This window comes from Clarias gariepinus, chromosome 14 (assembly GCF_024256425.1).
Source record: "Clarias gariepinus isolate MV-2021 ecotype Netherlands chromosome 14, CGAR_prim_01v2, whole genome shotgun sequence".
Classification (NCBI taxonomy): domain Eukaryota; kingdom Metazoa; phylum Chordata; class Actinopteri; order Siluriformes; family Clariidae; genus Clarias; species Clarias gariepinus.
Genome location: NC_071113.1, coordinates 26,960,411 through 27,032,499, shown reverse-complemented (window position 1 = coordinate 27,032,499; position 72,089 = coordinate 26,960,411). Strand labels below are relative to the sequence as shown.

The 72,089-nt window shown below is 40.4% G+C and overlaps 2 protein-coding genes across 2 annotated transcripts; both read right to left on the bottom strand.

The window, feature by feature from the left end:
- Positions 1-1,647: 1,647 nt before the first annotated feature.
- Positions 1,648-8,605, bottom strand: kcnj2a (potassium inwardly rectifying channel subfamily J member 2a). Its single transcript, XM_053511002.1, has 2 exons — positions 8,449-8,605; positions 1,648-5,511 (listed from the first exon to the last, which is right to left on the bottom strand). The coding sequence occupies exon 2, from the start codon at positions 5,252-5,254 to the stop codon at positions 3,971-3,973; it is 1,284 nt and encodes a 427-aa protein (XP_053366977.1). The 5' UTR covers positions 5,255-5,511; positions 8,449-8,605; the 3' UTR covers positions 1,648-3,970.
- A 9,359-nt stretch (positions 8,606-17,964) lies between these two features.
- Positions 17,965-42,486, bottom strand: kcnj16a (potassium inwardly rectifying channel subfamily J member 16a). The gene is made up of 3 exons (XM_053511011.1): positions 42,429-42,486; positions 42,197-42,238; positions 17,965-19,241 (listed from the first exon to the last, which is right to left on the bottom strand). The coding sequence occupies exon 3, from the start codon at positions 19,233-19,235 to the stop codon at positions 18,117-18,119; it is 1,119 nt and encodes a 372-aa protein (XP_053366986.1). The 5' UTR covers positions 19,236-19,241; positions 42,197-42,238; positions 42,429-42,486; the 3' UTR covers positions 17,965-18,116.
- Positions 42,487-72,089: the final 29,603 nt, after the last annotated feature.

The window sequence follows — 72,089 nt, the reverse complement described above, 5'->3', positions numbered from 1 at the left end:
TGAATAGGTTGCACCACCTGGTTGGTAGCTGATGTTTTATAGGAGAGAGCCATAAAAAATGCCAATGGCTATATTACAGAAAAAAAATCATTGAAAAGTCCCCCAAGACATCTAAATGTTTCTGGGAGATAGAAGAAGCAAACAAGAAAGGAAGCACCCCAACAAAACCATTTACAATTGGTATTATAATTTTTTAATTATCTTTTTTTTTTATGAACATTTTCTGAAAGTAATTGGACTTGTTTATTAGCCTCATAATTTCTATTTGAAAACCACATTGAGAATATACAATGTATGAGAAGGGCTTATTTTCTTTCTTACAATACATCCTCACTACCTAATGTTTAATACCTTAACTTTTCTTTTCATTGTATGATTAATTATATTTCTACTGGCAATAAGGTAATGCATATTATATACATATATTATAACCATCAGAAATTTAATTACAGCTTATAGGTATTTCAATCATGCTTATAGATAGATAGATAGATAGATAGATAGATAGATAGATAGATAGATAGATAGATAGATAGATAAAAAATAAAGTAAATAAGCAGAATTAATAAATTAAATGAGGAATGAATAAGTAAAGTGATTGTAGCAGACAATAAGAAAGATGTACTATTGAATGGAAATTTTTTTTATTTTCATTGGCTGAAATAAAACATCTGCCTTTTCCTCTTTCTACCTCTCCATCCTCCCCTCATACTTTTCCTGTCCATCTTTCTTATTAATGGATCTTGTAATGACTATTAGCAAATAAAAGAGCAATCTCTCTCTCTCTCTCTCTCTCTCTCTCTCTCTCACACACACACACACACACATAGGCACACACTTTATTCCCTTTTTTCCATTGGTTTCAGAAGTCCAGACTCTTTTAAGTTGACATTGAAAGGGTTTATTTCCACTAAGGTTCCATCACTCTGCTAAAACATGAATCATAGCTTGAGCTTATCGGGGGGAAGCGACTAGAGCCAGAGCCAGCTCATAGTACTCAAAAATGAGCCCTATTTCCTCTCATGCATGTCCTGGGATTTCTCACCTTGACATAATGACGGAGGATAACACAGCACATTGCTTATGATTTCAACACCACAGGCTATTACATTAAGCATAAGGCACACGAGGAGTGCATGGGTATGACGCTGGTATTTTTCTATTGTCCATGATGTTAGGAGTAGGAGTCTTTTTGATCCTTTATTATTTATTTAAAAGGCTAATAAAGTGCTATGTGGGTCGGGGTAGCTTAGTGGTTAAGGCGTTAGACTGATGATTAGGAGGTCCCAAGTTCAAACTTCACTACCACCAATGTGTTGCTGTTGGGTCTTTGAGCAAGACCCTTAACTCTCAACTGCTCGTTTGTATACTGAGATAAAAATGTAAGTTGCTCTGGATAAGGGCATCTGTCAAATGCCAATAAGCAAAAAGTGAGAGAGGTAGAGAAATGATCTAACATCATTCCACCCAATGTCCACAATAAATGTTTAACTTTTGCGGGAAAAATGTTTCAATTTTGCTAATTCATTGTTGACATTAAACGTTGTGAAATCTTTCCAATCAGTAACAGGGGGTCGATACTTTGGAATGCTAAAGGATTTAAAGGATTATTTAATATATACAAACACAGTAAATGTCTGGAAACACTTTCTTTGATTCTCCATTCATATTTTATTGAAAAACAGAAATAAAATAGCATGTACAATAATTATTACAATAATAATAACTTCAATAATATTAGTCATAATATAAAAATCTGTACATTCCATTGTTTTTTTTGCAGTACAAGGAAGACTGATAGAAAAAAAACAGACTGCAAAAAGTATTTGGATATTTACAAACTAAGGAGAAACTGCACACAGACCATCAGCCATTGAGACAGGCTTCTTCATTTTGATAGGTCAGTATTCATCAGGCCTATTGAGTTTGGCTAATAACCTAGTGTTACTTTATTTAGATAATGCACAAAAGAAAGAAAAAAAAAAAAAAACTCACGCAAAGCTAATGCAAAAGTAGATTGTGTAAGATTTTTGTGTGTAACACTTAAAATAAAGAAAGCATATGTTGATCTGAATATTATTATCTCCGTTTAGAGAGCATTGGAGAATTTTTGCTCTGATAGAAAGGTTAGTATCTGTGTAGTCTATTCAATGACGGAAACTTTAAAGCACTTCTGTAAGTCGCTCTGGATAAGAGCATCTGCTAAATGCCTAAATGTAAATGTTCCTGACATGCATAAAGGCTAGCACAACATCAGCTGATAGCATGAAATCTCAGGTTATGATCCATCCTGAGCTCAGTGCTGGTGACGTGATTCCGGTCTAATTGATCAGTCCTACAGATTTCAATGACCTGGCCCATGTAGCGAATGAGCCATAAGGGTTGAACTGCAGCTCGTCAGGTAAAGAAAGACCATAGTGTTAAATAAAACGTTATGAAATTAAAACAAACCAAAAACAAAAAAAAAAACCCTAAAACACTAACTCTACAAAAAATTAGCTACCTTAAATCTCAAGGCCACAATACAGTGCAGTTTTATATGTTAAACATTTGGGTTTTGTTGTAAAAAAATATATTTTTATGCAAATCTACACTTTTATAGCAAACATGGAACACTTAATTATGCAGCACTATAATATAATGTTATATAACATAATATTAATATAATATAATAACACTGACATTTAAGCAATAAGGAGTGTTCTTACGAGGCTACCCTGTAGCCTTCATGTTTCTTATGATCTCTGATATTTTTCTTTAAAATATCACAATTGTCTTTGAATTAAAAAAACAACAAAAAAAAAAGAAATCTGACAAAAATATCTGAACAAACAAAACTAATACCCTATCAAAATATTTTTCGTTTGTCCTATAGACCTACATCTAATATCATTTAATAATTTGATGCCTTGTTTAGAATACTCTTTAGAATATTTCAGTCTTCTCAAAAACCCTAATATAAGATGCAAGATAGCAGCATGTATGGAAAAACATTCATTAGCGCATTCTCACCCTCTCTTCCCCAGTGGATGGGATGACTGCTGTGTCTGGCTTTGTCACCAGTTTGACCCTATGGGAGTTACCACTGTAAACAGGCATGTTCCTTGCATTTCCCCCAGCTCCTGAGCCTGCTGCCAAGCCTGCAATTAAGCCCAAATGACCCACACAAAGCAAACTACTCATTACATTAGCAACATTACATAACAAGTAAACTGTTTGTATTGTGGCCACAGGTCACACACATCTACATTAGAAGTCCCCAACAGGACTATTTCAGGGATACCTTTGACCCCAACTGAGGCCTTTGGACTACCAATAGGTGGGACAAATGCTAAAACATTAAATATTAGATATCCATCATTACTATGTGAAAGATTGGACGTCTATAATATATTAGAACTTACATCTGTCTGTACTATCTTACTGCCCTATGTTGGAAGTAAAGATTTTCTACATTGGAGATGCGTGGCTATGTAATACAAGGCATAAATTAAGGTAAACGTGCACACATTATTGTCAGTAACAGTTTTTCCTCTTCCACAATATACAGGTATGAACCACAACACATGACTTGAGATCATCCATGCATCATTAAAACACTCTTATTTTTTTTAGCCCATTCATATCAATCTGCCACTGCTGGACAAATGCACAGGAAGACATGCCCGATATTTTCAAGTTTTACATAGCAGTTACATCCTCTCCACTGTGTGCCATAGAAGAGCAATGCTCTGAAAGGTAGTGTTACATAATTGGATAAACCCACCCACCCCTTTATGTGCACTCGTTTTCAGTGCAATGCCTCTTTAGAAACCGAATATATTCATCATGAACGCACTTGTTCAGTTCATCTCTTATCCTCTCTTTGCAGCTGTACCGTCAGCTTAAGTCTGCGCTTCCTCAGGACCTCAGTTCAGCTAAATGTGCCTATTTGATCAACAGGCAATTCACAAGCAAGAGGCCTGAAAAGTCATATTTCTGATTCTCGCCTCAGCGGCCGTGACTCTAAGGGAACATTGGCTGGATTGTGGTCAGAGTCTGAGCCAGTGTCAGTGTGTGTGCTCATGGGCACTAGTCCACCCCCATCTCCTTCCTCCTTCTCCTCTTTGTTCGGAAGCGCCACCTCATTCTCATAACAGAAGGAATTGGAATTGGAAAGGATATATTTTTTCTCTGCAAGGTCCCTGGCACTGCACAGCGGGGTGCTGGACACTTCATAGGTCTTGTGAAAGCGCGAATAGTCAACTTTGTAATAGTTCTTCTCCTCAAACAGGACTGGTTCAAAACGATGTCCCCAGAGGATCTCACTGGCCAGATACGAGCTACGGCACTGTGTTGTCATGGCTGTTGCTTCCACCATACCTTCCAAGATCACTACAATCTCAAACTCGGAACTGTCCAGATCCTGCTTGCTCATGTCATAAAATGGGCTGTCCTCGTCAATCTCATGGACGATGGTTATTGGAGAAACCAAAAATATACGGTCAATGCCACTATCAAAGCCCACATCAATATCTATTTGGTCCAGCGGTATGTATTCCCCCTCTGCTGTAGTACGAGACCTAAGTAGCTGAGCTCGAACGTGGGCCTCTACTAGATGGCTCTTGCGCAAGTTGCCAACTCTCCACATTAGACAAAGTTTGCTGTCCCTCATCGCAATGGTAGCATTGTGGCTGAATACCAAAGTCTCATTTCGCTTCTTAGGCTTGGCCATCTTGGCCATGACTGCGCCAATGATGAAAGCATCAATTATGCAGCCGACTATGCTCTGAAAGACCACCATGAAGACAGCAATGGGACACTCGTCAGTCACATATCGGTAGCCGTAACCAATGGTGGTCTGTGTCTCGATGGAAAAAAGAAAAGCTGCAGTGAAGCTGCTCACATTTGAAACACATTTTGGACTGTTGCTTTCCAGGTCTCCATGGAAGATGGCCACAAGCCAGAAGATACATCCGAAGAACAGCCACGAGAGCAAAAATGCCAAGCAAAAAATGACAAGCATCCAGCGCCAGCGAATGTCCACGCAAGTGGTAAAAATGTCAGCCAAATAGCGCTGACCCTTCTCACTCACATTGATGAACTGTACATTGCAGTGTCCATCCTTCTTGACGAATCTGCTTTGGGGCTGGTGCCGAGTATGCACCTTGCTCTTTCCATTCCCATAGCCATTCTGCACCGCCATAGTGGCCAGCTTCATCCCGTCCTCCTCTGATGACACAATGCTGTAGCGATTAGCCCGCACACTTCCCATCACCTCTGTCTGGGAGGGCTGTGCTGCTTCTGCTTTGGAAAACAGTCTGAGTTTCTGGAAGAAGCGTTGGAGAAACAGTTTTGAAACGCTCACGGAGACCAACACAAGAAGGAAATGGTGGGGCTATTCAAAGCCGGACGCAACAGGCGTCTCTCTGCTCCACTTAGACCTTTTGATTGACAGAAAGGTCTGCAGGGCCTTGTGTGCGCTGATCACTCGTCTCTCATCTGCTCTTTCTTTTTCACCAATGAAGTGTCCTACCAAACAAGAAATGTAGAGACAATGATAATTAATTATATAAATATAATCACAATATTTAAGACCAAAGCAAGTCCTATTACAAAATAAGTTGAAGGATAAAGCTAAATGATCACTTTGGCTCAAAACTGTAGAATGCGCCCATTTTAGCACCCATTCTCAAGAGCTGTAAAGTTGCTCTGTTTTTTTTCAGCACTACAATTAAAAGGCAATTTTAATATTTGACTAAAGGCTTTCTTAATCCCATGGAAAATTCATCTCATGTCACATCAGTGTTACATTGCATTTTGCTGACTGTGCTTTTCTAATACGATTTTGTACAGTTTCACCTGTGGAACAAACAATAAATGTGTTGGGTGTTGTGTAAATATGTGCAATTATGGCCTCAGCAGCAGAATAGATAGGAATTTCTACTTGCCTCGAAGCACAAGACTGCTTTCCAGCAGTCGCTTGCAGCACTTTAATGCCCACCAGTGTATTTGTCAACCTGTTCACTCCACGCTCCACCAGCCTTACTGCTCACTGGTGCATTATTAATGCCCATTTTCACATACTTTGCTAATCACACAGTCAGGGAAGATGGAAAATGTTTTGCATGACTACATCCTTTACCAGTGCACTGGTACACACTGGCTGGATTTCCCTAACCAGTAGCAGAGTCCTGGAAACTTTTCCAACCACACTCTAAAACAGATTATTTTGAGTATGCCGGCCTGCCCAGATAGCAGATTATTCCGGGCCAAATATGGTTTAGTTCAGGCAAATAAGGGCCAGTTATGTCAATGGCAATTGAATGATGGGCCAAAAGAGCCTGAACTATGAACAGCCACATTAAAGGATTTTATAGAATTTGGAGAACCTGGAGTTGGCCAAAGTGCAGCATTTTTCGTCTGGGCCATATCATGCCTAAGATCAGTTCTCATCATGGTGGACTTCTGGTTGTGTTTTGGTAGCCAAGTTTGAATCCGGTCATCATCATTCCACAGTTGCGAGTAGGCTGGATGAGTAAGCACTTAAGTGTAAACTAGCACTGAGCCTTCCATCACTTTACTTTTTATTGACGTGATTGCTGCTTTTCAAAACATAATCTACAGAACAATGGTTTAATCAGAGATATTTTTACATGAATTCTAATGAAAGCTACTCTAATACCAATTTGATTTCCACAACCTCTAGCAGAAAGGAATGGTTTGTGATTGTTTCTTTCTGCTTGGCACAGCATTGTGAGACCGATGGGATTGAGAGCTCATCCTGGGACCTCATCTTCTCTCAGGTGTGTATGGCTAGGCCTGTGAGCACTATAGCATTACTCATTATGTTATGTTCCTAGGTCTGCTCTACAGTACATATTCTTTACATGATCCTACAACAACCAGCTATAAGAAAATATTTCTTAAAGGTTTACATTCTATACACTCAGAACGTAACATGTTTTGTGAAGGAATAAAATGATTGGGTGAACAGTTTAAGATTTGCTTATTCATACAAATAGGTACTGATCTGTACTCTTCCTTGTTGCTTGGATGATACTCTCAACGGTGCATCATTTGTACTCCTTAACCTATGGTGCATGTGTACCAGTAAAGAGATTAAAGATTAAAAATAAAAAAAAAAGTGCCCTTCTTTCATTCTAAACCACTCCAATTCCAATTTCTATGTCAAATATATTTGTACAAAATAGATAAATAGATTATCTATTTGTTTAATCTATTATTTATCCCAATGGAAAATTGTATTAAAGATGTACAGGATAGAGATTACAAGATTTTTTTTTTTTTTTTTTTTACTGAATGTAGTAAGTACTGCAACCATCAGCATGGTTTTATCACCGGGTTGATTGTGTCCAAGCCAGTGAAGGCAACTGAAATAGCTTTTTAATGGATTAAATGTGATTTAGAATGATTTGTGACAAAGATAAACCTGAGCAGCCTTTGAAATCTGATGGTTGGAAATGGTACAATATATTCTACTGGATAAACGATCAAATACCTGGCAATGCACATGGGCAGATTAACAGATGGGACTGTTTCTTTGAGTAAATGAAATGAAATATAACAATGTTTATGTCTAGGAGGAGTGTTTATTTAATAGCGTAAAACAGAGACACACAGTGGAAAATGTGACCTAAAAACTCTGTGACGGGGTATTTTTGATTTGCAGGAATTACTCCGGAGGGATCAAACCCTTATCCATCAAACGTGTCTTAAACGGCACATCGTGCCAGTTTAGCTTGGAAAAGAGTCATGTATGAGTGAATCAACACTGCCATTGATATGTAGCTTAATCAGCAGGCTGGCTAAAAAATATTAAAAACAAGCAAACAAACAAAAAGGTGCGAAGGGACAAGTGCGCGCGCTCTTCCAATACGCGCGCCGCTGTTACCGCATAACGCGCAAGAGTTTATTCTAATGAGAATATAAACCATTAAAAAAACAACAACACCTTTTTGTGGTTGTGCCTTTACAGCAACCCATCTGCTCTGGAAGCGAGCAAGTCAGAAGAAGCGTCCTATGAGTTCCAACAGGTGCAAAGCAGAAGAAACACTCTGCACATTTTTATCATGCAGTGCATTTCTGAGCTCCTTCTTCCCTCCCAGTTTAATCATGTTAGGTTCTTACTAAAGTGTGAGTGTTCTTACTAAGGTGAATAGTTTTTAGAGTATTCACTTTTAGTTTTTTAGGCTATGCATAGTCTAGGCTATTAATGCATCTTTTCCCCATTCCCATTTCCTTGGCTTTTAAGTAGTAATATAATTACATAATAGCCGGCATTTCCTCCCCTTTAGCACGCAAAGCTTGCAGGATAGTAGACCTACCATACACAGCAATGGGCGATTATATATATATATATATATATATATATATATATATATATATATATATATATAAATGTGTGTCAAGCGAACAAAATCATTCATCCTATTCATTCAGTCTTACCTGGGTCATTGGGAGTCAAAAGCGAAACAAAGCAAGCTAAAGAAAAAGCATTCTACACGGTATATCCAAAGAGGCTTGTCGCTTCCCACGTTGGTGTCCGCTGCATCTGTTACCATAAAATAAACTAAACACACCCACGTGCTCAGCCGGATCCTAAAGCACGCTTACACTCATGTGCTCGTCAGTCTGCGCTCCCAAAACAATTTAAATAGAATACAACCGGGTTACTCCGCCCCCAGCTCACAACCAGCCAATAAGAACAAGGAAAATACCGGGTAGCCCCACCTCCTCCTGCGCAGCCACCCAATTAAAATAATGTATGAGGAAAAGACCGGTTTTCTTCTCCCCGGCCGATGACCAACCAATCTCAGTTCCCTGTACATGGAGCCGGCTCGAGTATCCCTCCTTTGAACTTCAAGCAGGACTTGGGAAGAGACGTCACATAGAGCGGCGCATAAATCCTGCAGCTTGGCTGAAACAAGTACAGAACAAACTAGGTCCTAACAGGGATTCATTCATACCTAGGAGTGCTGAGCTTGTCCTGTTTGATGTGTGTTTGATACATACACTGTGAAACATAATAGCTTTTTTTGTGACAGGTAGTTACTGTTTAATAAGATGGAACGCCTTCATAAATAATCTTGGTCACAAGTTATGAGCTAATATGGAAAATAAATACACAAAAAGGTAATTCCAGTAACCCTGGCTGTATAAATCAGTTGTATTAGCTGTAAATTAGTCTGAGGTCACTCGGTAGATCTAGATGTTTTCCAGTTTCCACTTCAATATTGGCAAAAATATGGATTTTCCCATTTGATGTCCTAATCTTGATGATGTCTACTCTGTCTTTCAACAGAATACATGCTTTCAGCATTTATGAACGCATTAGTGAGAATGAGTGAGAAGTCACATTTCATTGTCATTTCTGTGCACTTTCTTTTAATATAAGCCGTAGCAAAATGTAGCTGGTAGATGAAGATTGGCATGAGCTTCAACTATGGAACAACCTACTGAGTTTTACATTAATCCCAATCAATAAGTAGGCCTAGGCCTGGTGTCACATCGCATTTGTGTCATTATCTTCCACTTAGTGATACCGGTTGTTACTTAGTCATATTGCATAACAATATATGTTTTTTTTTTACTTAAAGTAAATACAATTATAGTATAACTAGTGTATGACAAAATGCTGAATGTATTTCAGCATAAATGGCTTTTGGTGGGCTGAACATCTAATCAATGATTAGGTATGCTTCAAAAGCATATTAGTTTTGAATACAAAGCTTTAATTAGCATAACCCCAAGACAACAACAACAACAACAAAATAATAATAATAAAAATCAACACATCTGCTGTGCTTCTTTTATATCAATTATCCTGATTTGGAAAGAGCTAGCTTTTCTCCTGCCTTAACCGGCTTCTGTTTGAACAAGGGCACAATGTCACACTGCTTACTAATCATAAGCTAATGAGGCGTGTTAGACTGTGTTTGTGAAGCTGTTTTTGAAAGCGCTTATTTTTAGATCCTTTCTTGTTCACTTTATAAATAATGGCACCTATTTATAGCTGTCTGCTCTGAGCTGCTGTTTGCCTTTCAGGTCGATTTAAATCGATGCTTGGACAAGAGCAGTTACTAACCACAAGGTGGAAGCCTGGAGGCTTTAGTATTTCCCGATGTCCTCTCAAAGCCATGGCCAATTGAGGAGAAACTGTTCACAGAAGATGCCTAAAAACATCTGCTATCCAGTCTACATGAACAAGGACTGCCAATTTTCAGGAATAGATCTTGAGAGAGGACTGGGATGGTGTCAGCCAGAAATGACTGTAAAGGCAATGATCCTATTAACGCTCTCAAGATGTACATTTTTGTTTCCCAAGTAACAAATAATGCACATGTAGCCTTTTCCTTTAGATCTAACCGAGTGGCTGATGATTGTCTGCAATGAAGTAATTGTCACCTCAAATGTAAAGGGGCATTTTACCCTAAATTGCACCCCCAAATAAAAATAAATAAATAAATAAATGAATAAATAAATAAATACATAAATAAATTGTTGTTTTTATTTATTTGCCTATGGTATGTACAATATTATGTGAAAAATATATTTACAGGGTCTACAAGTGGTTCATGCACCACATTTTTTGTGCTCTAGAACCAACTTCTTAGAGAGAATAATGTAGCTCAGTGGCACAGCTGTCACATTGACAACCGAAACAGTATTTTGTATCATATTTAGTAACATATGTAACTGCAACTCCGGTAATAAAGCAATGACTTTCAGATCTTCACAGATATTTCCCTTGTACTTGCTATACTGGATGTGCTTCAGAAGCATCTCCATGTTCTCATAGATTTCTTTCATGTGTGCAGAGCAGGTATTGAGGTGGGCATTGCCATGGTGTAACAAAACAGCTTTGAGGCTTAACACTGATGAATCAATGAAGAGACGCCACTCTTCTGGGTCATGCTCACATCCCGAGGCAGAGAACAATTCAATGTCAACACAGAAGACAAAATTGTCTACATTTGCAAAGAAGTTGGTTATATCATCTTGGTGGCTTCGAAAAAAAAAAAAGTAACAGGAAACCCCATACTACTGCCTAGATACTGGGACAGTGGTATATTTTTAAACAATATGTGCACACTATAATTCCTATATTATCACAATGAATAGCATAAATGTATGGAAGCCTGAGCATGCCCAGACTGCAAGCTACCAGTGAACTGCAAGCCTATCTGTATTAACATTTTTGATAGGGTTATCATAGAAACATTAATTTACATAAATAGAAGGCAAGACATGAAGGAATACCATTAAATAATTAAAAAGAATGCCAAAAATCTACATATGAGGTTCACCAAACAGCGTTCAAGAAGCAACCTTTTTGTTGTGCAGTGTTATACGACAGTTACAAAAAAAGAAATAACATCTTTTAATATCTGATGGTCTTTTTTTTCAATTAATGACATGTTTTGTCCTCAAAAATGAATTATATATAACTCACTTACTCACCCATCGTCTATACCATTTTATCCTGTATTCAGGGTCGCAGGGCACACACACATACACTTACTCACACACTCATTCGCACACTATGGGCAATTTGGGAACACCAATTAGCCTAATCTGCAGGTCTTTGAACTGTGGGAGGAAACTGGAGTACCCAGAGGAAACCCTCCAAGCACGGGGAGAACATGCAAACTCCATGCACACAGAAACGGGAATCGAGCCTGGCCGGGAATCAAACTCGAACCCTGGAGGTGCAAGGCGACAGTGCTAACCTGAATGATATAAATCTATCCAAAATAATCCGTTGTTGTACCTAAGATGATTGTTTAAAATTTTTGACTTGCAATATATGATACTGTTTCTGTATGAAACTGTATGTTCCCAAAATCTTGTAAACCCTGTCTGCTTGACAGCCATCTTAAAGACAAAATGTTTTTCTGGCACCAAAACAGATAATACATGTTACAATAATGTATTAAGCACAGATTTGAAATAGTAATAAAGTGATTGTCATTAATATGTATTGAGATTTTTCAGTATACTATGCACATTTTTCCTTAAGTAAGGAAATGCCCAGTATCTGTTTATTTCAGTTAAAGAATATGATAGGCCAGGATTTCAGCTAACATCTTATCCAACACGGTGATTGGTCCTTTATACTGTAGGGTGGGACTTGCTCAATTTAGCCACCATTTTATCACCACCACATATGTATATTTCAAGCATGTTGTCTTCAACTAAACTGTCAGGTATGTATTCTTAATTCAAGAAATGGCTAAAGCAAAGTTAGCATTAAACTGTTTTCTGATGGCTAAATTTTCAGAGGTGTGACATAATCAAAAAATGTCATTTTACATTTAAGTTAATTTACAAAATAAAAAAAATTGTTCATAACGATGGAGTAGACCTTTTTTGCTTGCTTAGCTTTAGCTATCTTTCTACATGTCAGTTGGTATATGAACTCTTAACATTAAATAATAAATTTATATGAGTGGCTAAGAAAAGTAAGAACAAATACTTGAAATTAGAATTAAGTTAACTTTTGTTTAACTTAATTTAAAAAATATATCAGGTTTGGCTGCTAGCAATAAAGCAGCACTTCACTCACAGTTAGCATCTTGGTTGAGTGTGGCTTTGGCTAGCAATGTGTTAGCAATGTGTTAAAAAGGAGGTACATTTATTTGGAGGCAATTAACCACAAATTGCCTCACAATTTTACCTCAAACACTTATTTATTTAATTTTAAATATATACCAAAATTAAAATGTTGGTTTAATTCCCCTAATTGGTCTTTTTTTCCACCAACAGGCAATAGAGACCTTCCTTTTCCAAAGTGGCTAACAGGTAATTTCATACAGTGTTTTGGCATCCCATGTAATTAAAACTAGTCTATTTTAACATTTACAAGACTACTTATTTTTAAAGTAATATTACGTCTTATCCATGACCTGATCATTTGATCTCACATACACAACATTCAAAATTATTCATGATGATTATGCAATTCTTTTGTAAAGATATTTTCATTTTATTCATTAATATGTCACAGAATACAAGAGATACAGGACAAAAAGGTGAACAAGCTGAAGACAAATGTCAAAGCAACACAGAAATTGGAGAGGAGGTAAATACAAATAAGCAACTTAATCGGTTACAATTCATGATAGACAAGATGTATATCAATTTGTAGCAACTTAACTTTATTAATTGTAAGAAAAATAATTTTTGAAATTGAAAATTAAATTTTGTCTCCAAAAATAGGAGATTCATCTCGCCCAGCTCTAGTACAGTGTCAATAGCCGTATTAGTGCTAATTAAACTACTGTACAAATCCATATTATGGCAAGTAACATAATAAACAGTCAGACAGTCTGACAAATTTCAACTGCTTTGAATATATCCCAAAGTGCAGTTGCCTTGTAGCTATTGAGATATGACAAGTTCTATCAGACATATAAAATGTTATAAACCTAAAACTTGGTATGACCTACACTGATCATAAAAATATACACTTTATAATATTTATTAAAAATCAGAAATTTTCATGTATAAAATAATTAAAATTAGAAGAAAGAACGCGCAACACTTTTTACCTCATCATTAACTATTTTCTATAATTTTGTCTCTGAGAGTAGCTCCGGCTGTAATTAAAAGAATAGGTTTCTCTACAGCCACTTGTTTTAATACCATGTTATCATTTTGTATGTCAACTAATTCACAGTGACCGACAAGCAATGTCCAGATAGTAATTAATAAATAAAGGTGTTGTCTTTTTCTGCAGTAAGATTCAACATTTATGGGAGAAGCCTCCAGTGGAACCACTTTGTAACAGACACTAAGATTTCCACCAAAGAAGCGTCTTCAGGTTGGAAGATATTTTGCATCCACTTCCTAACTCCAAATGACATGACAAGTTGCATATTTTTTGTCTTATTAACTTTAAAACATAAAGACAGGGTAATAATGTTGATGTGATTGTTTTATAGCTGCTAAGTTATAAGAATAACTTGAATGTCTTACTGTACAGTATGTGCATTCCACAACATTTAAATATGATATTAATTATAGTATTAACATCAAAATGACATTTTGTTTACAGTATTTATAAAATTAAACAAAAATTGTGATTTTCAACATTGTACATTGATCTTAAAGACATCCAAACCATAAAAAAACACCTATGGAATTATGTAGCAACAAAAAACTGTTAAATAACATAATGTTTTATATTTTAGATTGTCCAAAGTAGCTACAGTACATTAAGCTTTAATGACAGCTTGGCACACTCATGGCCTTTCTCTCATCAGATGCATGTGGAGTGGTTTTCAGAGGTGCAGTTTCTTTAGTAGTATGGAAATGTTTGGGTTCGCAACCTTAGACATTGAACAAGCCAAAGTATAAAATACTAGACTATAGAATTAGTCTAAACTTTGTGCCAACTTAACTTCATTCATTTTAAGAAAAATAATTGTTTTAAAATCAATAATAGAATTTTGTCTCAAAAAATCTGAGATTCAATTCATAAGACATATCGCCCAGCTCTGGTAGAGCGTCAATAGCCCTATTAGTGCTATTTAAACTACTGTACAAATCCATATTATGGCAAGAAACATAATAAACTTCAAACACTTTGAATATATACCCAAGTGCAGTTGCCAAAACCATCAAACATTACGAACAGGATTTCATAAGAACCTTGTCAGGATAGAAAGACCAAGAGCTAGCTCTGCCGCAGTTTATTTGAACGACTAGCCTATTTACAGGACCTCAGATTAGAGGACACATAAATGCTTCTCAGAGTTTAGGTGGGAGACATATTTTAACATCAACTGTTCATAGAAGACTGCGTGAGCCAAGCCTTTATGGTTGTATTGTGCCTTTACTGTACTTCAGAAGAACAATAATTAGACAATTGCTTGGGACAAAAAAAGCACAAGGAATAGACATTTGATCAGTGCAAAAATGTTTTTTGGTCTGATAAGTTGAAACTTGAAAGTTTTGCTTTTAACCTGTTTCTTTGTTAGATGTAGAGTGGGTGAACTGTCTGTTCTCGAATATGTGGTTCCCACTGTGAAGCATGGACAAGGTGGCATGATTGTGTGGGGGTGTTTTACTGGTGACGCTGTTGGTGACTTTGAGGGCACACAACCATCATTTGTTTTACAACAGAACAGTGACCCCAACCAGATCTCTACATTATGAGAGTGATCCAGTGATGATCAGATGACCTGGTCTCCACAATCACCTGATCTTAATCCAGTTGCGATGGGTTTGGGATAAGTTGGACCAGAGAGCAAAGGAAAAGCAGCCAAGACGTACTCAACACCTTTGTGAACTTTTTACGAGATGGTTAAGAAAAAAACATTTCTGGTGACTACCTCACAAGGCTGACTGAGAGAATGCCAGGAGTGTGCAAAGCTGTCATCAAAGCATTTTTTTTTTATCAGCTGTTACATTTAAAACTTGTCATAAACATAAACTTTATATTTGGATATATACTGACAAAAATATATTTTGCAGAGCATATGTCCATTTGAAGGAATTAACTATTTGTTTTAAACTTATGTGGTTAGTGTTATAAATAAACGTTGTTTACATTTAGGCATTTGGCAGACGCTCTTATCCAGAGCGAGTTACATTTTTGTCTCATTACACATCTGAGCAGTTGAGGGCCTTGCTCAAGGGCCCAACAGTGGCAACTTGGTGGTTATGGGGTTTGAACCACTGAGCTACCCCAGGCCTTGTTGAGTATGTTGTCATGGTTTCTCAACTACTGTTAATATTTGGACACCATAGTTCTTATTAGAGTTTGAAAATATAAAATTGTCCTGGGTATATTATTTTTGTTGACTAAATAATTCCGTGTTTTTGTCATTATTTAAATTTCAAACATTGTAAAAAAAGAAGGAAAGAAAGGGAAAGAAAAAACATTGAATGAGATGGTGTGTCCTTTTGCAACGTTTGAATGCTACTGTACATTAGGAATAATCTGCAACATATTTTAGGTCATCTGACATGTCAATACTTACAAATAATACTCCTGATGTTGGATTTAAAAAATGCATTATACAACAACCATAATTTCAGACAGATATGTAATTATCTTAACTGAACAGCAACAGGTGTGGATGTGGTGTAGACCTACAGCAAGTGTAGTTCACTGTAAAAAACACAACATACAATCCAAATTTTCTGTCTCAGCCTTTTAGTTCTAAATGGTATTATAATGTCATCAAAATCATTGCTATATAGTCATTACGAAGGTTTTGAAAGTAGACATGATTCTGCTAAAATGTAATTTAACTTTTGCTGCTTCGGTAATTGGACACCTAGTAAAACACTGTAAAGTTGGCGTTTGTGCATGATTTAAAGTATGGATAATACAATTTAGCAAATGGCACTGAAATGGCCAACATTTAGTACTAATGCATGACAAATCCAGTTAGCCTCACAGAGGACTGAAGAAACTGATCAGTGCGATTTTTTTAAGGCACATGGACTGTCATGTTTGATCATGTTTTTTTTTTTTTTTTTTTTGCTATTTTAAAATGTCTGTGTAATAAATAATACAAATCATTAGATTAATTGTACATGATTTTGTGCAATCAGGTACCCGAACAAGTTGGTCTGCAAGTTCTATTTAAATGTCATTTTGAGAAACATCTTTATCTGACTATCCTGAATTATTTGCAGTGGAATTAACAGTCCATACATTTATATGGCCAGACATAATTTTCTGTCCTTTTCCATGTACAGTATTTATACATAGACTATATTGCCAAAAGTATTAGCTGAGTAATAGTGTTAATTTTGTCAGCTATTTTAAATTTTAGTCTTAGTCCAGGGATAAACGTCCCTGTTAGTTTTTATCATATTTAATCAATTAGTCTATTTTTGTTTAGTCAAGTTTTAGTCGACTAAAAGTTTGGACATTTTTGTCTAGTTTTAGTCAGAGGAACCCTTATGTATTTTAGTTAGTGGTATTTTGTCCAAGCAACTGTGTGCCCACACTGTTTCCCCTCCGATATAACTACACGTCGGCTTTTTTCTCCTATTCAATATGTAGAAAATGGGCCCTGCTGTGGTGACGAAGAGTTTAAGATGACTGAACTTGTAACATCCCGTCACTGCGCGCACAAACTACTCCTGAAATGCTGTGTGCCGTGACCTGGGAAATACTGCTTCTCAGACAAAATTAATAAACACTGTATCGCAGCGGATTGTGACACAATTATATGTTAACGAAAGTAAAGACAGATGTTTTATTAGTATAAATTTTTTTAAAACACATTTTATTCTCATCTTTTTTTGTCAACAATATTGCATGCTAATTTCGTCAGTCACTCTTCATTGATATCCATGATGTTTCGTCTTAGTCAAGGGAAAAAAGGTCGTCAACGAATATTTTTTACAATATATTGAAAATATATTAATACTACTGATTTAATCCAATTCTTAATCCATAGGGTTTAACATAATGTTGGTCCACCCTTTTCAACTACACAGGTTTCAACTGTTTAGGGAAGGCTTTCCTCAAGGATTATGAGAATTTTTGACCATTCTTCCAGAATCAGTCAAGTTCTTCCATACCAAACTTGCTCATCCATGTCTTTATGGACCTTGCTTTGCCCACTGGTGCATAGTCATGTTGGAACAGGAAGGGGCCATCTCTAAACTGTTACCACAGAGTTGGAAGCATGAAATTTTCCACAATATCTTGGTATGTTGAAGCATTAAGAGTTCCTTTCTCTGCAACTAAGGGGCCGAGAAAAAAAACCAAACCGAATTTGGTGTGGAAGAACTTGACTGGTTACACAGAGTCCTGACCTCAACCCAATAGAACACCTTTGGGATGAATTAGAGCTGGGAGTGCGAGCCAGGCCTTGTCGTTCTGACCTCACAAATGCGCATCTGAAAGAATGGCAAAAATTTTCAGACTCCTAAACCTTGTGGTAAGCCTTTTCAAAAGTGTTGAAGCCTATATACCTGAAAAGGGTGGGCCAACATCATATTGAACCCTTTGGATTAAGAATTAGTTGTTATTTAGGTTTATATGCATGTAAAAGCAGGTAAGCGAATACTTTTGGCAATATAATGCAGCTTTACGCATTAATTTTTTTACCATACATACTATAAGGTTCTATAGATTCAATCGTTTATAGTTTTGATTGTTGAATAGAAACTCTGGTATGGTTTTGATTTAGGATGTCCTCACTCTCCACTGCCAGAGAACAACCTGTTTGTGCTTCTTGTATACAGCTTGTAGAATGCGTGTTTAGTTCATAGTCTTCAGCACTGCTTTCCATCAGTGGGACTTTAACTGTTTGGTGAAAAACTGCATAGTCCACTCTGTAGGACTTCTTGTTAACTCTCACCATCTCTTGAAACTGTTGACCCCACAAGATTTCATTGGGACTGTAAGATGTGCGTGACTGGTGTAGAATCCCACTGCAGTCATCAGTGTAGGTGAAAGTCACCACCAGGTCAAAGCTTTCTCTGCGCAGCTCCTGCAGTCTCATTTTATACAGAGGACTGCTGGAATTAATTTGGTGGATGACTGTTACTGGAGTGGCCAGAATTACATGACTATTTTGAATTTTAAGGTCATTAAAGTTTATGTCAGCTTTTCCAGTTGTGTGCACAGTGTGCCTGACCAGCTGGGCATGCGTGATTCCTTCCACCATATGGTTTCTACGAAAGTCACCCATTCTCCATGACAAGCACAAATGCCCATTACGAAGGTTAATTACAGCAGTATTGCTAAATCCCACCGTCTGTGCTCTTTTACGGGCTGATGCCATTTTGGCCACAACAATACCAATAACAAATGTGTCGATGAAGACACTGATGACGTCCTGGATGGTCACGGTAATGATGGCCAGCATGCAGTTCTCAGACATGCCACGTGAGCCATATCCAATGGTAGTTTGTGTCTCAAGAGAGAAGAGGAAGGCCGCTGTAAAGCTTCTCACCTCATAAACACATGGCTCGTTGTTTGGGTCCTTCATGTCACCATGGATCAGTGCGATAATCCAGAACAGGGTCCCAAAAAAAAGCCAGGACAGGATATACGAGAGGGCAAAGGTCAAGAACATGACTCTCCAGCGTATCTCCACCAATGTGGTAAAGATGTCTGTTACATATAAAATAAATCCTTCTGGCACGTGGCGGAACACTATATTGCAGCTGCCATCTTTGTGCACATACCGTCTCTTTATGGAGCAGCAGGCATCATCGGTCCATATGTTGGAGTAGTGCACTGTTCTTGAGTTCATGCTGGCCTAAAATAAGAAAGTACAAACAGACTTATGTCAGAGTTAGGGTATTGTTATTGATGAGGTAATAGGGTGACTATTAGTTTGAACATTGAGTCCTGAACATCTATTTTCCTGTAGGCTAGACATTAATTCCCACCTGACTTACATATTCATGAGCTCTTCAAGACCTTGTTTGACAGGTCTCTTAAACAGGCTTGGACGCTTCTGTATTAAGTGATTCTCAAATATCACCCTATGGTGCCTGCCATTATTCTGTCTAAGGCTAGCTAAAAAAAACTAATAAAAATGTTCAATTTGTCTGTAATGCTTACTGTGTAAGCCTATTAGAATGCCATAAATGAATAAATCTTTTTTAAAGAACAGTAAAACCAAAATAACATGTATAGGAGGAGTTTATACTAGCCAATCTATTACCAGCTAGGGCTGGGTGATATATCAATTTTTTAGGGTACATTTATATACATGGAAATTAGATGTAGGATATAAGAATAAATTTATAATTATGTAGTTTGAATCTATCTCTAATTTCTTCACAAATAGTGTACAAGAGGTTTGATTTGGGAAACATGTAAGATAAGAATAATGAAGCACATGGAAAGTGAAAGAAGGAGTTTTAAAGAGACAGGGTTGACAATCTTGGCTATGGTAAAATTTCTAATGAATCTCGGTGTTAGCTTTTGTGAAGTGGTTTTGATAGGCACACCATGTGTGGAGAACATGACATTTTGGGAGTAGTACCCACAAACTTACAGGTGCCCTTCCAAAACAAGCAGCAAACCGGAAAAATGGAACCAATAAATTCTTAAAACATTCTCAACCAAAAGCAGTGGTGTCTCTTTGGTAGAAAGGAGATTGTGCAATGGGTAAACGTTTAAACGAGCAACGTTTAAAAAGCGATCAACTATCGTCATTATACATGTATTGCCATCTAAGAAGGGGAGACCAATGACAAAATTCAAGGAGTTTGGGACCAAAGAAGATGAAGGATTGAAAGAGGTTGAAGGAGGCCAGCTGGTTGGTAGGTTGCTGGTTTTGTTTCTGGAATAGGTGTCACAAGCTGCCATGAAACTCTGTAAATCCTCCTTAACGGGGGCTACCATGTTAAGGTGCAGGCTTGACCAGGACGACAAATAAGTCGAGATTTATGTGCCTACTCCAAGACTTAGGGACCAGACTGATGACTGAACAAAGAGCAGCCTAGGTGGAAAATTGCTTGGCCCTGGGTAGTTCTCAAGAGCGTGTAAAGGCAGATTTTCCATGTCTATCAAGGCCGCTTCCACAAGGCATTGTGAAGGAAATACAGTTTCAGTAGTGTTGGGCAGGGGAGAACATGCATGAGTGTGCATCGAGTTCTTGCTGCCTGGGTGGTATGAAAGGTTAAAATTGGGGAAAAAAAAAATAAAGACCAACATGCCTGGCAGCATTTTAAGCCTCTTAGCTGATTTTAAGGTATTCTAGGCTTTTTGTGGTCAATCCAAACTAGAAATGAATTTTTAAAATCATACCAACCATTGTCTATAAAAGCTAGTTTGACTGCCAGTAATTCTCTTTATCTGATCTCATAATTTGTCTCTGCTTTGGACAGATGGTGCAAAAAGAAGAAACAAAGTATGAAGTTTGCAATTGTTAGGTGATCTCTGGGACAGAACGTCTTATCCTTCAGTCTCGGATGTGTCCACCTCAACCAAAAGTTGGAGAGAAGTATCAGGTACAGTTAGGATATGCGCTGTGATAAACTTCTGCTTGAGACCTGATAAAGCTTCATTTGCCTGCTTGTTTAAATATAAATTAACTTTAGTTAACATGAGAGTGGTGAGGGGAGCTGCAATAGAACTATAATTTTTAATTGGTAAAAATTTGCGAATCCTAGGAAACATCTATTTCAACCATACACAGTATGATATGCGGTGAAATGCATTAAAGTTCATGTCTTGTGGAAGACGTGAACCAGTCAAAAACTGCCTGAACTTTGGTGGGTTCTTCTTGAATCTGGGATAGTGAAATTATGGAGCCCAAAAATTATAGTCTTTTGATGGAAGTTGCATTTCTTTCTTTCAAAGAGAGAAAAAAAGAGAATATCATATCAAGTAAACAAATAAAAAGAAGCTGAGAAAATCCCTTAAAATGTCATTAACAAATGCCTGGTACAAAACAGATGATAAAATACTCATAACGACCTAGCAAAAATAGAATATAAATGCATTTGATGGCAAGGATAAATGGCGGGAGTGTCGCATCTGTATTAGCGTAAAAAACACCTTCCACTCGTTCTTCTTTGACGTGGATTAGCCGAGGCATTGTAATGAAGAGTTAGGCTCCCTATAGCCCTATCCATATAGCAGCTCATTGCAGATGACATAGAGGTAAGGATAACACCTGCAAGAGACAAGGAATGGTAAAATGCCAGCTGCTACAGACTCAACTTGATTCTACAGAGGAATCAAACAACTATTGTTACATCAGAATTTTAGAGGATATAGAAGTAAATGTTCTTGGAGTGGTTGCCAGCTACCTTCAAAATAATCAGTACAGTCTGATGGGTGATGGGGTGTCATTGGCTTTGCATCAAGGGTTTGGCCTGAGAGTGGGACATGTAGAGAGTAGAAAGGAATTCCTTCTCAAGAGTGTTGGAAGGCCTTGACGATGATGCCCGGATAAGGTTCTGATCAGCCCCAGAGAAAAAATTGTCCCAAGATTAGCATTGTAAATTCAAATCAAATTCAAATTTTATTTGTCAAATACACAGTATAATTTGAAGTGAAATGCTTATGTAAGGCTGCTGGGAAGGCAGACGAGGTTCTCTGAGTAACAGAGGAGACAAGGATTTTGAATTTAAGTGAGTGCCCAAGGAGTCTGAATCAGAATCAGAAAGAGCTATATTGCTAAGTATGTTTGCACGTTTTGCAAATAATTTATTTTGGTGAAAGAGCTTCCAAAGAAAAAAAAACATTTAACAACAAATTGATGTGGGGTTTTATCAAAGAAAACCCCACTTTAAATAAATATCAGTGATATTGCACAGTAAATTGCACAGTAGTATTCAACATCAAACAAAACCCCACACATACCCCATGTCAAATAAACCAGTAGCATTGCACAATACACAAAATTGCACATATACTGAGTGCACAGTGAGAAGAATGTTTAATTATATTTATTGCACAGTAAAATGTTAAACACAGTTCAAGAGATAAATTGCCTGAGGGGAAAAAAAATGTTTTTGTGCCTCACTGTCCTGGTGTTCAGTGCTCTGTAGCGTCGACCAGACGGCAAAAGTTCCAAGAAAAGGTGGCTTGGGTGTGAGGGGTCTAAAGTGATATTCTGAACTCTTTTCTTCACTCTGGATATATTCAGTTCAATTTATGTAGCGTGGGCAGAGGAGCGACAGTAATCCTACTAGCAGCCCAAACTGTGCTTTGTAGCCTTCTGGTGTCTGATTTTGTAGATGAGCCAAACCAGACAATTATTGAAGTGCACAGGACAGAGTCGATTATGACAGAGTTGAACTGTATGAGCAGCTGCTGAGGCAGGTTGAACTTCTTCGGCTGACAAAGGAAATACAACTGATGAGCCTTTTTAACAATGGAGTCAATGTGATTGTCCTACTTCAGGTCTTGAGAATGGTGCCCATGAACTGGATAAATTTACTGCCACAGTGCTGTTTATGATAGTGCATGGTGTTTCTGCTTAATTCACAATCATCACCAGTGTTTTGAGCGTGTTGAGCTCCTGGTTGTTCTGACTGCACCAGACAAACAGCTGCTCAAATATGCAGACTCCTCATCATCCTAAATGAGGCTGATGATTGTAGTGTCGTCGGCAAATTTCAGGAGCTTGAGAGAGGGGTCTGTAGAGGTGCAATTGTTTGTGTAGAGGTAAATGAGCAGTGGGGAGAGAACGCATCCCTGGGGGGATCCAGTGTTGGTGGTGTGACTGTTGGATATGAATTACTAAACCACCAGTCAAGCAATTCCAAGAGCACAAATCCGAAACAAACCAAAAACATTTAAATTCAGCCAATAATCCGTGTTTAATTCTCAGAGTCTCTTTACAGATCCAAAAGTAACTAATAAACCCACATACCTAGGCAAAAACTCTGTGAACGATAGCAGAGATAAGAATATTTAATTCCAATTACAGCCCAGCAAAGAATCTGTGAATGATAACGAGTCTCTTATCCAGAATCCATAACCACGTCATGAATGTTAAATCCAAAACAGCCAGGTAAATCCTATGAAAGACGTTAAATGTTTCTTTTCCAGAAATCGTAAACGTGTTAAAAACATTTACTCCACAAACAGGTAAAAACTGTAAATTATCATAAATTGGAAGTGCACCAAAAAATCTTAAATCCAAAAAAACAGGCAATAAACAAATCTGTGAAACAAATACCCAAGTATCTTTGACCAGAATCCAAAAGTTAGATCAGAAACCAGGTAAGAAAATACTTCCGCGGGAAAGCAACAGATTGGATGTCCTTTTAAAGCCAACATGGAAAAAGATGTATAAAAGTCATTTGGAGAAAAAAGGAAATCTGGAAGGGAGTCAGGTTGGAGCCAGAGGAGGAGACATTATGGAGTGGATCAGAGTGTGACAGGAATTTGCAGGTAGCATAGCTATTCAGTTATGTTCTAATGTATGAGTAAGTGTTTGAATGTGTGTGTCCATAGTACCCAGTGATGGATTAGGTGAATTCTCCTGCTTTTTACCCAGTGTCCCTGGTACAGGCTCTGCATTCGCAGGACTTCAACCCTGAGTAGGATGATTTAGGGTGATGAATTATGCTGTTGCCTGTGTGGATGTAGAGAGGATTGTTTATGGTGATATAAAAAAAAAGCTTTGTATTGAATGGCCTCAGATCATTTCACCTGACCTGGACGAGCTGGTTTTGCACAGGAGAATGCCAAATCAAGATGTGTGAAGTTGGTAGACTTTTACTCAGGTAAAAAGGAGATGTGTCATAATTGATTAATCTTGGTTTCAGTTTAACTTGACAAAACCCTGCAGTTTTGGCAGAGGTATTTAAACTTTTTATTTCCATTTTAAAAGCAATTGTGATTGATTCCTACTTTTAGAGAAGTGGGTCTTTTAATGTTGAATCAGTATGGACAAACCTTACATTTATTTGGAATTGTATTTATTCTAAGAAATGCTACATCTGTGTGAGGAATACAATGTTCATGATCAGTTATGACTCACAGAAAGAAAAATGTGACTCATAAAATTATAATAAAAAAAACTCTAAAATGATGGTGTCCTTTCATCCTTAGTTAATAGAAGATTTTTAGTCCTGCCCTGCAGTGTTCTTTGTTTGATTTCTCTCCATGACCTAGAAATGTGCATAAGCTGTGACACATTTACTGGATATAAAAGATGTAGTAGGGAGCACACAGGCCAGTTTGGCCAACAACATGCCACACGATGAGGAATATATCAAAGTTCATACTGGATTGCTTCGATCCTGTGTTACCAATGACCACACCATCTGTTAAACATCAGGGCGGACATGAAAAGTATGCTGCTGGTGAAAAAATGCAAAACATTCTAGAATGAGACATGATGACTTTTGCAATATGGAATGTGTCATGGAATGACTGAAGGTCAAATGGAATGTCAGATGGAACAACAGCAGGGAAATACCGACATATGAGAGCCATGTATTTTACTGCAGTGGTGTTGATCACAGCCATTGTGTGGGATTCCTTGTGAACAGAAGCATTAGGTTACACAGTATTAGGACGTCGTCCAACATCTATCAGGAACATTATCTTCCATCTATGAGTAAAACTTTTTTACTACTACTGTGGTTCACACTCTATGCTCCCACATGCTGTCAGCAACCAGGTGGACCAGGACATCTACCTTGGCTTACATTAAACCTAGACAGAGGGGATATCCTTGTCCACTTTGTTGAGCAGTAATAAAGGAGCCTGCTCAAATTTGCCTGGGATAATGTCCTGGTGCGTGCCAACACTTTTGGAATACATAAGATATATCAGTGATGGACCTGGTGTGCTCCCAAGGACCACCGCCTTAGCCAAGTACAGTTTGGTGTATGACCAAAATATAAGTCTAGGGCCAGGACAAGGACATTCCAAATTTTGCTATGATGAGCTTTACACTGTGGCTAAAAGAAATGATGTTAGAAGATCAGCAATGATCATATGAGATTTGACCTTACGACAGTAAAAGACCCCTTCAAAGCAGGAAAGATAATGTACAGGCAAGAATAGGAAGGTAAGTTTTCTGCTCTTCTTCTTTTCAAAGAAGATCTTGAAGCCATGACTAACAATTTCAACAAAATCATGACTAAGACAACTGTTGACATCCTCAGAATGAATTGGTGGAGAAAGATGGCATTGTCTGTCAGAGCATTTTCTGATTTTATTTTATTTTTTTGCATTTTTTCATATTTTTATGAAGTGGAAGGAAAATGATAAATGTTTTTTAAAATGTTTTTACAAAATAATTTCTGAAAAGTGTGGTATGCGTTTGTATTCAGTCCCCAGCCCCCCCAAGTTTCTTCGTAGTACCACCTTTCTTTGTAGTTACAGCTCCAAGTCTAAAATGTCTCTATCAACTTTGCACTTCTAGAGAGTAAAATCTTTGCCATTTTTCCATGGGGCGTTTTTTTGGAGATTCTGGGAGCACCACCCGACGGCTCCCCACCAAAAGTCATAGCACATCATTCCCCAGCGAGCCGCATGGAACAGTGTAACACACCTGTGGGTCGTCTCAAAACTGCAGGACGAGAAACGCTGCAAAGTTTTAGGGATATAATGAATGGATTGCGCAATGATTTCTAGGGGAGAAGAGTAATAAGTGTGCGCCAGCACACTTAATAATAACTAGAGAGTGAAAATTTCTAAAGAAATTTTAAGTGTGCCTATGCGACTGCCAGGTCACTTCTAATGAGTGTGGATACTATTCAGTGCGTGGTGGAGCCTTCCGTTGCATCATAGTCACAGCCGTGACGTCACAGCAGAGGCCGGTCTCAATGATGGGCCTTTTTGGGGCGGTTTTTAAGGGGATATTGGGAGCACCACGCGATGGCCCCCTACCAAAAGTCATAGCATTTACATTTGGGCATTTAGCAGACGCTCTTATCCAGAGCGACTTACATTTTTATCTCATTACACATCTGAGCAGTTGAGGGTAAAGGGCCTTGCTCAAGGGCCCAACAGTGGCAACTTGGTGGTTGTGGGGTTTGAACCTGGGATCTTCTGAACCGTAGTCCAATGCCTTAACCACTGAGCTACCCCTGGCCCTATAGCACACCATAGCACACAAACGGTGTAACATTCGTGAGGGTTGTCTTAAAACTGCAGAATGAGAAACAGTCCAAAATTTTAGGCGGAAGAATAATAAATGGATTTCTGGGGGAAGAATAATAAGTGCGCCTGGGCACACTTTATAACAGGGGTCTTCAACTAAAATTGCTTGAGGTCCGGTAAATGAACACTCCTCACCAGCTAAGGTCCGGACAACCTAAAACAGCCACCGATGCTTTAGGTGTAGATAACATTTTTTATTGAACAAAATATATGTTTTCATATGGATAAACATGTTTTTTCGTATGTATAAACAGACAAATTTACATCCTTCACAAATTGGATCTCATTTTAATGCTGTTCTGTTCTGTCCTTTATGTTGCTTTGGTACAAATTTATTTATTTAAACCAGTAACAATGTCTGACAAAAATATGATAATTTCAACATTAACAACTTAAAAGTTGACAACAACTTAAAAATTAACAACTCCTTTACTCCTTTTTTATTTCCCCATCTGTAAAGGGCTTGTTTTGTTTTCCTAAAATCCACTGTATTCTCAGTGAACATTCATATGCTCGTTGTTGGGCGGTGAGTGAGTGAGAGAGGACCTGTGTAGATTGTTCATACTGCACTTTAAACTCATTTATTTTCTTATTTAAAACTCGGTTTTTCAAATCAACTTTTCAAATTTTTGAACTCGACTTTTTTTTTTTTTGCGCTAATCTGCGCTGCTCTCGCTTTCTGCTCTCTTCAATGCACGCATGACCGCACATCTGAACGGAATGTATGTATGTATTTTTTTTTTTTTTTTCATTAAGTCAAAAGGCATCGTGGTCCGGATGGATGCATCTAGCGGTCCGGATTCGGACCGAAGTCCGCCTGTTGGCGACCCCTGCTTTATAAGAACAAAAATAATAAGCCTGTGAGATAAGAATAGTAGTGCTTCGCAAGCACCACTAATAAAATATAAAACACCCAGAGTAAAGAAGAACCTGTCTGTCTGGTCAGGAGATGTCACCTGAGGGTAATTTCTTAATATTTTGAAAAGAAATGGAAGTGGTAGAAGATGGGTTGGTGAGACAGCAGAACTTGTGATATATGGGTAAAAAGACAATGTTTGACATTCTTACTATCATCTGCAGGAAGTGCCCTTTTAGGATATGGATACAGTCACTTATCACCCTCTCCAAATAAACAGGCTTCAGTTCTGCCAAAACTATCACACAATCAGGCTCATTAGTCATGCCAGCAAAGTGATGCTCAAGATAATTTGGAACACCCTGCAGCTACATTTTAGTTCTAAGATTGGGGAGGCCTTAAAGGAGGCCTCAGAAACTGTCTCAAGGGTAAAAACACTTTCAAACAGATTTTACTCTGTCCATCCTCTGTGAGGAGCAATTTCAGCAACAGAAAGTGTACCGTTCCTTTATTGACTTTAAAAAGTTTTTGATTAAATCTGTGATGAGGCATTATGGGCCACAATGTAGGAATTTAACATGTGTAAAGAAGCTTATCAGCACCACCGAGAATCAGTATGCTAAAGTTTAGTGTGGTACCGGTGCAAGACCGATTTCACACATCATTTGAAGTCTGTCAAGGATGTCTTATCTTGCAGTCACTCTTCACGTTTTCCTGGAAGAAATCATGATTCATGCATTGGATGCCCACATCTGCATAATTAACATTGGAGGGGAATCATCACAAACCTTAATTTTGCAGGTAACGTTAATGGCCTATCCTGCAGTAAACAATAGCTTTGCAGCTGGGATGAAAGCCTAGATGAAAAGCAAGATATGGAATAAAGATCATATCAGAGAAAATGAAGCTGATGGCAAGCAACAGAAGGGGCCATTGCAGCTGACATTGTCACACAGGGACAGAAGCTAGATATAATTCAGCAGTTCTGTTTCTGGGGACCATCATCAGTAATAAGGACTCCCAATCAATGATCATGTCAGACTTAAGACTGCATGGAGGGACAGTCCCAGTAAAGCACACCATCAGACTTCGGTGCACCTGGGTGTTTTCTGTTTGGATGCAACACATGAGACAGAGCTGAAAAAAAACCTACAAGCCCTAAAGATGAAATGCTTTTTTTTTTCTAGCAATTCCTACACTGACTCCATCACCACTGACCAAGACAGAACAAACCATTCTACAATACATTTGGCTTCAAAACTTACAAAGAAAAAAAAACTATATGTGGTATGCCAGGACAAAAACATCCTACAGATAACCCTAAAAAGGAATATGCTTAGTTTTAAAACCTTTTCAGGTTTACATTTACATTTAGGCATTTGGCAGACGCTCTTATCCAGAGCGACTTACAAAAAGTGCTTTAAAGATTACATCATTGGATACATACTTACACTGGGTTAACTAGGTTAATAACTAAGTGCCATTAGTCCAACACAACTGGGAAGAGGGAAGTTTTTCACATTTGGTGATTTACATTTATTTTAAAATAGATAAAATCCTTTTTTGCTTATTATTCTCTAAAATTTACATTTAGGCATTTTGCAGATGCTCTTATCCAGAGCACCTTACATTTTTATCTCATTACACATCTGAGCAGTTGAGGGTTAAGGGCCTTGCTCAAGAGCCCAACAGTGGCAACTTGGTGGTTGTGGGGTTTGAACCTGGGATCTTCTGAACCGTAGTCCAATGCCTTAACCACTGAGCTACCTACTCATTATCATTGGTCTTCAAAATACTTCTAAAACTTGCCCGGAGTCCACCTGTGACTAATTAAATTTATTGGACATATTCATGCTCACATACCTGTCTATATCAGACATCACAATAAACTATGTATGTCAAAGTAAAACTGCACACCCCTTATAAACCATCCTGATAGTTTAACAAAATTATGGTAGCATTATGCTGTACGATTGTTTTTCTGAAACTGAGACTGGCAAACTATAGGGGGAAGAGTGTTGCAGCAAAATAAAACCATATTTTATTTTGCTGCAACACTCTTAAGGTCCTTCTAAAAAAATTAGCATATTGTAATAAAGTTCATTATTTTCTGTAATGTACTGATAAACATTAGACTTTCATATATTTTAGATTCATTACACACAACTGAAGTAGTTTAAGCCTTTTATTGTTTTAATATGGATGATTTTGGCATACAGCTCCTGAAAACCCAAAATTCCTATCTCAAAAAATTAGCATATTTTATCCGACCAATAAAAGAAAAGTGTTTTTAATACAAAAAAAGTCAACCTTTAAATAATTATGTTCAGTTATGCACTCTATACTTGGTCGAGAATCCTTTTGCAGAAATGACTGCTTCAATGCGGCGTGGCATGGAGGCAATCAGTCTGTGGCACTGCTGAGGTGTTATGGAGCGGCCTTAAGCTCATCCAGAGTGTTGAGTCTTGCGTCTCTCAACTTTCTCTTCACAATATCCCACAGGTTCTCTATGGGGTTCAGGTCAGGAGAGTTGAGCACAGTAATACCATGGTCAGTAAACCATTTACCAGTGGTTTTGGCACTGTGAGCAGATGCCAGGTCGTGCTGAAAAATGAAATCTACATCTCCATAAAGCTTTTTAGCAGATGGAAGCATGAAGTGCTCCAAAATCTCCTGATAGCTAGCTGCATTGACCCTGCCCTTGATACCCAGTGGACCAACACCAGCAGCTGACATGGCACCCCAGACCATCACTGACTGTGGGTACTTGACACTGGACTTCAGGCATTTTGGCATTTCCCTCTCCCCAGTCTTCCTCCAGACTCTGGCACCTTGATTTCCGAATGACATGCAAAATTTGCTTTCATCCGAAAAAAGTACTTTGGACCACTGAGCAACAGTCCAGTGCTGCTTCTCTGTAGCCCAGGTCAGGCGCTTCTGCCGCTGTTTCTGGTTCAAAAGTGGCTTGACCTGGAGAATGCGGCACCTGTAGCCCATTTCCTGCACACGCCTCTACACGGTGGCTCTGGATGTTTCTACTCCAGACTCAGTCCACTGCTTCCGCAGGTCCCCCAAGGTCTGGAATCAGTCCTTCTCCACAATCCTCCTTAGGGTCTGGTCACATCTTCTCGTTGTGCAGCGTTTTTTTGCCACACTTTTTCCTTCCCACAGACTTCCCACTGAGGTGCCTTGATACAGCACTCTGGGAACAGCCTATTCGTTCAGAAATTTCTTTCTGTGTCTTACCCTCTTGCTTGAGGGTGTCAATGATGGCCTTCTGGACAGCAGTCAGGTCGGCAGTCTTACCCATGATTACGGTTTTAAATAATGAACCAGGCTTGGAGTTTTTAAAAGCCTCAGGAATCTTTTGCAGGTGTTTAGAGTTAATTAGTTGATTCAGATGATTAGGTTAATAGCTCGTTTAGAGAACCTTTTCATGATATGCTAATTTTTTGAGATAGGAATTTGGGGTTTTCATGAGCTGTATGCCAAAATCATCAATATTAAAACAATAGAGGGCTTGAACTACTTCAGTTGTGTGTAATGAATCTAAAGCATTTCACTGCATATCGTATTGTGTATGACTGTGTACGTGACAAATAAAATTTGAATTTGAATTTGAATATATGAAAGTCTAATATGCTATTTTTTTTAGAAGGACCTGTATATATATATATATATATCAAAGATAAGTTTGGAACATAACACAATATTAAAAACTTGAAAAGGCACTTCATTGCTTTTTCACTTCATTGTCGGACAATAAAAATCTATGTCCAATTACCTTTTTTTTTCAGGAGAATGAAAAAAACTCTTTTTCTTGGCAGTAAGGAACTCAAATGCAGTAATCAGACGCAGATAGCATCAGAAATAAAAACGCGTCTTTTACAAAGTGGTCTTTTTAAAATGGATTTAAAATATGGGAATGAGGGGTTGTGGGAGATAAATAAAACAATCTTTACGCTTGTTTTTTTAAGTATGGGGTTCCAATGACGCAGTTAGTTATGCATGAAATCTCCCATATAGGCCCATTCAGTTGGCAAACAATTTATAGGAAGTCGTGTGTGCATCAATTTGACAGGCTTGAGTGAAATCACAGATCTTACTGTTTATCTTCGGCTGAAAACCGGAGCTATCCTACTAGAGTCTTCACATAATTTCTGCTTCTCCAAAACACTGGAATACACAAACACTTTTAGGGATGTTCAAAAAATGAAGAGCTAGAAGCATTCTGGCGAGTCCATTTTTTATTGATATTATTTTATATATTTTTAATTGTCTTTTGCTTTCTGCTTTTTAGAAGGCCAACTTATGCATACACATGCACACAAACACACACAGCTCTGTACGCTGGTTAACTCTTGCACAGGTTGGCTTTAAACTCCTCCACCACGCCCCTGCTCCCACAGTGTTAAATATGATTGATTGTAATATAATTATGAGCAGTAATGAGAACTAAAGGTAAGTACAAAGGTAGGTACACATGCTGATTTAAAGTACAAAGGCAGGTACAGATGCTGATTCTTTTGCTTTTTCAAAGTTGTTAAGGTCTCACACACACACACACACACACACACACACACATACAAAATGCATAGAATACATACATCACATAAGTACTTGAACATATATTTTCTAGTACAAGCCCATACAAATTTAAGAGGGCTGTAGGATTCATTTTTAGCAATAGTGATTGATTGCAATCACAGCTGGCCTTATACCAGGCCACAAAACCTGGATCACTACAGCCACACAGATAAAATTGTATTTCCATTTCCCTTCATGAAGCAGTGCCTGGAAGTGACAGATAAATGAGCGCGCCATGCTTGCTGCTGGCCACCACTGAAGCTCTGTGGCTGTGTTCAGATACAGGCATGCTGCCTCTAAGTGGACCACATGGCCTTCCACTCACCCTGGCTCTGGCGTACCCGTGGTCCGTCTGCTTTTCCTACTCTTAATGTTGAAGGAAGTAATTAAGAGAAATTGTCTGTATCAAAAAGCTGTCTTTTTCTGTCCCCCTCTCTTCTTTCATGAAAATTTTGATGAACATGTGCTGTCTCTCTTCATTGATTTTAAGATGAGCATGAAAAGTTTAAAAACTACATAAAAAGGAGAAATGGTGTGTATTGTGCATGTGAAAGAGATTATGTGATGTGTGTGTGGTGGCAGTGGTCAGAGAAGATGGAGAAAATTCATTCAATAGTTTTTCCACAGTGGGTTTTTTGTCATAATTTTATTCATGTGTTCTGTTGTATTCCTGTCTGTCATTTAGTTGACGAGTACTCATTCCTTCCTTTCCAGGTCTATTTTAAGATAGACAATCTGGGAATGTTTACCATTTGTGATTCTCTTCACTTTCCCGCCACTGCTCTCCTCTGTGCTCATTGTCAATACAGTTTATCATAATAGATCAGTTGCCTGGAGATACAAACCTCCTCGCAACTAAGCATGATTTTGGCAGGTTGCTGAAAGTTTAGCTGTTGCATGGCATTGAATCTTCTGTGTAGACTTTCTTTTATTTTCGTTCCAAAGTCAATATTCGTGACTGCTATTTGAGGCATATTTAGTATAATTATTACCTCATTACTACAATTCTTATTTTCCCTGCTGCATTTTATTCACATCTGCATCACTATACTGTATCACATTTTCTCAGAACTGTTATCAGTTATCAATTGTAAAACTAGAGCCGTAGTTAAAAGAAGAAGCGTTAAATTGGTAACTGGGAAATCAAGCGACTGTCCAAAAAATGTTAAACAAAAGCCGTGGTCGAAAACAAGGAAATGCGAGATCAAATGCCGGGAAATTAAGCAGCGAAGCAACAATCCGAATCAAAAATTGAGAGACGAGTAAACGGGAAAAGTTCGCCTCGGCAGAGGTTAAGCGGTGTGAGAAGAAAGAGCAGGGGTGTAGCTTATTGTCGTGCACAGCTCTTTGGGAAAGTACACCTCCTACCCGTGCTGGAGGCGTCAACTTCCACAACAAACTGATGTGACGGATCTGGAATGGTCAGGATTAGGGCAGATGTGAACCGTTTCTTAAGTTCTGAGAAGGCTTTTTCAGTGTTCATGTCCCAACAGTAACGCATCTTGGGAGAAGTCAGGGCTGTTAAGGGGGCAGCAATGAAGCTGTAGCCCCAGATGAAGCGGTGGTAGAATTTCTGAAGTTCCTGTCTTGTGGTGGGTGTGGGCCAATTCGTGACTGCATGGAGCTTAGCAGGCTCCATTTCAATGCCTGAGGGCCCAATGACGAACCCCAGGAATGTGGTGGTCGTTGTGTGAAATTCGCACTTCTCTGCTTTGATGAACAGATTGTTCTCCAAGAGGCTTTGCAACACCTGTCGAACATGATGTTGGTGCTCCCCTAGGTCTCATGAGAAGATCAAAATATCATCCAGATAGACAAACACTGATAAATTTAGGAAATCCTTGGGGACGTTGTTGTTAAGGGCCTGAAAGACAGCCAGGGCATTGGTCAGGCTAAACGGAACCAACAGGTACTCATAGTGTCCTGTTGGGGTGTTGAAAGCAGTCTTCCATTCGTTGCCCTCTCGGATTCGGACAAGGTGGTATGCGTTGCATAGGTCCAGTTTGGTAAGGGAACCATCCTTCTTGCCCACAAAGAAGAAGCCGGCTCCTCCTGGGGAGGAGAAGGGGCGAAAGATCCCCGCCGAGAGGAACTCCGAGATTTAATGATCCAAAGCCTCACGTTTCCTGGGTGACAGAGTATAGGTGGCCTTTGGGATGTGATACATTAAAGCGGGCTACCATCGAGTGCCTGAACCTTTAGGTGGGTCCCCAAGGGTGGAGCAGGGATTCCTAGAGCTTTGGCTGACGCCACATTGATCAGATTGCGATCTAAACTGAATCAATCAATGCCTGCACCAGGTGGGCCCGTTGCTTGTGGATAAGGAAGACAGGAAGCAGACGGCCTTGATCTAGGTATCTTTCTGGAGTCACACCTTCCAGTCTTTAGTAGAAGCAGGCACCATTCACTCGGCGACGTCGTCGTACTTCAGGGGAGATGCAGGTTCTGTTCAGTCGCATGGGTCCCTCCTGAGGGTTAGTTCGTGTGTGTGGGGGAAGAGGGGGTAGGTCATGGGAAGTCTCTGGGTGGTGAGAGTCTGGCTGAACTTCGAAGGCGGAGGCGTGAATCCACTCAGCCGGCTAGATCCATGAGATCTTAAAGTGAAGAGGGAAGGTCTTGGGAGATTAGCGCATCCTGGAGTGTCAGTCCTTTGAAAAAGGTCTCACCCAGGGCCTGGCCATTCCACCCGCAGGAGAGAGCTAAGGTCTGGAACTCTATGACATAGTCATGAGCTGAGTGTGAACCTTGACAGAGTTTTAACAACTTGTGACCGGCCTCCCTCCCCTCTCAACTCTTTAGCAAAGTGCTTGTAGTTGGAGCAGCAGGGGTCAGTACATCAGAGTGCAGTGCTCCATTCCCGAGCCCGTCCTGAGAGGAGAGTTTTCACGATTGCGACCTTGGAGCGTTCAGTGGAAACGGTGGAGGATTGGAGCTCAAATATCAGCACTAAGAGAGAAACTAGCGACAGATGCCTGGATCTCCTTTATAGGTGGGAGGGGCGAAGAGTTGTGGTTCCCGTTGCATGCAGGAGCCTCCACTTTGTTTCGGAGAGAGTTGGAGCCATTGGAGCTGGGACATGACATCAGCAAAGGTTTGTTTGGTGCTGAGCAGCTCCTGCTGGTGAGCTCCGAGAAGTGCAGCTGGACTCTCCAGCGTTGATTTCTGAACCTGGATTCATATCGCTGGCTAGATTATTCTGTCACAGGGCAGAGCGGAATGAGGTGAATCCAGTCGCAGATGAACTAAAGGTTGAATTAGAGGCCGGTCAGAATGCGGAAGCAAAGGTGAAATACAGAGAGTTCAGGCAGCGTAGATTCTAAAATCGTAAAATGAGGGCCGTAGTCAAAAGAGGAAGCGTTAAATCAATAACCGGGAAGTCAAGCAGCGAAGCGACTATCTAAAAAACTTTAAACCAAAGCCGTGGTCAAAAACAAGGAAACGTGAGATCAAGAGCCGGGAAATCAAGCAGTAAAGCGAGAATCCGAATCAAAAAGCAAGAGAAGAGAAAACGAGGAAACAAACAAACTTGGCAACATGAAACCATAGAAATAAAACACAAAAGAATCGAGGCAAAAAATACACAGAATAATCCACCGATTTAAGCAGCGCACAGCGCGTGCTTAAATGCTTGAGTAATCAGCCGGGTATTAGAGGCAGGTGTGCAGAAACGAAAACGGGGCGTGGGAAAGGATACAGACAGGCTAGTGTAAACATGGATAAAAAGTGACAGCGTGGGAAAAAAGAAAAAAAAAAAACGAGGCAGACGGCATAAATCATGACATCAGTCTGCTACTGTAAAGCATTCATAAAGGCTCTAAACATCTAAGTAGAGGTGGCTTGGGCTATCTTTCCTGGGCTGCTCTTTATGAAAGCCAATTTTAGCAAACTAAATTGTCAAATGCTCTTTACAATACTTTTCTTGCAAGAAACTGTTCCAGAAGGGCCTTCATGTCTTAAAAAATGATTGTTATTAAATGAATTACATAATTACATATGTGATATTTTATGATTTTGGAATCTCCAGTATGCTTTTAAAATGTAGAAAATATGTCCAAACTTCTGACTGGTACAGTAAGGTAATTTAGTTTAGCAGGAGACTGAGTTTTACACCCAGACATGCCACAGCTGTTTGTGGCTGGAAGCCAAGAAGGCAAATTTTCAATCTAAAAATGACACATAAATCTATTTTTAGACTGACATATGTATTGCTAAAATGGATCTTTTTAGGTGAAGGCATGTAATGCAATAGCATCTATTAGGCTGAGACTGAGAGACTCCTGCTTGTCTTCCTGCTACCCATATTCCCTTGCTTCTGTGTTGATCCAGCACTCTGATGGCTTAAAACATTTTGGCGAGGTGTAAAGTGACTGTCGTCTGCAGAATTCTGGCTCATAGACTTGAGGGCCCCTCACACACACACACACACACACACACACAGGTAGTGAGACGGGCAGAGAACAGAAAAGATGGAAACTGGAAACAGCCCAAAGTGCACTCCACAGGCCAACGATAAATTTATAACAGCTAAACCACTACTAGCGTGCACAGTACTAAAGGCTAACCCTGCCCTGGCACTGAACTTGCAAGTGCAAATCAGATCAAGAGTGCTGATTTAACAACCCATGATATTAATATCTATACAGTCATGACAGAAAGCATGACTGGTCACAGTTCATGACTCTCTGCTTTTTGATAAATGCAGACTCTGGCTTTTTCCTGGACGCTGCCACAGTTTTGGTTGCCAGATCCTGCAGCATAGCCTCAGAAGACATGGACAGAATGTCAGCCTGTTATCTATCCTACTGCACACTGGTAAATGTAAATGTGTCTCAGGGGACATAGAGCAGGTCAATAAGATGCATCATAATTAAAAAAAAATTGTAAATCTGTCTTCTAGTATCACTTTTGTGTCTCATCTTCCATAAAAGAGTCATACAAGTGTTGTACATTACGTGCAGATTTTTTCCTGTTGGCCTTAGACATTTGTATGTGTAATCCTGATGTTAGTTGAATTTGCTTAATTTGCAAAATAAATAATATAATGTTATGATTGCATTTTATTATTACATTTATTTTTTCCTGAAAACACAATCTTAGATCTTTATCAATTCACTTCAGTTTAAACTGAGTCATTCTGTGCTAGGATTGTTAGGATTGAGCCAAAAAAAAAAAAAAAATCAGTTTCTCTTCCTTTTCTGACTCTTGGACTTTCTACTCATTCAGTAGGTTAGCTTAGCTGTTCTATTTTTTTACAGTCCCTACCTACCTCGTGATGCTGTACAGGCTTTGCTATTTAGCTAGATCTTTCTAGGTATTAGTCTTTGTCATTTTGAGCTTGCTAGTGAATGAAGGTTTCCCTTTTCATTTTTCCATTTAGCTAGAGCTTGCTAGTCATAGTCTCTGTCATTAAGAGCTTAGTGAGCTTAGTGAATGAAGATTTCCCTTTTTGATGTGCTGCAGGTGCTGATCATACCAGAGCTTTTAACCTTGCAGCAGGTTTTTTTTGGTATCTTCCTTGTACTTCACCAGTCAATCCCTCTTATCCTTGAGGTCTATGGGTCTTTGAACAGACCAATCATACAGCAGCTTAAAGAGTTGATGCCTGTGGTACGTCTCGGTAGGCGAACAAGACAAGAGACAGCTACTTGTCTTTGGCCTTCCCTGTATTTAAGCAGAATGTTTGTGTCTGGTTGAATCACTTTACAGAGCATGTAATGCATGGGTGGTATGTGCTGGTGCTGATAACAGTGATCCACAACTGCTGATCTAGCTGCTTCATCAGGTACGATGTGAAGTTGGTCTGTAATGATCTGTTCACAGATACCTACCCTGGAGAACAGCCATATGAACCTAAGCATAGTGATTAAATTCTAAGGAAAATCCTCAGAGAAATTAGTCAAATAGTAAAGGATAACCAGGATATATTGGTACTCTTTTGCTACTCTTCTGTAATGGAATCACAATGTCCATGTTAATGAGCCAGAATGGCATAGCAATTAGGTAAATGATGGAGAAAAGCTCAGTTTTGCCAACTTGTTAGATTCAACATGATTGTTCTTGATGTTCTCATCAGGCTGATAGTGGGGCATTTTTCTCTAACCATGGCTGTAATTAGCTGAAGTGTTTACTAGAGTGGCAGGTCATTGCTGTTTCAAAACTGGAGTTGGCAGGGCAAGCATAGAGCTCTCTGTGGTTCCAGTACTTGGTGTCTTAAGCCGAGGCCTCTAGACCAGCTACTTGGGTACTCTGCAATGCTTCCTTCACACATTTCGGTTCCTATAGCAGCCTTAGTCTCTGGATTGCTGAAAGACCAGGAAGCCCAACAGAAACTGCTTGAAATTGGCATTCATTGGCGTTTATTATGCTAATGTTTAATGTAAACATAACTGGCTACAGCTGTGTGCATCCACCTGCACTAGCTCCTCTGACTGAGTTTAATATGGCGCATTGTTGTGCCTTATCATGCTGTTAAAGGCCATGACAAGCTCTGTATCTTATTTTCCAATTGTTTTCTAATCTTACCTTTTTTTCTGAGTGTACTGTAAGATAATGTTTCTCAAAGGAGAGTGGGTGATATTTAAAAAAATGGGTTGAAATCATCTTAATTGAGTAGGGACATAATTACAGCTCCACCTAATCATATTGAATAAATTGACGTTTGGCTAGTTATGGTATGTTCCAACACCAGAACAGGGTTTATTGGTATTGATTATTTATTGGATATTTCCAGGTTGATCTGCCTACAAGGAGGTAGCCTATTAATTACAAGTAGTGGTAAAATACTAACCTGAACACTGGAATTTATTTCTGATGTTTCTTTGTTTCCCTGATATTGCCAAGCCTGTTATGTACTACATTAGTACATCCACTGATTACCAGTATCTCAGGTTCATACAGATTCATTTTTGGGTATTTTACTGTAGGTTGAAATCTTGTAGTACAAAGAAAAATTGTATGTAAGTGCTTTGAAAAAATACTTGCCCTGTCATAATTTCTTCTATGTTGTATTGTTGAAATTCCGCAAAGTGTGCAGCTCTCTCCAGGCCTCTGGAGGTGTGCAGCAAAGTGTGCAGCTCTCTCCTCAGAGGCCCAGTCTGTATTAAACCCTAACTAAATCAGTGAGTAGTTTCTTCAACAACCATGTCAGATAATTTGTATCTTGTGGTCATGGCAAAGATGTTATTCTGTTTTAGAAGAGTCAAATTATTGTAACATACAGTATGTCCCATGCTGCATAAAGTGTGCTTTAGCTTGAGGTCACAAACTGGTGGTTGGACATTCTTCTTTAGGATTTTCTGGTAGAGCACAGAATTCATGGTTACATCAAATATTGCAAATTGTTCAGGTGCTGAAGCTGACCACGGACTATCACACTATCGGCCATGTTGTTGATATAATAATATTTTTTTTTTTTTTATGAAATACTGTGTTGGTTTTACGGCAGATGTAACTGGACTCTCACCTTACAAAATGTTTAACTTTTGCCTTATCAAACCCCAAAATATTTGCCCAAAAAGTCTTGGGGATGATCATGATTTTTACATTTTGGCAAATGTGAGATGAGCCTTTGTGTTCTTTTTGATCAGCAATGGTTTTCGCCTTGGAACTCTCCCACGGATGTCATTTTTGCCCCACTTCTTTCTTTACTCATGAACACTGACTTTAATTGAGGCAAGTGTGGCCTGCAGTTCTTTAGATGTTGTTCTGGCTTTTTTTTTATAAGCTCCTGAATGAGTCGTAGTGTGCTCTTAAAGTAATGTTGGTAATTTTTTTAGGCTGGCCACTCCTGGGATGGTTCACTACTTCCAAATTTTCTCCATTTGTGGTTTATGGCTCACAATGTTGTTTGCTGGAGTACCAAAGCCTTAAAAATGGCTTTGTAACCTGATTTCATAGTCATGTCACAAACCATCATTAAAAGATAATGTTTCAAGAGTATTCTATACCAACTTGTGTAAGATAAATGCATGCATGAGGACTCCTTCAGTTTTCCATGCAGTCATTTTCTGCTGTTACACACTGCTGCTCATGGGAAGTGACATGAAGCGTGGCTTTCAGCTCCCGGTTATCTGGGTCATATGGCAGCATTCTGTGCTATGGCACTGTTATGTTTCCTGTACCGCTCCAGGCCCTTACAAGTCCATTACATCTCTTCTTTACACAAATAGAATTCTTTAAGCCATTTATGGTTCAATGGCACAAAACCATGCTGTGATTTGCCCAAGGTCTTTGCCCTTTTTGACCTTGACTGTTTCAGTGCTTTGAAAGTCAAGTGTACATTATTTAGCTAAAGTTTCACCAACAAAAGTTTGCCGTGTACCGGAACATGAAGGCTATGTTTAGCAAAGTAAGGCATTGCGCAACATGACTTAGAGGAGAGAATAAACAGGCTGTTAGGTACTGATTTGTGCTGTAATTTGGCATAGGATTATGTGCATAAGGTGTTTTTGTCTTTGCTTTTTTTTTTTTTTTTTAGCAATTTAGTGTTATATAATATTTTTTAAGTATAAATTTATCAGGATGCATTAAAAAATACCACATTCTAATAGTTCTATCTTTTATATCAATTATTAAAAGTTTATTAATGGTTAATTTATGAGTCCATGTAATAGCTGCCTTATGAGTGACACAAACAGTATATTTTAGTTCAGTAGATTTATTAGTAGATGTAAGCCTTTAAAACTGTTAATAGTAGCTAACACTAGAGGTGGCCAAATAAATGGCTAGCTCAGGTTGAAACACTATATCTCTGATGATGAGTTAGATTTGATTAAGATTCTTTTTGGATGTTTACTGAATTTGGTATGTACTAAAGTAAAATCATGCTACTTCAATAATTGTTTAAATAATTAAATCAATTGTTCAATAGTAACTGCGAGTACTCAAAATAAAGTTTGTATAAGCAAAGTGCAGCCAGAGGCTCATGTCAAACTTTCTGGCAACTCACTCACTCAATTAATGCCAGCCAGGTCCCAGATCCCTTATCAGGTCCCTTATCAGGTTTGGCAATTTAATGCACATTAACTCAAATAGTAACAGTTATAATTAATTTGTATTTTACAGCCACATAATTTTGTAGATGCTGTTACGCTTAGTAGATTTATAGCTTTAAAAACATTTTTATTTTAGTGCAAATAGATCAGTATCTAAAACTACTTTTAAATTAAAGACAATGACAATAACAGTCTGGTGTTTTTACATAGGATTTATTAATTTATGTCTGTTCTTTAATGAGATGAAACATGGGGTGAAAATGTCTTTGGTTTGTTTTTTGGCTTGTATACATTTTCTATTATCAGCTTACATAATTAACACTACATAAAAAGATTGTGTTTGACAAACACACAAACAAATGATAAGATGGTTAAGAAATGTTTGAAAAGAATAGTGAAACAATGATTAATGTCAGTAAATAATTCAGAACATGAACTGGTTTGTGGCATTCCTTGGAATTTGACATTATGATTAATGGTGTATGAAAAATCGCTTGTGTATAAAAAAACGATTGTGAATAATGGAGAAAAAAATCTGATTTTGCCTTAAGATTTTAACCATGCTGTAAAGCAGCTGGCTACAAAGTCCGATGTATTTATTAAACTACTTACACCTTATTAAGCATATATTCATATCCATATTACCAAATATAAGTTGACAACATTTCAAAAACTTACCTTGTCTTATTTTAAGATCCTGAACTGTCTGAACTCTTTACCTTGTGTGATTGACGACTTCTGTGATTACATGTCTTAAACTTCTCATTTTATTTTGGGGACAATCCTTCCATGGACTTCAGCCTACCCAGAGGGCATTCATTGTCCACCACCACCAACATCCGATTCCCAGCCTGACTCAAACAGGAAATCAGGAACCGCAAACCCCCAGAATATAGAAGGGTGTTGGAAGTTTGGGCTGAGTATTTGAGGGATACAAGTTTCTAACCACACCTCACAATTTTCCTAATGCCGGACACCCACAATCCACAGCTTAATAAGACCATGGGTCGATTTCTTGGCCACGAGCTGATGTTTAAGACAGTTTTATTATTTGGCTGATTTGTTTTTATTCATGTTCTCACAATGTCCTTAAAATAAGTGGTTTGTTTTTTTCACTAGAACTGCAAGGTCCATCAAATACAAATACACACACAAAATTGTAAAAGGGGAAGTAATACTGTAGCTTACCTGAGCTGTTCCTCTTCCTTGCAGATTGTAAGGTGTGAGGACCTGTAAGCAAGACAACACACAATCTCAGTTAGCAGCAGAGGTTGGATTGGGCAAGAGTGTGTGTGAAAGAACCAACCCACCAGTACCTATACTGAGAAACTGACTAGCATATTTCAAAGGGTGAAAGTTTGTGTGCGTGAGTATGCATGTGTGCATAGTAAGCTTTAATCTCTTATGCGAGGACAATTACCTCTACGCCAGCAGCTACACAACATAATAAGAACTTGTCTTGTATTAAGAAACAGGTGCTAAAGAAAAAAAAATGCATGTGTCTGCACAGCTTGTTTACACTGTCTAATGTTACACTTTGTCCTCCCTCAGACAATAACCTGTCCTTCTTAACAACTGAGGCATTTCAAGAACTGTAGCTAGAAAACAAGGAAATGGTTCAGTTACAGTTGTCAAAACAGCATTGTGATTAATATCAGGAATAACATGGCAGGGGTAATATGGGCTGGTATGTCAACACCATGGAACTTATTACATAATGTGCTAGACAAACAAACAAACAAATAAAAAGGGCAATTTTTTAACATTTAAGAGCTTTAGGAGACAAAATATTTATTTTATGTTCAATACAGTAAGACATTGATTTACTTCATAATCTTTGATGAGAAAAAAAAACAAATTTGCAAAAAAAAAAACAAATAAAGGACTACTGTATATACTCAGTTGGATTTCTGTAATAAGCTAACTAGCTAAATAAATACAAAAACATGACTAATAACAAAAATAATTTCTGTTGGCAAGTTAAAATCTAAAGTTAGACTATTTTGCTCCACCAACCTGTAGTAACATTGCTATTGGCATCACAATAATAATAAAGTAGTAATAATAATAAGAAGAATCAACTTGCAACACCTTTACATTTCTAACTCATAAACAAACAAAAAAAAATTCAGGAAGCATAGCCATCTTTCAGTGAATAAGCTTAAACAATAAAAGCGGGATTTTCTCCTATACTCCTGTTCCAAATGTGTTCAACAGAGGAGAAAATTGTGCTTGGATTGACAAAGAAGTGTGAGTCTATTGTTAATGCCATAATCCAATAGTTATCTGAGAGCTTGGGATCGGTTTTCATTGAATTCGTTCAATCACATTTCAGTCATTTACTTTGTTTTGTCTTTTGATTTCCCTAATAACAAGGTTAGCTTTACTCATAAACATTAATGGAATGCATTGTTTTTATGGTTTAGGGTAATACGAGACGGGTCTGTAACCATAGGCCTCTACTGCACCTGGTGCAGTTGAAAATGTCCTTGCATGTTAGTACATATAAGTTCCGCGTGCATTGAAAAACGGAATGGATATGGATTTTTTTTTCTCCAAAATATTTTAAGGATTTTGGAAATTTAATGGATTCTATGTCTGGTGAAATGTCTGGTTCATTCAGAAAAGGTCTATTTGAAAATTGACCTTATCTTGCTTGCTTAAGATTCAAAGGCTTTCCATAGAAATGTACACTCTGAGAATTTCTTTGTATATGTAACTATATCTATTAATGGTCTAATACCTGAGGAAAAAAAATGGCATCTGTGGCAACACCATATCGGCTAGAGACTGCACATGCATGCGCGCACACACACACACACACACACACACACACCACACACACTTAGTTACAATCACCTGCACATTGAAGTTCTGTTCCATAGTGTACTTTTGACAATACTCTCTACTCCCTGCTCCCTGTCCGGGGAAAAGTCAGTTAAGGGAACTTCCATCAAAAAAACTTATCCATTCAGAATATCCTGCGATGACATCAGTGCAGACATCACTTTCTTCTATGTGTTAACTTGGTGATGCAAGCACCTAAGGTACCTGTTGCTACCACTGTAAAATTTTACACTGTTGAAAAACAAGCTATTTAATGTATTCTGCAACAAAAACTTATACAAAAGTTATATAATTAGAATGTTGTCACTCCCAAAGACATTATTATTATTAATTATAATTATTTAATGTTAATATTTTGTCATCCTTGAATGGTGCATGAAATTAATGCCAGCCAAGTCTCATGCAAGCTCATTGTTTTTTGCTCCCCAGCAAAGGTCAATGACTGATGAGTAATTTTGCGTGTCCGGTTCTGCGGAAATGATGAGTCATTTGTTCACTTGCTCCCTGCATTGTTCACATTTCCCTTTGAACTAAGTAGTTTTGCTCACTACAGTTTTGAATCTTACTTAAGATGAATACCATGTGCGGTCCACTTTGCAGGGAACAACTAGCGAATAGCAGTGCAGCTTGTATGTAAGGATTCCTCTCCCTTACTTTGCATAGTAGATGTACAGTGTGATACTAACTTTTTCCCTAGTTTTCGTTTACATGTATTATTTAATGTGTACATGTTTATTACTTGGATTATGAATTATACTCTTCCTATTGTTGATGTTTGCTGATTGCCTGACCTATTGCTCCAAACCATGCACAACCCCACCCCCACTCCCGCCCCGATTTTTTCCCCCCTAATTCAGTCGTATCCAATATCCACCTATTACTAGGGGCTCCCACATCAAGGCTACTACTCAGTCAGGGAGGGTCGAAGATTATCACGTTTTCTCCGACCCACATGACGCCACTCGACGGCATCTTTTCAAACTGCCAACTCACACGCCGTTGGGGGCGGAGTAACACACTCAAAGGACATTGCTGTCCATTGCTACAGATGCTCATGATTGGCTGTAGAGTCATAATTGTTATGAGAGTGCAATGTGCCTCCCCACTCACCCACTGAGAGAGCTCGGCCAATTTGATCTCTCCAGGCCCCCAGCTGCGGGAGGCTACAGCATCACCCGTGAAATAAACTTGCGATCTCTCTCTGTGTGATGGGTTGAGCAATTTAACACTGTGCCATTTTGGGGTCCTGCTTTTTGAAATTTTTTTCATTATAATTTTTGGATTTAAAGAAAATAATAAACACATAAAAAAAAAAAAAAAACAATTGCAGTTTTTGCATTTGCAAAAACTATTTATTTAGCCAAACATTTTTGTAAATAGATTTGCCTTAGGTAAAGGTGCAGATAAGGGAAATCATGTACATAGAGTATTGTGGTGAACTGGTATATTTAAGTGCTGTCTTCTCCACTCTCACACACTCATTGGTCTCACTTAAGCTTGCTGATGATGGAGTGACTGGTTGCTTTAAATCCCAGGGAACCCTGTCAAGGGCAAGTCTCTTTAGTGTCCTGCGTTTTTAGAACTGTGACCTTAAACGTACAGTCTCTGGAGAACAAACTTTGTGAACTTCGGGCATGAATCTCCTTCCAGCGGGAGACGCGGGACTGCTGCGTGATCTGCCTTACAGAAACCTGGTTGTCGGACAAGATACCAGACTCTACCAGACTGGTGTGATTATGCAAACGTGCACCCGATAAAGTCCTTTTGCTCACCGGACCCGGAGTTTCTGATGCTTATGTGTCAGCCAATCTGGCTACCAAGGGAATTTTTGGCAGTCATTATTACGGCTGTTTATATTCCCCCACAAGCCGACACTGACTGAGCACACGGGGAACTGTATAGCGCAATCAGCAGTCAGGAAACTGCGCACCCAGAGGCAGTGTTTATCACGACTGGAGACATTAACAAAGCCAACTTAAGGAAAGTTTTACCCAAACTCCATCAACACATTCAGTTCAACACACGAGGAGAGCGGCTGCTCGACCACCGTTACACTTCCTTCCGGAATGCGTACAAAGCCCTCCCCCGCGCCCCTTTCGGCCTATCAGATCATCGCTCCATTCTGCTTCTGCCTGCCTATAGGCAGAAGCTGAAACAGGAAGCTCCAACCCTAAGGGCGGTGCACTGTTGGTCGGACCAATCAGATGCCATGTTACAGGACTGTTTTGATCACGTGGACTGGAAAATGTTTCAAATGGCTGCAGACAGCATTGATGAATACGCAGACTCAGTTTGCAAATTTATCAGGAAATGTGTAGATGATGTTGTACCATCCAAAACAGTAAAAATTTATCCAAACCAGAAACCATGAATAAACAGTGATGTTCGCATGGCACTGGCAGCACGGAACTCTGCCTTTGCCTCTGCTAACACATTTGAATATAAACACGCCACCTACCAACTTTGAAAGACTATTAAGTCAGCGAAACGTGAGTACAGGGACAAAGTGGAAGAACAATTTGATGATCCTAGAAGAATGTGGTAGGGACTTAGGGAATGCGCCCTAAGCATAAAAATACGTTTAGATCCTCACAGTGGGGGAGGTTGTGGTCTGCGGTGTGCTGGTTTTCAGGTGGATGGCGTGGTCCGGCACCGCTGGGTTCAGCCATGTCTCGGTGAAGCAGAGGAGATTGCAGTCCCGAATGTCTCTCTGGAACTTTACCTTGGCCCTGAGGTCATCGAGCTTGTTCTCCAGTGACTGGACGTTGGCGAGCAGAATGCTAGGCAGAGGTGTGCGGTGTGCACGGGCTCTCAGCCTGTTCCTGACGCCGGCTCGTTTCCCTCGAGGCCGCCGCTTCGCGTCGCGTCCTTTGTTGTCCCTCAGGATCTCACTCGGCCAGCTCGGATCCGGAGTTAAAAACGTCGAATTGTGAGTACATTGTACACCAATAGAAACAAGAGTGTCTCTATCATAACTAATGTACTCCATGGGGGTAATTTTGCCGATTTTAAAACACTGAAAACTAACTTAAAAAACAAAAACAGAGAAAAGGTGGTCGGAGCAGTCGTGACGGCAGCCGACCTCATCGGCGCCATCTTGGAATAGTATATAAAGTGTGTGTATATATATATATATATATATATATATATATATATATAGAGAGAGAGAGAGAGAGAGAAATAGATAGATAGATGTGTATATGTGAGTATATTCTGTATGTGTATATATGTATACTTGTACTCACTTTTTTTTCCAATAATACTTGCACAATATTTATACTACTGTATTATCCATATGTATATTTATTTTTATAATTGTACACCACTATTGCTTGTGTAGCTTGCACATAAGAATTTCCCTCACATGTACGGTACCAGTGTACCAGTAACGTGATGTGACAATGAGAGCGACTTGACTTGACTTAAATGCCTACTTTCTATAAGCTGTTAAGGAAGATCTGTATTTATCATTATTGTTAATACACAGTCCTGAAAAAGGGACGTTTCTTTTTTTGCTGAGTATATATACATACCTTTGTTTCTGCTCCGATTTTTTTATGAGATGGACTTAAAGATCTAAAATTCATTCCAGATACACAATATTACCATTTCTTTTAAACATTGTTCACAAATCAGTCTAAATGTGTGATAGTGAGCACTTTTGCTTTGCTGAGATAATCCATCCCACCTCACAGGTGTGCCACATGAAGATGCTGATCTGACATCATGAGTAGTGCACAGGTGTACCTTATACTGCCCACAATAAAAGGCCACCCTGAAATGTGCAGTTTTGTCTCACAGCAAAATGCCACAGATGCCACAAGCATTGAGGGAGTGTGCAATTGGCATGCTGACAGCAGAGCAGGAATGTCAACCAGATCTTTTGCTTGTGCATTGAATGTTCATTTCTCCACCATAAGCCTTCTTCAAAGACGTTTCAGAGAATATGGCAGTACATCCAACCGGCCTCACAACCACAGACAACGTGTAACCACACCAGCCCAGGACCTCCACATCCAGCAGGTTCACCTCCAAGATCGTCTGAGACCAGCCACTCAGACATGCTGAAACAATTGGTTTGCATCACCAAACAATTTCTGCACAAACTGTCAGAAACCGTCTCAGGGAAGCTCAACTGCATGCTCGTTGTCCTCATCGGGGTTTGGCGGGGGATGGCGTCTGGCACGTTGGAGAGGTCCCGAGAGGAATCTCGGTTTACATTGTTCAGGGCAGATGGCAGACAGCATGTGTGGCGTCGTGTGGGTGAGCGCTTTGCTGATGTCAATGTTGTGGATCGAGTGGCCCATGGTGGTGGTGGGGTTATGGTATGGGCAGGCATCTGTTATGGATGAAGAACACAGGTACATTTTATTGATGGCATTTTGAATGCACAGAGATACCGTGATGAGATCCTGAGGCCCATTGTTGTGCCATACATCTATGAACATCACCTCATGTTTCAGCAAGATAATGCACGGCCCCATGTTGCAAGGATCTGTACACAGTTCTTGGAAGCTGAAAATGTCACAGTTCTTGCATGGCCAGCATACTCACCGGACATATCACCCGTTGAGCATGTTTGGGATGTGCTTGACCGGCATATACGACAGGGTGTACCAGTTCCCACTAATATCCAACAACTTTGCACAGCCATTGAAAAGGAGTGGACCAACATTCCACAGGCCACAATTGACAATCTGATAAACTCTATGCGAAGATGTGTTGCACTGCATGAGGCAAATGGTGGTCACACCAGATACTGACCGGTTCTGAGTCCCCAGACCCCCAATAAAGCAAAAAACTGCACATTCCAAGGTGGCCTTTTATTGTGGGCAGTATAAGGTACACCTATGCACTACTCATGATGTCAGATCAGCATCTTGATGTGGCACACCTGTGAGGTGGGATGGATTATCTCAGCAAAGCAGAATTGCTCACTATTACACATTTAGACTGATTTGTAAACAATGTTTGAGAAAAATGGTAATATTGTGTATCTGGAATGAATTTTAGATCTTTAAGTCCATCTCATAAAAAATCGGAGCAGAAACAAAGGTGTTGCGTTTATATTTTTGTTGAGTGTGTATATACACACACACACACTCACCTAAAGGATTATTAGGAACACCATACTAATACGGTGTTTGACCCCCTTTCGCCTTTAGAAGTGCCTTAATTCTACGTTGCATTGATTTAACAAGGTGCTGAAAGCATTCTTTAGAAATGTTGGCCCATATTGATAGGATAGCATGTTGCAGTTGATGGAAATTTGTGGGATGCACATCCAGGGCACGAAGCTCCCATTCCACCACATCCCACAAAGATGCTCTATTGGGTTGAAATCTGGTGACTGTGGGGGCCATTTTAGTACAGTGAACTTATTGTCATGTTCAAGAAACCAAATTGAAATTATTCAAGCTTTGTAACATGGTGCATTATCCTGCTGGAAGTAGCCATCAGAGGATGGGTACATAGTGGTCATAAAGGGGTGGACATGGTCAGAAACAATGCTCAGGTAGCCCATGGAATTTAAACAATGCCCAATTGGCACTAAGGGGCCTAAAGTGTGCCAAGAAAACATCCCCCACAAATAATTACACCACCACCACCAGCCTGCACAGTGGTAACAAGGCATGATGGATCCATGTTTTAATTCTGTTCACGCCAAATTCTGACTCTATCATTTGAATGTCTCAACAGAAATCGAGACTCATCAGACCAAGCAACATTTTTCCAGTCTTCCCATCCTGTTCAATTTCGTGCAAATCTATCAGCTTGAATCAGTCGGCCCATTCTCCTCTGACCTCTAACATTAACAAGGCATTTTCGCCCATAGGACTGCCGCATACTGGATGTTTTTCCCCTTTCACACCATTCTTTGAAACCCTAAAAATGGTTGTGTGTGAAAATCCCAGTAGCTGAGCAGATTGTGAAATATTCAGACCGGCCCGTCTGGCACCAAAAACCATGCCACATTCAAAATTGCTTAAATCACCTTTCTTTCCCATTCTGACATTTAGTTTGGAGTTCAGGAGATTGTCTTGACCAGGACCACACCCCTAAATGCATTTAAGCAAGTTCCATGTGATCGGTTGATTAGATAATTGCATTAATGAGAAATTGAAATTATAATCCTTTAGGTGAGTGTATAAATTTGTATGAAGTAAAATGATCAGATTGTTCCTGATGAGCCGAGGGCGACGGTGGCAAGGAAAAAACTCCTGGCAGTAGGAAGAAACCTTAATAGGAACCTCCTAAAACAGGCAACCCATTCTTATTTGGGTGATAACAGACAGCAGAAAAGTTTTGCTGTCATAGTGTGTGTTAGAAGGCTGAAAGTTCAATATAACAAATGTTGTCTTAAAGTTAATTTGGAGTCTAGTTCGTTATTGGAGGCTCAGGTAGAATATAGGAAATTCCATTTCTTGTCAGGGATCGGTAGGGGGCGTGGTGGATCCAAACGCAGAAGAAACAGATCACTTTAGATAGCAAATAGAGTTTGGGTGCTTGTGACTTGGTTGACAACGTTATAGTTTAAATGTCTTGACCTTAATTCCGCGTAGAGCTGGGATTTGGAATAAATCCACTGGAAAGCGGAAGCGCGGAGCGCCGGCACGAGCGGGCCGAGGGAGGAGGGTGTGTGTGCGACGCTTGACTTGCAGAGACGCGGAAGCGCGAGCTTTATGCTGGTATGAAGAAGCCTGAGCCTTGCGGGAAGGCAGGAGCGAGAAGCGGCAGCGTGAGTCCGGTTAGGAGAGGAGATAAATCGGGGTCGTGGAGCTGGCGAGGGTCGAAACCGAAGAAAGGGGAAGAGGTCCGTGATCCAAATTTGTGGTCGATGGCAGGTAAGCAGTCGGAAACGAAAGGCGAAGTCGTAGTCGAAAGGGCGAAGCGAGGTCGATACTTGGCAGGCTGAGACGAGAGATAGCGCTGGTAAATTGAGGCTGAGAAGGCACACAATAAACTGGCGATGTGGTGGTGTCAGCGCATGGCTTAAATAGGCATGAGAGGTGATTGCTGATAGGAGACAGGTGTGTGGAGAGCGGAAGGTGAGGTGGTGAGTTGGAAGGAGTGGTTGGGAGAAAGGAACGGGAATTCTTTAGTGATCATGGCGAGACTGTGGCTTGATGTGGCATGACAGTACCCTCAGGAACCGCTGAAGTTCGTGTCGCGAGGAGGGTACTGGCCAGTCAGTGACTGCCTTGACCTTTGTGGGGTCCATCTGGATGACTACCGGGGAGATGGAGTGGCCTAAAAAGGAAGTGGAGGTGCAGTGGAACTCACATTTTTCTGCCTTAACGTAGAGCTTGTTTTCCAACAGCCGTTGCAAGACCTGGCGGACATGACATTTGTGTTCCCTTATAGAACGTGAAAAAATTAGGATATCGTCTAAATAAGCAAAGACGAAAACATTGAGGAAGTCTCTAAGGACATCGTTTATGAGGGCCTGGAACACGGCCGGTGCATTGGTCAGACCGAATGGGACTACAAGATATTCATAATGGCCCGTGGGGGTGTTGAAGGCAGTCTTCCACTCATCACCCTCCCGTATCCTGACAAGGTGGTAGGCATTTCTTAAGTCAAGCTTGGTAAATACACGGGCATCCTGAAGAAGTTCGAAGGCGGACGTCATCAGCGGGAGGGGGTAACGGTTCTTTACTGTGATCTCGTTTAAGCCTCTGTAATCAATGCAAGGTCTGAGGGACTTGTCTTTTTTTTCAACAAAGAAAAACCCAGCTCCCGCCGGAGAAGACGACGGACGGATTATGCCTGCTGCTAGTGACTCGTTAATGTAATGATTCATGGCCTCTCTCTCTGGGCGAGAAAGTGAGTAGAGTCGCCCCTTGGGTGGGAAGGTGCCGGGAAGCAGGTCAATAACGCAGTCATAGGGGCGGTGAGGTGGTAAGGAGATCGCCCGTGACTTACTGAACACCTGTCGCAAATCGTGATATTTAGCGGGAACCTTAGTTAAGTCGGGGATCTCCTCTAGTGATGCTGGCGAGGTCCGGTCCACAGGGGCTGAGCGTAGACATGAGGAGAGGCAGGTGGGGCTCCAATCAAGGATACTCCTTTTAATCCAATCAATGTGGGGGTTATGTAATCTGAGCCAAAGGAGCCCCAAAACAATGGGTGCATGAGCATTTTGTACAGTCAGGAGGGAAATAGTCTCCGTGTGGTTGCCTAAAAACTGTAGGGTGATGGGGGCAGTGCGATTGGTGATGGGAGTGAGTCTGCTACCATCAAGGGCCTGAACAGAAAAAGGCTGGCACAGGGGAGTGAGAGGGATTTGGAAGTCGGAGGCAGTAGAGGAGGAAATTAGGTTCTGGTCCGCCCCGGAGTCCACTAAGGCATGAGTGGCATAAGACCGATCTTCATGGGTCACAGTCACTAAGAAAAATGAGCGCTGGTCCGGGGAAGAGCTAGAAGTTGGGCCCCCCTGCATCCCCAGAATTACGGGGGGGCCTGCCCTTTTAGTGGGCAGGATCGCACGACGTGGCCTGTCTGGCCGCACTAGAAGCAGGCGCCTTCGTCTCTGCGGCGCTAACGCTCCCTTGTCGAAATGCGTGTGCGACCTATTTGCATGGGTTCAGGGGGTGTCTCGGGGCGGGCTAGGACAGGTACTGGGGTGTAAGGAGCGAGCAGAGGCTGCCGCTCACTACGCCGAATCCTTCTCCGGGCGTCAACGCGGGTTGCTAGGTCGATGAGCCCCTGCAGATCCGAGGGGAGATCTCGAGCCATGGACTCTCAGATTGAATCTGAGAGTCCATGGAGGAAGCAATCAAAAAGGGCTCTTTCATCCCAATCACAGGAGGGAGCCAGAGTCCGGAAATCTATGGCGTAGTCTGAGACGGAGCGTGTTCCTTGACGAAGCTGAAGTATCTGGGTTGCAGCCTGATGCCCCGTGAATGAGCGATCGAAAACTCTTCTCATTTCGTCAGTGAAGGTCTTATACATGAAGCAGCATGGGACTTGGGCATCCCATAATGCCGTCCCCCACTCTCTAGCCTTTCCAGTGGGGAGGGTGATAATATAGGCGACTTTGGAACGCTCTGTGGGAAATGACATAGCCTGCAGCTCTAGCACGAGGGAGCATTGAGATAAAAAAGAGCGACACGTGCCTGGGTTGCCATCATAGGTAGGTGGAGCAGGGAGGCGTGACTCCTGAGAGGGAGGAAGTATCTGAGTGGGGGGGCGAGGAGTGGGTGTAGGAGGTGGCCGATCCTGAATCTGAGCAGAAAGAGATTGCAAAGTTTCTGTGATGGTTTGAAGAGTATTAGTTATCTGAGAGATTTCCTGCTGGTGAGTGCCTAAGAGGGCTCCTTGGCTCTCCAGTGCCCTCCTCAGGCGAGCGGCTGCTGCTGGATCCATTCCTTGGCCAGTTTATTGTCAGGGATCGGTAGGGGGCGTGGTGGATCCAAACGCAGAAAAAACAGATCACTTTAGATAGCAAATGGAGTTTGGGTGCTTGTGACTTGGTTGACAACGTTATAGTTTAAATGTCTTGACCTTAATTCCGCGTAGAGCTGGGATTTGGAATAAATCCACTGGAAAGCGGAAGCACGGAGCGCCGGCACGAGCGGGCAGAGGGAGGAGGGGGTGTGTGCGACGCTTGACTCGCAGAGACGCAGAAGCGCGAGCTTTATGCCGGTATGAAGAAGCCTGAGCCTTGCGGGAAGGCAGGAGCGAGCAGAGCCGGCGAGAAGCGGCAGCGTGAGTCCGGTTAGGAGAGGAGATAAATCGGGGTCGTGGAGCTGGCGAGGGTCGAAGCCGAAGAAAGGGGAAGAGGTCCGTGATCCAAATTCGTGGTCGATAGCAGGTAAGCAGTCGGTAACGGGAAAACTCCAAATGTGTCAGATCCAAAACGAAAGGCGAAGTCGTAGTCAAAAGGGCGAAGCGAGGTCGATACTTGGCAGGCTGAGACGAGAGATAGCGCTGGTAAATTGAGGCTGAGAAGGCACACAATAAACTGGCGATGTGGTGGTGTCAGCGCATGGCTTAAATAGGCATGAGAGGTGATTGCTGATAGAAGACAGGTGTGTGGATAGCGGAAGGTGAGGTGGTGAGTTGGAAGGAGTGGTTGGGAGAAAGGAACGGGAATGCTTTAGTGATCATGGCGAGACTGTGGCTTGACGTGGCATGACATTTCTGAATTTGGAGCGACTGACTTTAATTAAATAAAGGAGCAATAAGAAAATGACAGATCGATCAATTTACCAGATAAAGTGCTCATAAACATAGTACTTTAATTGTTTTTTAAATTTGTTAACCAGGCCTTCTTAGGATTTGTTTTGTCCAAACTACAGTGCACCTGCTGTTGTGGGCTCAGAGTTTGTTTGCCATGCAGTAATTAAATAAAAAAAATAGTTTATAAAGTTGAATAAGGTTGTTTAGAAAATGCACATTTATGTGGCCGTTGTGCCAAATGCCTCACCCTTTTTACTGCGCTTCCCACTTCACATTTATTTAGGGCAATTACTTGAACCCGTGTCCAGCAAGTACCATATATGTCTCTCTCACTTTTTTCACTTTTTGGATAGAATTAAATAATCTATTCATGGCTTCTGTGTAGATGGGTAGTGTTTTCATGGATGGATGGGCTGCTACTCTTCTATGGCACTGATTATAGTTTTTTTTTATATTTGTATTGTGAGCATTAACAGCTGTAATAAGTATTATTATTAATATTATAGTATATTATAGTGATGACTGTGTGGGCATGCATGGTGGGTGTCCTAACAGGCTCTAGGTATTTTGCATCTGATTGTTCAAAAAGAATCCCTCTTTAAAAATTCTTTCATCAAATAAATGCACAAACAAACTGTCAAAAAGACGAGTTCTTCTGTGCAAGGCCTTTGTCGGCCAACTTGCCTACTGTATATTCACTTACTCCATGAGCTCTGCTTAAAAGAGAGTCATTAGCAGTTTTCACATGTAAACCATTTAGAGAAGAAAGGCTTGAAACAGGTTTATTTATGCCCTGAACTTCCAAAGAGTATTTACAAAATGTTAATGATGGCAGTTCATGTAGGCTAGACTACAGTAGTCAGACTTTAAATAGTTTTGTACATGTGGGTGTCACGAAACCCTTCTGTTAAGGACCTGTTTTTCACAGTTCCTTTTCTGCTTGGCCAAAGCTCATAATCATTGAACATTTGCCTAAGTTTGTTTCCACAGTAACATATGCTGTTAAATAAATTTTCTTTGTCTTTGTCACGTATTGCACCTGTTAGTGATCCATTTCTGAGTTGTCTTTGCCTGTTCTTTGACCCATGCTGTGGCTTATGATTGTGACATTTGGGGAAAAAATGCTAAATAAATAAGACTTTACATCCTCTTGCTTCTGGGTCCTCAGTAAGATAGAAGACTTTGCCAAACATAAATGTAGTGACAGTTTGTAGACTGCTCGCTTAAATTTCAGCAACAGAGCAGCCTTAAGGATAAGGTTCCTGTGCTGTCTCACTTCCACTATTGTTTAAGCTGTGTTCTCCTCTAGCCTTAACAGTTTTAACAACTACGACAGTTTCCAGCTTAAATCCCAAAGAAGCTACACCATTCTTTATTATGCATCTCACCTTGACTTCCAAAAAACTGTTGCCATAGTTATAATTTGTCTTCTTTTCATCTCAAAGCTCCTATTCATGATACTGTATTTTCAGACAAAACCATATGTATCTTTTCACCATCCCTACTAATATTTAACTTTTTAATGTAACATTGTATTATAATACAAAATCCCATAGTCAGCCTCTCCCAAGGAGCTTGAATCTCTTTGGAGTCTAAATTCTCTGTAGGACTCTAGGACTTCCGTATATTATCTGTCACATTTGGCTTACTCATCTTTTTCCAGATTTCTGTTTTGTGACCTTGGCATTTGTGACCTTGGCGCGCGCACACACATACACCCACACACACACACAAAAAAAAATGTTTTACACCCATACAACCCAACACACACAAATTTCCAGAAGTATTCGCTCACCCAACCAAATCGTTGAATTCAGGCATACCTATTACTTCCATGGTTACAGGGGTATAAAATCAAGCACAAAGGAATCTGTGGAAGAATGGGTCACTAGGATGCCACATGTTCAATAAGTCCAGTGGTGAAATTTCCTTGCTATGACATATTCCACAGTAAACTGTTAGTGGTATTATAACAAACTGGAAGCGATTGAGAACTACAGCAACTTCACAGAGCTGGGTTATATATGTTTTATATATAAAACATGGAAAATGAGAAATTAGACATACATACATACAGTACATACATGTTTGTTTGTATTGTCACAATCTTGTAATGAGCATGCACCCAAATGTTTTTGCTTATCGCTTGCTTTAAAGGCTCCCCACACAGGCGGCATCCCCTCTTGCCTCACCTGATTTAATGGCTTTCTTTCAGCATAAAGCAATTTTGTCGGCCCAACTTTATGGTCATTTAACTTATTTACTACAGCTGCGTCCAACATAATTTAATACTGTTAACATAAATGAATAGCGTTGGTACAACAATTTTTTTAGTTGTAAATTAAGTTGATCCAAATCAAGTAAATTTAAATTTCAAGTGAAGGAATGAAGCATAAGACAAACGGGATAAAACGGAGATTTTTATTTTACACCAGCAGCAACTTACAAATGAGGTCTCAATTTGAAAAGATGTACTGTACAACACATAAAACACCACATAAGTATTAATCATAAAAATAAAAAAAATTAAACACCAACAGAAACTTTTGGTACTTTATAACTGTACATTATGACTTTTAAATATGACCGTTAGATACGGTTGGTCAGGAAACTCCTGAAGTCAGATGCAGACAGGACACTATTCAGTCACAAACTGCTGTAAAAAATATAGAGATAGATTCAATTAAAATTCATGATACTTAAATTAGCAAATGAACAAAAGAGTGATTGTTTAATCCAGGACAGGATTCTATAATCTCAATGTCTATACAGCAGCTTATGTCTTTAAACTGTTAAATTGATTTCTTAAAACTCCCTCCATGTCAGTTTTTTCTTACTGTAACTCTTTTTCTTCTCGTTTTTTCATGTCTTTTTCTAGGAGCAATCTATATTGTGTACATAGTTGATTCTCCTTTCATCTAATCATTTCAGAACTACCCTTGTCTAAATCTTGCTCAACAGTTCTAAAAACAAAAATGCAGTGCTATACGATTTCCACACACTATTAACTTTCCAGGTTAGACAGATTTTGCTGAGAAAGGATTCTTACTGAAAAAAGCCAGTAACAATGCAATGGCCGACACTAAAGCTCCAAATACAAGAATACCACAAAGCTGAAATCTAAATAAAGGGGATAAATACAATACCAGAATAAGTACAGTAATATGCAAAATGCAAATAGACACTTTTTTTGTGTAGTTTTTGTACTTGATTAATCACTTAAGTGTTTTGTGAAAAGGCAGGTATTCAAATCCTTTTTAAAAGCACCCAGTGATTTAAATCTTTGAATAGCCAGGGGAGTTTATTGACACCTGGCTGTCAGTTTATAGGAAAATTTCAATTCATGTCTTCCATGTCTTGTGGCAGAACAGGTCAGAGTCAAGGCTTTAGGGATGTAGGGGCTGTCATTTGTGGTGATGTAGGCAAACATTGATGTTTTAATACTGATGAGGGAAACTACAAGAAGCCATTGGAGGAATTGCAGAAATAGAAATAGTAAAATGGTAATGTGGAAACATCTGAGTGACCTCTTTCAAGAGGAAACTGACTAGTCAACTAATTGTAAAAATTAGGTGATGTTTTAGAAAAAGAAGACGAGTGATGCAGTACCCCTACATGTGCTATCCATTAGTATGGGCCTGTTTCTGTCTACCATTTTTTTGTATGTCTATAAAAATTCTCAGTCATTCAGGTGAGGTTTATTATGAGGTAAGTTGGCAAGTTCCTTGGAGGGTTCCTTCAAGATCAAGGGATCCTCCCATCTGAAAAGGCTTGTTATGTGAACGATAGAAAAGGTAAGAGCAGAAAGGAGAGTTGTTAAAAAGTGTTGGGAAGAGAGATGTTAAGAAACAACAGGTATAAATCGAGATAAGGGAAAGTTGTAGGTATATGTCCAGACAGAGAGAGGGGAGTCCTTAAGTGAGGCTTTCTTGGTAAACCTGCGAAGACTTCTTGATCCGCATGGGGATGAATGAAAGGGCGGCATTAAAAATAGGAGACAGGTTGTGCCTAAGACCTAAACATGTTTTAGGAAACAGTTTTTCACTGGTACATAGGTAGCTTCTTTTACCTCTCGCAATCTGTCCATCCACTTTGTCCAAAATTTTTATATTTCTTATGCTCTAATGTGTTTCCTTTGTCCTGTAGGCGAGGGTATACTGTTGATACTCGCCCTGAGGTGTTGCTTCTTCTGTGTGATACATCCTCCTCTGTAGAGGTTGTTTTGTCTCCCCAATGGAGAGCTTTTCACTGCATTGGAGTGCATATAATAAATCTATACACCCCTGTTAAACTGCCAGGTTTTTATGATGCAAAAATGATCCTACTATAAATAATCTCAGAAAATCTTCCACCTTTGATGTGACCCATAACCTACAAAGAACTACAAATCTTTTTTTTGTGTGTGTGTTGGTATAGGTGGGGTGTGTGCTTTGTTGAAGCATCTTTTGATTTTGTTTTTTGTTGGGTAGGAGTTTACCAGCATGGCACATCTTGATTTGGTAATATTTGCCTACTATTCTTTTCAAAAGTGCTCCAACTCTGTTAGATTGCAAGGGCATGTCCTGTGCACAGCCTTCTTTAGATCACCCCACAGATTTTCAATCAGATTCAGATCTGGGCTTTGGCTGGGCCATTTGAAAAGTTTAATCTTCTTTTGGTGAAGCTTTGTGTTATACAAATAAACTTGCATCGCCTTGCCTACTGTTTAAATGTGATTGCTCAATTTAGAATCACAAAAACCTGCTATTTTTAAAGGGATATGTAGACTTTTTTTGTCTACTGTATTATACAGTACTATACTATACTGTATTATGAAATTAGTATTATAATAATAAAACAATTTACATTTAGAAAATATAGAAAACCTTTGGCTATGAAATTGACATGTACAAGTAAAAAAAATTAAATTGAGATGGAATTTAAATGGAAATGTCCAATTATGAGCATAGCAGCATAACAGTGTGCAAAGTATGTGCAAACTAGTTAAATGTGCATTGATGTGCAACATGATAAGTGGTATATGACTAGAAGCAGAGTGTTAATCCTGTGTTGTTGTAATTAAGAGTCCGTAAAGCCTGCGTGAAGAAGGTACTTTTCAGGCTGTCTTAGCCTTTAAGGAGCAGAAGTACTTTCCTGGCCACAAAAGAGAGAACAGTCCATTGTTGGGGTCGCTAAGGTCCCTCACAATTTTGCTGGCTGTGATCAGCACCGCTTGTTGTAGATTGAGTGCCAGGTCAGGGAGCTTGATGCCGATGATGCATTCAGCTGATTGCACCCCCTTCTGAAGAGCTTATCTGTCCTGCATGGTGTTTCCGAATCACGGAGGTCTGCTAGTTCCTCTCCTGCTTTGTACCAAATTCCACTATCAGCTCCTTTGTCTTGCTGACGTTCAGGAGGATTTTGTTCCTCTGGCACCAGTTCTCCAGATTTTCAGTTAGAAAACTGGAACAGCAGCTAACTGGAACTGGAACTACATCCCAGGCCTGACACAGACCTGGGATGCCGCCTGGTCCTGCTGCTTTCCTGGTGTTCACTCTCCTGAAGGCTCTCCTCACGTCATGCTCTAAGATGATAAACATGTTTCCGGTGTTGGCATTCTTTTTCTGTTTACAGCCATTATCACTAATGCTTTAGCATTAGCATCATTAGCTGCAGCCTTGAAGCAAGCGTAGAAGGTATGAAGCTCTTCTCAAATACAAATAAAAATTTTATTTGTCTCATACACAGTACAATATGCAGGTAAATGCTTATACGACTGCCTGTGACCTTAATTTTTTAAAACAATTAAGAAATAAGAAAGAAAGAAATAGCTGAAACTATAGGAAAGATATGAAATTAAAAAAAATCAAAAATATATAAAAAATATAAAACCTATCTGTACAAAAGACAAAATAACAAATTTAAATGGAAATAACAATGGAAATGAATGGAAATGTCCAGAAGTGTGCAAATGGAAATATGAATGGAAATTTCCAGAAAGTGTGCATGCATTTGCAAATTTACAATGTGTGTGCAAATGTGCCATGTCCATGATTGTCCAGTCTACAGTGTACTGAGGTCTATGAGTGTTCATTTCTGTGTGGTGTGCAAAAACGCGAAGATGATTAGTCCTGTGTATTGATCTGGTTTAAAGACCATATTACCTGCGAGAAGAAGGTCCTCCTTAGCCTCTCTTTGTTGGCCTTCAGGAAGCGGAAGCGTTTTTCTGACCGCAACAGGGAAACAGTCTATTCCTGGGGTGGCTAAGGTCCTTCATGATCTTCCTGGCCTTGATCCAGCACCGCTTGCTGTAGATTGAGTGCAGGTCAGGGAGCTTGGTGCCGATGATGCGCTCAGCTGAATGCACCACCCTCTGTAGGGCTCATCTGTCCTGCATGGTGCTGTTCCTGAACCAGGTTAAAATGTTTCCTGTCAGGATGCTTTCTATGGTTTAGGAGTAAAAGTTCATGAGGACCTTGGAGGGCAGTCTAAAGTCTCTCAAGCGGCTGAGGTGGTAGAGACGCTGCCGGGCCTTTTTCACCATGGTATTGATGTGACAGGACCATGAGGTCCTGCGTGATGTAAACACCGAACAATGTGAACGCCAGATCTTCTGCCAGGAACATGTCTGCGTTCGTCATACCGGAGGTTGGTGCCATTATTGTGGCCAATAATGCGGGCAATAGCATCTCTCACCCAGTGTAGTGGCGGCCGCCCACCGGTTGCGGCCCCCATAGCATATAAAGAGCTGCTCTGACTTACGCCACTGGCCGGTGCGGTGGACGTAAATTTGAAGAGCATGTACTGGACACAGTAAGTGAAGTCTCTTCTGCTCCGGAGCTGTAAAAGGCGGAGGACAGAAGGCTTCAAGAACAACAGGGTGCATGGTTGAGAATGGAACTTTCGGAAGATAGTTCTGGCGAGGATGCAGAATGGCCCTAACTAGCCCAGGGGCAAAGTCTAGGCAGGATGGGGAGACTGACAAGGCGTGCAGATCTCCAACTCTCTTTGGAGAGGTAATGGCCATCAGAAAAACCATCCTAAGGGTCAGAAACCTGACAGGCGCTGACTCTAGTGGTTAGAAAGGGGTTTCTATTAGACCTTCGAGCACGATAAATAAATCGCATGACGGGACAGTGGCTCTAGTGGGTGGCCTCAACCGTTTAGCTCCACGAATGAAACAGGCAACTAAAGGGTGCTTTCCCACTGTTACCCCATCAGTCGGAATGTGGCAGGCTGAAATAGCGGCTACGAACGACCTGAGAGTACTAGGGCACAAGCCCGAGGACAACTTTTCCTGCAGGAACTCCAGCACTGAAACAATTAGGCAGTGGAATGGGTCTACCTGCTTCGTCATGCACCAACCTTAAAATACATCCCATTTGAAAGCGTAGGCTTTCCTAGTGGAGGGAGACCAAGAATTTAAAATAGTGTCTATAACGCTGGCTAAAGGACCAGTTTGACTTAGTTGGTCCCGTTCAGGGGCCAAACGTGAAGGTTCCAAAGCTCGGGCCGGGGATGAAATATTGTCCCCTCCGCCTGAGACAGAAGATCCCTCCTCACTGGAATCACCCATGGTAAGCCATCGAGGAGAGATATTAGGTCCAAAAACCACACTTTGGTCAGCCAACAGGGCGCTATCAATAAGAGGTGCAAACGCTGTTGACGAACCCTCGCCAGGACTCCCGGAAGCAGAGCTATTGGGCCACATATGGGCCATGGCGTCCAGACCCAGGGGAGCTGGACAAGTCAAAGAGTAGTAGAGGGGACATTGTGCTGTCTTTTGGAAGGCAAAGAGGTCCACCTCTACTGTAAAGAATTTTTCCCAGATCTGACTGACGCACTAGAACATGGTAGCCTCTCAACTGCTGGAGGAAATACTGTGGGGCCAAGAATAGAGCCATCATTTCAAGGCAATTGATGTGCCATGCGAGAAGATGGCCTTTCCAGCTCCCTTGGGCTGGACGGCCATCCAAGACCGCATTCAAGCTGGTAAGGTAAGGTAGCGCTTCGATGTCGAAGCGTTAGCTCCTGAGACTGGGCCAGAATAAGCCAGTCGTCTATGTAATTTAAAATATGGATGCCCTGGAGTCGCAAGGGAGCCAGGACTGCACCCATGCACTGTGTATGTGCGGGGTGATATAGCTAGACCAAATGGAAGGACCCGATATTGGTAAGCTTTTCCCTCGAAAGTGAACCTCACGAACTTCCTGTGTTGTGGCAAAATTTCTGTGTAAAAATATGCATACTGTAGATCTATTGTCACAAACCAATCCCTTGGTTGAATTTGTAAAACAATGATTTTAACAGTTAACATCTTGAATCTGTACTTTTTGAGATAGTGGTTCAGCCATCGAAGATCTAGGATTGGACGCAGCCCCCCGTCTTTCTTGTGAATCAAGAAATAACGACTGTAGTAGCCTGACTCTATGTCTGGAGGGGGAACTCCTGCAATTCGAGAGTCAACAGATGCGCCCTTTCCGGTATTACGGAAGTGGTAACCACGCCATTGAAACGCGGAGGGCGATGTGCAAACTGAATCCTGTAGCCTTTTTCTACAGTTTTTAACACCCAGGGAGATATGCTTGACACGCTGCCAGCTTCTCCGAAAGGGGCACAAGTTTTAGCACTTCGGCTACACGGGGTGGTGTTAGTGGTTCGGCATCCTGGATTACAGCAGGATAAGGCCGAAGGACTAACGTACTGTTGGAGGCCGGTGTTGTCCGAAACACCAAAGGCGGTGGAAACTGAGCACCGACCCCCTGGGGGTGCCATGGAGGGCGCCTTCCTATAGGAAAAAGTGACTAACTATCCTGGATTACAGCAGGATAAGGCCGAAGGACTAACGTACTGTTGGAGGCCGGTGTTGTCCGAAACACCAAAGGCGGTGGAAACTGAGCACCGACCCCCTGGGGGTGCCATGGAGGGCGCCTTCCTATAGGAAAGAGTGTTACGCGCCCCTCCCCGGAAGGGGGGGGGTCCAGGGGCATCAAGGAGGAATGTTCGATCCTTATCCTTGATGCCTGTCAAATTTAACCACAGGTCCCTTTCTGCGGACACCAGAGAGGCCATGGAACGGCCGTAAGCACGGGCTGTCTGCAAGTCAGTGGCCCCGCGTAATTCTGTGAAAGCTAACTCATTCACAGTGCTGCTCGTGCTCAAATCTTTTAGCAGGTCGGCCTAACACGCCTGCAAGACCGCCATGGTGTGCAAAGAAGCGCCGGCTTGACCTGCTGCTTGAAACGTCTTTCCTGCCAGGGTAAAAGGAGTTCTACACGACTTAGAGGGAAGTGTTGGCTTCTTTAGTGGTATGATATCCCAGGAGAGAGAGAGCCCGCGAGCGTCCCTTCTATCTGGGGCATCACCATGTAACCACATGCCTTTGCATCAACGATACTCGCATAAAACGAAGTCGATGCTACAAAAATACGGGATGAACGAGTTAATTTGTTGTGGAGGTCGTCAAAAAAGGGGAGAGTGCGACGTTGTGGCTATTTCTCCTGGCCACCCGACAGAAATCTGTCATCTAATTTTTGGGGAAGGCTTGCTCCTGTGGCCAATCACTGTGCAGCCGCTCGACTGCACGCGTTATGACTTTAAGCAGCTCCTCATACTCTCTATCTTCCTATGAGGAGCGTTCTGAGGTAGCTTCTTCCACTTCCACAAAAGCAGGAGAGTAGGGGGCGGAATAACACACTCAGAGGAAAGCGCTTGGCGCTCCTTCCGGGTGCGCAAGCTCACAGATGCCCCTGATTGGCTGTAGAGCCGTGATTAATGTAGGAGCGCAAGTACCTCTCATCCCTCCCCTCTGAGAGAGCTCGGCCAATCAGCTCTCTCTGTGCCTCCGGCTGTGAGAGGAAAACAGCATCATCCGGGGTTCGAACCAGCGATCTTCGGATGATAGGGTGAGCGCTTTACCACTGCGGCACTCAGAGGCCGGAAGGAGAGACTTTGCGATCGGAAGAGAGGACGAGAGAAAGAAGGGGAGCCGTCTCGCGCTTCGGCCAGATCGGCTTGTGATCCCCAGGAATGCAGCACGGCTTGTGGCTCTGTAAAGAATGCGAGGCGATGCAGTCATGAAGACAAAAGATCTGAGGAATGTTTTTCCGCTTACTCCTATTTATAACCTGCAGGTGCGTTTCATCAGATGACGTCACCCGATCGAGGTTCTATAAGCCAAAATTTGGCGTGTTTGATACACACATGCGTCACAACCGGCAACATGACAAGATGTTCCCATAGCGTTTTCATGCAGCATCTCGTTCCCGCCTTTTCAGGGAACAGGCTTACAGCAAAGTAACCCGAGACGGTATAGGGAGGCGAAATTATATGAACAAGTCTTCAGGAAATCCCTTCCCTGCCGTGCTCAAGAGTCGGGACTGTCGGCACAGAAAGAGTGTTATGAGCCGAGCATCCCCTTGTAAAACTGGGGTGCGGCGCACTGAAGAAGTCGTCCTGAGGCTCATCCGCCCAGGACCATGGGCGTATTTTAAATGACATGGACGACTGGCTGATTCTGGCTCAGTCTCAGAAGCTAGCGCTCCAACATCGGCATGTCGTCCTAGCTCATCTTGATTTTTTTGGCTTGAAACTTGACGACTTAAAAAGTGTTCTCTTTTCTGCTCGGAAGTGTTCTCTTTTCTGCTGAAAAACTTCCTCTAGCAGTTGAGAGGCTACCATGTCCTAGTGCGTGTGGACAATACTACGGTAGTCCTGTACATAATCGCCAGGGCGGACTGTGCTCGCGCCGCTTGAATAAGCTAGCGCACCAGGTTCTGTCTGGGGCACAGGACGAGTTCCTGTCCCTCAGAGCGATGTACATTTCAGATAAAAGCCAGGGGATTTACTCAAGGGCCAATCCCTGCAGGCAAATAAGGGTTACGCGCCAGGGGCTTCGTACCCTTTCTATGTGGTTCAGACCCCGGTTTCTGACTTTGGGTCCCACTCTACCTGCTTTTTGTCATCGCAAGACGCTAACTAAAAGATGCTTCCCTCATGGGCTGAGGTGCAGTCTTGGATCGCCATCCAGCCCAAGGGAGCTGGAAAGGCCATCTTCTCGCGTGGCACATCTTTTTGTTGTCCCGAAAAGGCTTTCAGGGCTTCGGCCCTGAAACAACACCTCCAGCAGTTGAGAGGCTACCATGTCCTAGTGCGGGTGGACAACACTATGGTAGTCTCATACATAATCGCCAGGGCAAATTGTGCTTGCTCTGCTTGAACAAGCTAGCGCACCAGGTTCTGCTTTGGCCACAGGACAAGTTCCTGTCCCTCAGGGCGATTTACATTCCAGGGCATATGAAGGTGGGCGCAGACTTGCTGTCCAGACAGGCTGTGACACATGGGGAATGGAAACCCCACCCCAACAGATTCTGACTACATGTCAATAAACATTTTTTTTTTGTTTTTTTGCAAACACGACAGGTTTTATTTAAACCAAAAAGTTTTATTTTAGATTACTATGCCTACAGTAACATTTGTGCAGTAGGCTTCTGGTTTATCCATATGGTTTGAGAAAGGCAGTGGTGTTGTTTTTGGGAAGGAGAGGCACAGTGTTCTTGTTCAGTGTTTGACTGTTGGTGGGCTCATGGCCATAGATGTGCAAGTGGCCTGTTGGTCCTGATTCCCCCAGCGTTTTTTTGTGACGTTTTGATATTTCTGTCTGGTGAATTGGCAGTGAAATACGGGGTCCCACAGAAGTCAGTTTTAGGACCTTTGCTGTTCTCAATATACTGTACATGCTTCTCTTGAAGCATCATTAGAAGTTAGAAGTTCCCATTGTCAATCAATAGAAGTTTCCATTGTTATGCTGATGAGACCCAGTTATACATCTCAACAAAACCAGAAGAATAAGTTGTCTAGGCTAACTGAGTGTGTCCAGGATATAAAAGATATAAAAGATTGGATGACAGATAACTTTCTTTCTTTCGTGTACTACCAACCTGACGGTGAAAGACCTGAGCCTAATATTAGACAGTAGCTTGTCCTTTGAAAATCATATCTCCAATATCACAAAAACAGCCTTTTTCCACCTTAGAAATATTGAAAAGCTTATCAGTATCTGATGCAGAAAAGCTAGTTTATGCATTCATGATCTCCAGACTGGACTATTGTAATGCATTACTATGTGGTTGTTCTGCATTCTCAATAAACAAGCTACAGTTTGTCCAAAATGCAGCTGCCAGGGCGTTTCCATATTTAGCTCCAAAGCTTTGGAATAGCCTTTCAGGCAATATTCCGGGCTTAGACACCATTTCCCAATTTAAAAGTAGACTTAAGACGCATATCTTTAACCTGGCATACACGTAATTCATCCCATAACCTCATACTCCAGTACATCTATCCTTAATGGCAACTACGCTAATTCTTTCCACCTGTTCTTTATTTTTCTACACATCCCGTGTGAGAAGGACCGGCTTCAGCTGGATTCTGCTTTACGATGGTTTGGAGCTACACATGTTGCTTCTATGCTCCCAGTGCTTCCAGACCCCATCTGCCCTCTGCGTCTGCTGACTCATCCCTGTGCTGAACTGGACTTCATGTTAATTTAAATAACTTCTGTTATATTGAACTCTTGCATAACACACGTTATATAATTTCTATTCGCTATCACCCAAATGAGAATGGGTTCCCTGTTGAGTCTGGCTCCTCTCAAGTTTTCTTTCTATTGCCATCTCAGGGAGTTTTTCCTTGCCACTGTCGCCTTCACCCTAGGCTTGCTCATCAGGGACAATCTTATTATCTAGACACATTTTTTTCATGCATAGACACTTCCATAAACCTTCTTTTCAAATTTTCTTTTCATTTTTGTGAAGCTGCTTTGATACAATGGCCATTGATAAAAGTGCAATATAAATAAAATTGAATAAAATTGAATTTTTTTATTTTATTTGATAAACCCTAGGACCCCTTTTTCCTGGATGACTTCTCTAGGGAGAGCAACAGTATTACTGAATTTCCTGTTTGCCTCAAAGTGGATTGAAAAAAATAAAACACTTTTTATTTACTTTTATATTATTATTGGTATTTGGCTGTTCCCTTTGAGGGGTTGCCACAGCGAATCATCTGCCTCCATCTGACCCCATCCTCTTCTCTCACACCAGCTAACTTCTTGTCCTCTCACACTACATCCATAAATCTCCTCTTTGGACTTACTCTAGATCTCCTGTCTGGCAGTTTTAAAATCAGCATCCTTCTACTGATATATTCACAATCTCTCCTCTGAACATGTCTAAACCATCTCAATCTGACCTTTATCCCCAAAACATCTAACATAGGTTGTTCCTGTGATTGTCTCATTCTTGATCCTATCCATCCTTGAAGAGAATCTCAACATCTTCATCTCTGCTACCCCTAGCTCTGCCTCCTGTCTGTTTAGTGCCACTGTCTCTAAGAGCATCGCTGGTCTCACCACTGTCTTGAACACCTTTTCTTTCATTCACAACAACCTGACACTTTTCTGCACCCTTTCCAACTGCCTGCATCACCTCCTTTTCACATTCTCCGTTTCACTGGACCGTTGACAGTAAGTACTTTAAGTAAGTAAGTAAAAGTTGTGCACCTTCTTTACCTCCACTCCCTGTAGCCTCATAGTTTCACCTGTAGCGCGGCCACATAAATGGGTTTTTATATAAGCTTTTGGAAGCAGGGAAAAAAATAAATGTGCTGTGCCTTGTAAATCGCACCAGGTATGGTTTATGTGTGCCAAAGACTTTGTTTTGGTTCGGGGATGAAGTTTTGTGAGAGTGCGCAGCCGCGTCACGAGGTCATCCCAATGAGTATTAGGAGATGCAGCGCACTGTTATTGTGACAATTGTTGTGGAGTCGAAAGGTATTGTGGAGATTTGGCGGATATCCTTGTCAGTTGCGATGTCAACCCCCGGTCTGCTTCACTACTTGGCCTGCTCCAAAATCGTGCTCCTGGAGTATTAACAACGCTTCCGGTAAGGCCGATTCAGCTCTCCTACCTCACACTTCACACCATTCACAAATAACCTGGACTATGGACCATTAGTGTACTTTTTTACACAATTCATCTCTTTTTGTATATATTTTGTAAATATTATTTTTATTATTATTGTTAGTTTTGTTGGTTTTGGTGCACCTCTTTTGTTTAGTTATTGTTTAATACACTTTGGGTTATTGTTTACATTGGTTATGAGCGTCTTTTCTTGTCCTGAGCAGCTAACACTTCACCAGAGCCTAGATTTAAGTTCCCATGTTGGTGTAACCCGGTAATTAATTTATCCAATTGTTACACACTTAGGTCCCTGTTAGTCACAAATATGTATTTTCTTGCTAGGATTAACCTTTATTCCTCTGCTTTTAAGTGGATACTGTACCTTCTCCTCTCTAGATTTTCCTCCACCTGTTCCCTGCTTTTGCTAGAAAGCAGAATGTCATTTGCAAATATCATAGTCACCATCACCAGATCAAAGAAGGGGCTCAGAGCCGATCTTTGATGAAATCCCACTTTCTTATACAATACCACACCTTCTTTCCCTGCACCCTGTCATTTGCTTATTCTAAATCTACAAAGACACAATGGAACTCCCTCTTACCTTCTCTGTACTTCTCTATCAGCATCCTCAAAGCAAATACTGCATCTGTTGTACTCTTTCTAGGCATGAAACCATATTGATGCTCACAAATGCTCACCTTTGCCCTTAACCTAGCTTCAATACATTCAAATTTGATTTGTCACATACAGTCAAACACAGTACGATATGCAGTGAAATGCTAATACGACGTCTATGACCAAAGTACAATCTAGGCCGCTCAGCCTACACTCCACGCTTACCAACCAAAATAAAATACATACCATGCGAGTAGAATCTCTTAGAACCCAATCAAGCAAGCCAACAACTTGCCGGAGAACAGAACTCACACTATCTGGGAAACAATTACACTACCAAGAGGCCTCTGAACCTGAATAAACAGACAAACACAGCTAAACATTTGAGCAAATATGAGAACTACGGTACTTACAATAAACTCTTACCTGTAGAGGGATAACCTCGGGCCACTGCCAGCAATGGCACTTCATTGAATGTGTCACACTAAGGGAAAAAACACCCTACCATGAGCCACAGTCTACCACCAGCAACCCAACCAGCTTCACTCCACCAACCTGAATGATGCAGGGATGACACGAAGGCAGGGGCGGGACCTTTAACTAAGGCTACCCTGCCACCAAACCTATATATCTTCCTCCTGCCCCCCATTGGACAACCAACAACTAAGTAGCCAATTAAGTGCAAGTGGGTGAAACCTCAACCTCCCACTTACCTTCTTAATCTGCTTGCCCCCTACATTCTGAGCCGTTCATTACGCCCTTCCGATTCTGGTTTCTTTGCTGTCCCTTGGTACCGCCTTTCTTCAATGGGCGGCAGATCATTCAGTGTTATCGCTCCCAAACTCTGGAACTCTCTACCTCACTCCGTTCTGTTAACAACATCTCCATATTTAAATCTCTACTCAAAACTCATTTGTTTTCAGAATGTTACACTTGAATCCACCTGTCCTCTGCATGTTTTTTTTTCCCTCTTCCTCATTGTAAAGTGTCCTTGAGCTCTGGAAAGGCGCTATATAAATAAAAATTATTATTATTATTATTATTGTCCATAGATTTATGTACTTTTTCCAACAAATATATTAAATGTTTAATACATTTGCTCAATACTTTAACATAAAACCTATAACGTTTCTGGCTTGTTTGTTAAAAATGCACTTAAAGCTAATTGGACAATGATCTAAAACAGACCAGCAAGTATTTAAATGTAATCAGATCTTAATCTAAATGTTTAAATTCCTGTAAAATGCCTATTAAATTCTAAAGGGTTTTAATAAGCATTATAATGAGAAATGTGCATTTAATAGGAATTTAATTACTTGGATTAAGATCTGATTACATTTCAGGTAAATTCTATGTAGAGATACAGAAAGGTTTTCAAACCTAGTGGCACTGCCTATGTAATGTTATGCACATTATGGTCAGACAGTTGTTTGCCTTTGGTTTTAGGGTTTTATTTTTTTAGAAATGCAAAATTGTTGAAGAGCACAGTTGTAATTGTAAATCAATGTTTTATTTATTTTAGTCATGGTTCTGTGTCATGACTATTCCTTGTTTCATTTAATAAATAAATGTTAAATATTGTTCTTTCTCTTTATGATGTTTGCATAAATTGATCCAGTTTTGAAGTCACACTTAAAATATCATTTGTTTTGGTGTCTGGGTAGAAGTTCACTCGTCTTGGACCGACTCTCTAAATTCCTGAATTAGGCTTTTAGCACTCCTTTTAGGTCAAAAGGAATTTGGTTTGAATACATTCGATTACAATTTTGCATGACCATTTTAACAGGAAGTTTTCTTTCACATGCATTTTCTTGCTCACTTCCCCTCTTCTGTGCTAATAGAAAATGATTTCCATGAAGAATGTCTGACAACCTTGTTTTCATTTGCACTGAGGAGGGCCTGAGTACACTGATTAACAAGAGCACAAGTGGGTGGCAGCACTAAGCGTTGCCGTGTTTGGACTGCCTGATGAGCCGTGAAGCTCACACAAGGCCTCTACCCAAACAATGACTATATAAAAGAGGGCATGGAGAAAACCAACATGTAACATGTGGTGGGAAGTTTCAGCCATGCAAAGTTGCTTGCACTGTTGTGCCACTGTAAAAGTTTTTCTCCCTCCTTTTTTAATTACTTTTATGATGGAAAGAGGCTAATGTATCACTGTTTATAAAAGTTACAACAATAATCTTAAGCCTATCAATCTTGATAAATAAATTAAAATACAGTAATACAGTACATGATTACAAAATCATGTACTGTAAATGGAAATGAAATATACCACAATAGCAATAATATTAATTTCTGTTGTTACCTTTCATAGAATGTACAACTGAAGTACAGTGTTATGTTTTTCTAAGTTTGCTGAAAAACTTTGGTTTAGTTGAGCGAGACAGGCTGAAGTGGCCAATTTAATACTTTTAATGTCAGAATAAGACACTTGGAAAAAAACAATGGCAGAACATTATAAATCATTATAAGTAAAAATCTTTTCATTATTCTGTATTATTATTCTGTTGTTCATTACAATGCAGTATTGTGATTCACAGAAGCTAAGAAACCTGTAGACAAGCATCATTTCATTATTGCCACCAGAAAAAAAAAAGAAATTGGATTCATCCTGGCCTAAATATTATAGAACTGGCACCCTGCTTCAAGACACATAAAATACATGGCACAGACTTCAAACATGGCCCACAAGAACCAGCAAACATGCACTACTGATCGTCACACCTGGACCTAATCACATTAATCACACACACACACACAGTATATAAAGTACTCTTGGCCACTTACCCAACTGCAAAGTAAATGGTTTGTGTAGTCACTGTCAGTACACTGTGCCAAGCCTGCATTTATGTATTGTTATCCTAGTTTTGATCTTGTGTCTGTTGTCTGGTTATGTAAGTTTGTCCTATCCAAGTTGGTGTGGTTTGCCGATCATTTTACTCTATCTTTACTGATTGAATACCTGTGGTTGCTTTTGTTTTTGTTTTTTTCATTGAAGTTGCAATCTGCTTGTCCCAGTGACAAAAATCATGTTATAAATAGCTTTTTCATAACCCACAGGTATACAATCAGTAAAGATAGGGTCAAGCAATCAGCAAACCACACTAACTTGGATAGGACAAACTTAAATAACCTGACAGGTTACAGTATTTGCGTTGCATTGCAAACCACACATTCAGGAACTATCCGTTCACCCTCTCTATCTCTATCACACATATGTTGGTTAGAACCAAACATCTCGAATTTGTAATCATCAGACATTAGATCTCCTGATCTAATGTCCATTGCCTGTATTTTTTGGCCCAAGCAACTGTCTTCTGCCATGAAGGCTTGACCCACACAATCTCCTATGAACAGTGCCTGTTCAGATATCTCTGCCACTTGAACTCAGACAAGTACTTATGTGGGCTCTAATCTGATGTGCTGTAAATAGGGTGGTTTCTGAGGCTGGTCATTCTAATAAACTTAACTTAGGAATACATTCAAAGTTTG

Bases quoted from the DNA above. Each gene is read 5' to 3' on its own strand.
- kcnj16a (XM_053511011.1), bottom strand. From the start codon at position 19,235: ATGAACTCAAGAACAGTGCACTACTCCAACATATGGACCGATGATGCC.
- kcnj2a (XM_053511002.1), bottom strand. From the start codon at position 5,254: ATGGGAAGTGTGCGGGCTAATCGCTACAGCATTGTGTCATCAGAGGAG.